The sequence below is a fragment of the Fistularia commersonii genome, chromosome 28 (assembly GCF_037954325.1).
Source record: "Fistularia commersonii isolate RoL2024-O1a breed Wild chromosome 28, RoL_Fcom_v1.0, whole genome shotgun sequence".
In the NCBI taxonomy this organism is placed as follows: Eukaryota; Metazoa; Chordata; class Actinopteri; order Syngnathiformes; family Fistulariidae; genus Fistularia; species Fistularia commersonii.
In genome coordinates this window covers 9,517,441-9,582,253 of record NC_141311.1, presented here as the reverse complement: position 1 = coordinate 9,582,253, position 64,813 = coordinate 9,517,441, and the positions used below count along the sequence as shown (strand labels likewise).

The window sequence follows — 64,813 nt, the reverse complement described above, 5'->3', positions numbered from 1 at the left end:
TCGCTGTCACAAGACCTCTGGACGCAGCTTATGATTAGGATGTAAATCACATCTTGTCTTTCATTGAAAATATTCTTTACTTTCACATGGTGCGGTTACAACGTGCTGCCTCAAGGGGCGACAGAGGGACGTTTCATTTTAAGCTTACTTAATAAACGTATTAGCATGCACTGAAAATATTCCAAGACTTAGCGAGCCTTGATGGCAAAATACCACAAAAAATAAATCGTATTTTAATTTCACAGAGCAGCCATATTTTCTCTGCCTTTGATTCAATATGGCTGTGAGTTTTTACCTCCGCTGAGAAGATTGTGAGACATTAGTTCAGCTGTTGTGCTTCCAGGCGGGCAAGAAAACAGTCACCCGTTAAAAAGTAGGTCACCAAAGTAGGAGAGGGACCACCAACATGCACGGAAGACAGGGGGTGGGGGTGTGGAGGGTTACATGTCGGGCCGGTATTCTCCCCGGGTCGGTGATGCAAATCCAGCTCAGACGGAAGACCGTCACATTCGGAAAATGAAGCCTCCTGATGCTAAAACCTCCATAAACAGGAGGTTGATTTTTCCGCTTGAGTACATTTTAGCAAAAAAATAAATAAAAAAAACATTTTTTCCTCGCTCGGGAGAAAACGGGCCAGGATGGAGAAAAACTGACCAGGACAGTGTCGATTATCAATTCCATTATTGCTCATCTTGCGAGGAGTTTTGAATTAAAACATGTTACTACTCAATGACTGATAGGCATGCAGACCTATATATTGCGGCCATCGATCAAGGGGCGTGCGGCCTTCAAGGTCCCGCTGTCAGTCAAAGCAGACACTCATTTATCCGCAGGTGATGTGCAGCAGCGGCAGCCGCCCCCACCAACGTCAAGGTGTGTGTCCCTGCCGGGAGATGCAGCCATCACTGAGGACACATTCTCCCCAAGATCCTGCTGCACCAGCTGGCCATATGCAGTGGTGGATCCAGACTGTGTGTGTGTGTGTGTGTGTGGTAGAGGGGGCAGCTACACAAAGAGAGAGAAACCTTGGGATGTCCAGGAGAAGGGCTTCCTGGGCCTCGCAGCTGTGCGTTTTTTACACCAAAAATGAGTGGACAGCTCTGGATTAGACGTCACTGTCCGTGGGGGGGTAAACGTCACTCCAATGTGATTAAGACTTTTCCTTGCAGTTAGCAGTTTTGTCCTGCCTCTGCGGGAGGAGGGGTTAATTAAACTATGATTGTGTCATATAGGGAGGCGAGGTCCTTTGACTGTCTACACAACTAAACACACACACACACACACACACACACACACACACACACACACACACACACACACACACACACACACACACACACACAGGCGTGACGTCAGATCCTGCGGTTGATTCTTTCCCCGATATTTGAAAGGGAATACTGATCGATAGAATCTTTAGCGGTGATGTCAGAGAAGACCCCGAATTGTCCGATCGTGTCCGTCATCAACCTCCGGACTGCGACCGGTTTACCTCGCTTTCCGTCCGGCTGCGGGTCCGAAAACAAACCGGTGTGTGCGGATACCAGAGTAGGGAAAAAAAATTCTCACACCTCTTTGAAAAACCCCAGCAACCCGAACGATCCTTCTAACCTCCCTGGTAGTTTCCTGCTGGTTTATTTATTAAGTAACACTTAATAGTAGTACTCCCTTGGTTTCCTTGGAAACACGCGTCACCCCCATCCCCATCCTGTCTTCCTGCGGGATAAAGTCACACACAGGCTGCTGGAAAGCCGCCGACTGGACCCCGCATACAGGCGCACACACACACACGGATTTGACAACGGTCCTCACCGTGCGTGTAGATGTTGCCGAGCTCGTTGTGCAGGTAGAAGAGGCTCCGGACGCAGTCGTGCACGGAGGAGACGGGCCGGTAGCCGGTCAGGACGTACTTATTGAACTGGAGGTGCGGCGGGGAGCTCGCCCAGTCCAGCAGCCGCGGTCCGCTCAGGAAGGCCATGGCGAGGCCGGCCGTCAGCAGCACCCCGCCGAGGAAACACACTACAGACTGTGCGCTGATATACACGTTGAGGAGGATTATTGCGGCGAGGACCTTGTGGGACACCATCGGGGTCGGTTCGGCTAGCCGCCTAGCTCGCCGCTAGCAAGCCGACGGTGGATCCGCGCCGGCGCCTGCTCGCTCTGGACCGCCGGTGCCGGTGTCGGTGTCATCCGCGGGGCTGGAGAGGAAGGCGGCCGCCCGCATGCATGGCGCGAATTCAGGACAGTCGGTGATCTTGGCATCGGGAGGGTGTCCGTCCAACACCGGGAAACCAGCGGGCGCTCCTTGTCATGTTCGAGCCGCTCCGGCGTCGGCTAGCATCGCGGTGCGGCGGTGGCGGTGGCGCGTCCCCGGGCGCGGATGCTGTGTGAGTCCATCGGCGTCCGGATGACTCGGAAACGGTGTGTGGAGTCCTGGTCGGTGGGAGTAGCCGGTGGGGAGGGAGAGAGATAGAGAGAGGGGGCGGGGGGCTAGCGGTTCGCAGCTCCACGTCCGCGGGCGGAGATGCCGGTGACCTTCCGCGGTGCCATGAGAACCCGACGGATTCGCTTGTGCCGGAGCAGAGATTTAGCGTAACGACTGCGGGGCTAGCAAAGCCGGGCTACCACCGTCCGCCGAGCGTCGACGACGGGGAAGCGGACGAGCTCGCCGGCAGACTCCGGGTCCTCGAAACGGAACTGTTTCTCCACCGCCGGCTCCCCAATTAGCTCCACCATGTTTTATTGGCCGTTAGTGTTCCCTGAAATGCAGCGTCCGCCGGAGGAGGAAGAGGAGGGGGGGGGGGTTACATTCCCTGCAACGCCTCAACATCGCTGTCAAGTTACAGTAAGGGAAACCTGACGTCACATCCGGTCTGTAGCTTTCAAAATAAAACCACGTGACACCTGCGGTGCTGCTCAAGATATTTGCGGTATTTTGGCGTGGTTATTAACACAGGGAACAAGTCTCTTTTCTGATGGGTACTCCCATCAGGGGCCTCCACAGCCTGCATTTCATCCTATTCTCTGTACCCGCTTCTCTTACAGCAACTAAATTCAGGTCCTCTTTCACTACATCCATAAATCTTCTCTTCGGTCCTCCAACCACACCACCATTCTATCAATACTTTCACTATCTCTCTCCTGTCAGCGATCCAACCATCTCGATCTCGCTTCTCCAAAACATCTCATATGTGCTTTCCCTCTGATGGATATCCATCTTTGCCACTCACAAAGAGAACCTCAACATCTTGATCTCTGCTCCCTCCATCTCATGTGTTCTCTTCAAGGCCGCTGTCTCCAAACCGTACAGCATTGCAGGTCTCACCACTATCTTGTACACGTTTCCTCTCATTCTGCCTCATAATCTTTTATCACGCATCACTCCTGACACTTTTATCAAGAAACCAGTATCCACCTATAGCAACCATTCATTAACGCGGCTCCCTTTCACCAAGGTGTGAATTTTCTGTATTTCAGAGGCAACTATAATGAGCCAAAACAACAATCAATATTCTACTTTACATGTGGGAGATAAAGCCGCCGAACGAACTTTCCTTACCCGCGATGATGTAAGTGAATGTCAGATAGCAGATTAGAACAGGTGTCTCAACACATTGACTTCAACACACTCGGCGCTTTCATCATCTTTCGGTTTTTAAGCGCTTTGCAATGGATTCCGTTCACACACACCCACACACACACACACACACACCGAACAACCCCAGGTTTGGTGTCTTGCTCGGGAGCAGTTCAGCACGCAGACGGAAGGATATTAGAGGTAAAGGGACAACATTTCAATCCTAAGAGAATAACCTTGTAGCAGCAGTATATCTCTGTGTATCTGTTAGGGTATGGCAGATTAAATAGATCTGTGCATCATGTGACAAAACCATAAAATGATTTCCTTCAAGTCGCCTCCACGTGACTGACTCATGATGTTATTGCACAGCAGTTGTGCAACATTTGCTTATAAACCACATTACACAAACCAGTAGTCACACACCTGGGGTTTCTGGGACCGCTGGGATACGTGCTTTCGCAGCAGCTGCTGAGCAGGGCCCCGTGAAAATACAGCTCTCCCATTCATGGCTTGTGTTTTTTTTAGAAACATTTTGATTTGAGCTGCTTTTATGCTGATGTGTGATCAGTCTCACTTCCGGTCTTATGCGTGCTTGAATAAGGTTATATTGACGTGCTCGGCAGTGCTTGGCAGCCTGGATGCCTTCACTGACTGAGTTGTGGATGCCTTCAAAACATCTGGAAATAGTACAACCGGACTTACATAAACAATACATCATAGAATAAACGATAAACTGGAAAAAAAAATACAAAACATTCAGTGACTGTCAGTGAAAAGTCATACCTATGACATCACGAATACGGAATAATTAAAAAAAAAAAAACACATCCTCGATTTGTCGAGGATGTGTTCCGGAATTGGACAAAAGACCCGTGTGTCCGATTTTCCGACATCCATTTGTGAAATAAAGGAACATGTCGAACAAAACGCCTTGCTGACGTTACAATCTGGTGAAAAGGATCAGAGATAAAACCCACAAGCATCCATCTTATCATGAATATGACATGAGAATAGATAAAAATAAACTTCCGTCTGTCTGTAAGTCTCGTTATTCGTCCTCCTGATCTCTCCTCCATGTTATTATAAGGCACATCTGCGTGATTGTTGCCGCGCAAAGCATCAATCCTCTGGGAATCCAAGTTTCCAAGCTTTCCTGAAGGCGGCAGGTGACGCAGTGTAATCCCCTAATGGGAGAGGGCTGTGGAGATGAATCACTCCACCTCCACCTTTACCCCCTCATGCATAAAACATGTGTTTCTTTTATTTATTTCATTTTTTTCAACATTAATTACGAGATTAAGATAGTTAAATCTTTACGGTCGGGCGTTTATCTTTACATTTATGAGTCCTGCTCCGCTCATAATATTTTGAGGACGATAATCCAGTCGGGAAAATCCTTAAAACTCGGGTGAAGGGATTTCTGTCTCTCCTCAGATTTAATGGCTGAACGCGGGACCTGCCTGACACGCCTTAACTCCTCTCTGACGGGACACATCGATCCGCACCTCGACCCCTAGGGGCCTCCAAAACCCCTGGAGTCAACACCGGCTGTCAGCGGGGGCGAGAGGCAGGGTTCAATCGTCAATAAGGGGTCAGCTGTCAATCACGGGCATCAACTCGGAGCCTTCAATGAAGCGGACGGCTGATTTCACACAGTGGGAGGAAGACGGAGAACCCGGAGAGAAACCAGGAAGTGGAGAACACAGGGAAAACCAAGAGAGAGAACCCAGTGGACCGGAACCCTGCCAGTTGGTCTCGTTTTCCATTAAGAGCGACGACCGATGTGTTGGCCCCATTGCGTCCCGCCCACCTGCGGACGAGCCGATCGGCGCCGTCGTCTTTGCAAAGCGGCGCCGTGTCTCCGCAGCTCAGGCGCAGGTCGGCCTCACACACCCCCCCACCTCTCACCCAGCCACCACCACTTCACAGAAATGATAGGTTTGTGGCATCTGCTTTGCCGCTGATTGGAAGGCCTGCCTTACTTTCACATCCCCTCTGAGTGGGCTTTTTTTGTGAAACTCGCTTTCCCCTCCCTTCTTTTTCACGACCACCCTCCTCGCCCTGACTTAAAAACACACAGCCGGGGCGTGACCGCAGACAGCCACTTCGAGACAGCGCCGGGACGCAGCACGAGGTGAGCAGGCGCCGAAATCTTCACGCTCCTTCCTTCCCGTGAACCTTTGGAAACATTCAGCGAGGTTTAAACAGCCGTTGTTCTTTCACCAAATCTGGCAGCGCCGTCACTCTGCACCCCCCCTCACGATTTTTTTAAGGTCCGACCTCTGAACTTTCCGGATCGCAGTTCTAATCCGACAGCAGAACTACAAGAAGTGCAAATACCGCGTGTTGTTTGATCTGACAGATCTAAAAGAGCTGCGTCTTTGTCGCGTTTTGGCTCGGATCCGGGGTAGAAACTAGAAATAGAATTTGTTTCATCGTCCGCTTCGAAATGCCGTCGACCGAAGGGGCCGCGCGTAAATCTAGAGGTAAACAAGTCCTTTAAAAACTGTCCGAACGCAGCAGGTGTTACGATGTCTGAGTCGACGCCAGACGACTCGAAGGGAACGGTGCTCGGGCCGTCAACACTGATGTCCTGCAGTTGCTGTCAGAATCTTGAATATAATCACAGAGTCGTTTTAAAATTAATGCCATGAATCCCTGGACTCTTAAATGTCAAGTCTCAAGTCTCTTGATACATTGTAAAGATGCTACTCGGAGGACAAAGACAAATTCTGAGGTAGGTTCGAAACTCTGGAGGGGGAGTCAGCGCTCTCGGCGGGACTCAAAACGTCCGAAGATGCACAATTTAACGGACCGAACCAGCTCGGGCGCTGAAGTCGACTGGCTCCTCTTGGTGGGCGTCAGCTAGTTTCACTTTGCTTCACGAGCCGTGAGTCACGCAGACGAGCATTGTTCGACAGGACGTCATCACCCGACCAACCCGGGAGAACCACGGAAACCAGGGATCTGGGTCACAGAACCGGCCCCGCTAGGATTCATCCACCCGTCTATTATTGTTTTCTTTCCCATTCAAAGTCAGTGTCAGTGTTTGTCCTTCAGTCAGCGTCTTTGAGGAGTCGTTCGACGTAGATGGGCTTAAATCTCAAAATCGTATCTATTTTATGTGGTCACCCACCTGCCGGATTTGTTTTGACTTTGTCTTTCTGGAGGGCACTTCGAAATTGACCTTTTTTTTCTAAATTTGAACCCCGACACGCAATCGCGTGTTGACCGGCGACACACTGCTCGCTCGTATTAGTTATCTTCCATCGCTAAGTTAGCATTACTGATTTGCGTGCGAGCTTAAATGTATTTAGTGTCGAGGTGTGAGCAGAGGGGGGGCGTGAAATGTAACTTTCTAATGTCTAAATTTCCACCCAAAGCAGAGTCTCATCTGCCTGGTTTATCTATCTATCTATGCTATCACACCGCACATTGGTGTAAATTAAATAGTGAATAAAACACATTCATGTTCTTGTTATTTTTTTCTGTAATTAATTCAAGTCCCAGCTCGGTCGTAGATTGAACTTGCCTGTTTATGACGAAAGAGGAAAAAGAACGAAAAAGAAATATCAGAAATATCACTTGGTGGTTATTGCATTTTCAGCAGTCCGGACATCGAGATGTTGCCGCTGAATATTTGCGTCCTCCTGCTGTTCCTCCCACGACAATCGCACGAGTTGTGCACGAAAGGCACCCGCAGCCAGTGCCAGGAGGCTGAGCTGGCCCCGGGCACCAATCTGATCGGCGAAGGCTTCGACATCACCAAAATGAACAGCAAGGGGGCTTACGTCCTCGACGTGACCAGTTGGCAGCACAGTGACAAAACGTGCACCCTGTGCACCAACCCCTTCCAGGAGAACGCCAAGCAGAAGCTCCCCCTGGTGGTGACAGACTGGCGGGCGCAGTACTCCTGTAGCGGAAAAGTAAGCAGCATGCTCCACCGCTCCAGTGAATCCCTCATCCAAGAATCCAGGTCCTCGATCCAGAACGACTGGAGCTTGAGCTTGGAGATCGATATCAGAAATAAACAAAGCAAGGCCATTCTGTCTGGAGGGGATTCCAAGCTGTCTGAGTTCTCCATGGCGAGGACAAAGAACGACAGGTACAGCTTCGCCAGCCAATCCATATCCTGTCAGTACTACAGGTAAGCGGGAAGTGCCTGTTTGTTTGCGTGTTTGTTTTTTACCATCAATCGTATCGTGAGACGCAACATCTGGAGTCCTCTTATTGATTTTTATTTTTTCGGGGGGGGGGGAAACAGCCTCCGAGCATCCAGCAAACTCAGGCTGAGCAGGGATTTCTCACAAGCCGTGCAGAAGCTCCCCGAAACCTACAACAGCAAAACCAAGGGACACTTTTACAAACTGATCGATACATTTGGCACCCATTACATGACCAAGGTAACGCACCCGCACACAAACTAGATTTGAGGCAGCTTGAAATCACAGATGTTTTTTTTTCGATATTAGAAAACTCCAAAGGGCGAGACTACGGTATTTTTAATGTGAGGAAAAAGTCATCTGCCCGCACGTAGGTCGTTCTAATGTGTGGAGGAAGTGTGGTGGCACTAACAGCGCTTTAATACACACCCGCAGGTGAATATGGGGGGCAGCATTCACTCGGTGACCAGCATCAAGGAGTGCAAGGCCAGCCTGCAGGGCCTCAGTTTGGAGGAGTTGAAGAGTTGCCTCACTGCAGAGGCGTCTATCACAGTGGCATCGGCCTCCGCATCCGTGATGAAAAGTCACTGCAAAGAACTGAGCAATAAGATCAACAAAGAGGGCACCTTCTCCAGCCTCTTCAATGACAGGTGGGCTGAACGTTTGCCAGGAGACGGCTCCACCTACACCATCTGTCCTTTTCCCATTTTAACCGGCTGACCAGATAGTCGCATCCCTGCAGGTTTACGGAATTGAAGGGCGGCCTCACCACGGAGCCCGACCTTCTCTTCTCCGGCAAGAATGATCCGTCAGCCTACAAGGAGTGGCTGCAGACGGTGCCGCTCAACCCGGGCATCATCTCCTATTCCCTGGAATCGCTGCACGAGCTGCTGCCCGCCAATAGCAACACCCACAAGGACCTGCGTTTGGCCATCAGCCATTACATACTGGAGAGGGCTCTGCTGAGGAACTGCAGTGAAAAATGCTCGGCTGGCGTGAAGAGCAACCCCAGAGAACCCTGCGTCTGCTTCTGCCACAACGACCCTGCCGTGACCCCCAGCTGCTGCCCCACCCGCAAGGGCATGGCGAGGGTCATCGTCACTGTGCAACGGGCCACGGGTCTTTTCGGGGACTATTTTTCCAGAACCGACGCCTACGTGAAGGTGATCGTCAACGGCGTACAGAAAATGCGTACAGATATGATTCTAGAAAACAACAACCCGAAGTGGGACAGGAGCTTCGACCTGGGCAGCCTGGACCTGTCCTCAGGAGCACACGTTCGATTCGAAGTAATCGATGAGGACAACAAATGGGATGACGATCTGCTGGGGAAATGCGATCACAATTTGTCCATGGGGACCAAGCAGGAAGTGTGTGTTCTGAACCACGGTCGGCTGTTCTTCAAATCGCAGGTGACGTGCGCTCCCAGCCTGAGCGGTGACTTGTGCACGGAGTATTTGCCTTCTCCCATGAGTCCAAGTCTGAGGGACTTGTTCGTCTCCCGCCACGCGCATCCCATCCCCAAGGCCGACCTGATGAAGATGGGCGTGTTTGTGGACCAAGCGGACAGGTGGGGAAACCACAGCCTCCCCACCTTGTGAACAAAATACCCCTGCGTTACCATGCCGACGCCTGGCTTCGGGGCGTTTTCGAACCTGCTTCGCTAATGCTATCAATGCATACTAAGGGGATAGCTAGTATATCTAACGCTCCCAGTGAATCACTTTTGATTACTGTAGAACTTCAGCAGTAAACCCGCCTGACTCATCTTTAGAGGGTGTGGAACTGCTGTGACCAGGGTGTTTCTCTGCTGTAAATCTTTGAAACTGAATAAAAATGCTGATAGTGAATAATAATGTTCCCGCAGTGGTGTGCGTGTGTCATGCTTTATCTCCCATCTAAATCCAAAATGCGATAATATTCGCCCCTACCAGAACGAAACATTTCTGGTTCTCAGTTCGTGCACACTGGTGTTTCGTCTGCTTTGCCCCTCACATCAGGAAGTGGTAAAAGTTTTCTGTGAAGACAGACTTAGTGCGTGCGCCGAGTTTGTAAAATGTTCCGACTCGGAGGAATCGTTGACAAAACGTTTATTGAGTTTAAAAAAAAAAAAAAAATTGAAAAGGGATTATTCTCAAACAGGGGCACACTTTTTTTTTTTTTCGTATTCTTTTCTTTTTCTGCACTGATAAAAAAAACAACCCGCAGACCAACCTGAAGTTACACAACCAGGCGCAACGTTTTCACTGGAAATACAAAGAGGAAGAAGACATAAGATTGTGGCGGAGGGGGTGGAGGGAACATTCAGGTGAGAGAATCCAGGCAAGGATGTCGGGTCCTCGGGTTCAACCTGGGAAGAGACAGGAGCAGATTTGGATGGTGGGTGGTTCTCAGTAAAAGAAGACAAAAAGCAACAGATGACGCACCATGGAAACATCACAACTTCCGTCCTGGAAGGTGTGACTGTTTCCCCCTGCAGCGCCCACACAAAAACCCAGTCTCACCTTTGTATCCATTTCCAAGAGGCCCCTTTCCGTATTTGCCGGCCGGTTTCCCTGCAGAAAAAAAAAAAATCAGCCCAGTTCAAGTTTCCCAAAAGAACAAGAAGTATGTTTTCAAGAACAGCAAGAATGCTCATGGATGAAGTGGGGAAATAAAAAATACCCATGATGCATTTGGTGGCCAGAGCTGCTTCACTGACCCATTCAGAGCTTGTTAAGAAAATTTCAAGCACACACACACACACACACACAAACGCACTGCTTTTCTTACCAGACACGTTTCATGCATTCACTTAATACAACACAGCAGATGTTAAAGCCTCCCCGGCCCTGTTTCAAGAGCAGGAAGCAGATCCCCACGGAGGAAGTCTGCTTGGTTTTCTACTCACCCAGGGCCTCATGAGCCGCACTGAGCTGCACGCCAAAACCTTTGACAGACAGACAAAGTGTAAGTTCAGACGGAAGGAAATGTGAAAAACTACTTCTGTGGTGGCGGTGGGAGGGGGGTTAGTTTAACTAAATATCAACTTGTCTATTTCAAATATGCATTGGATCTGAAGTCATGTGACAACCATGGAAGGGAATGAATTGGCCAGAAAGTTTGGTTCATAATATCAATCAGTGTGGATTATTAGTAACTGGGACGAACACCAAACATTCAGGTGTGTGTCGAGCAGAACGCTTGAAACTAACCTGCCTGCTGCGCTCCGTATCCAACCCCGGCTCCTGAAACCAACACCCAAGGATGCCATTAAGCCAAAAAAACAAACAAGCAAACATACATTTAAAGCCCATTTTTACCATAATGTTTCTATAAATTCACCCTGGAAAGTCTTCAGGTTCTGGAAGTGTCTGATTGGCTTCCACTGGATTCTAGTGGTTTCTATCTTAATCACATTTCAAGCTTTACAAACACTCTTGAGACTTTGGTTTGAGCGTGTTTGTCACTTTGGCGGCCGGCGTTGGTCCTCTCACCGTGTTTGCCGGACGTTTTGGAAGTCTCTGCGCCCAGGCCGAGATGCTGCGCGGTGATTGGGTAGCCGCCGTCTCCTGAGGAGATGCCCAATCAGAAACAAGTCTATAACCCATGATCAGGTCCCGACATAAACAATTGCATTTGCATCCTTGTGCACCCTGAAATAACTAAAACAACCGTAAAACCATTTACGTCGCAACAGCAATGACTTTTTTAATGAGTTTAAAAAAGGAGACATTGTTTTCTTGAAGATATTAAAATAAGGAAGCATGTAGGTCTCACCTTCAGCTCCAGGAGAAATCACTGGCGCACCAGCGTAGGGGAGGGGAGCAGCGCCTCCTGAAGGACAGAAGCCATAAGTTTAAGTTTCAAACAGCAAGTCATCACAACAGTCTCCCCGACACAGACTCCCCGGAGACTTTCATCCGTTTCAAACTCAAGACCCAAAACGTGGAACGCCGTCAACAGGTGGAGCTGCAGGAGCGTCGGCTGCGCTCACCGTATTGGCCGCCATTGGATTCCAGTCCTGTGCCAAGTGCTCCTGTGTGAAGACAAGGGACCGAGACGTGTAAATTATCAACTGCTAATGGTGTAAAAATCCTACAACAATAGCACATCATGAACACGCCAAAGGAGGGTTGATTTGAGGGACTTTTGGACTTCCTCATATTTAATAAATCAACTCACTGCAACAAGTCTAGTTTAAAATGCTTTACAATCCTTCCTTGATTGTGAACAGGTTGTCTGGAATGTCCTGCAATGTTATTGACCAGTGTTGAATTTTATCTCAAGAAAAGTAAATATTGTTTAGACATGTTTATTGCAAAGGCAGATCATTTCACTATTCATCATTTGTTTAACTATAAAACTTGTAAGTCAAAGAAGTATTATTTTCATTTATGTGTATTAAACCAATTATCCTCCAGACAGGGTCACAACTGGTCTGAGAGGCGGGGTTTAACCTGGACAGGTCAGCTGTCAATCATACAGACACATCCAACTATTTACTTTCTTCACAACTACATACAATTCCACGAATCATCGATGAACCTATTGACTGTTTTTGGACAGTGGGAGGAAGATGGAGAGAACCTATGTTGGAGAACACAGAGAGAACCAAGAGAACATAGAGAGAACCCAAGCAGGACATATGGGGAGAACCCAGACAGGAACGGGGAGAACATACAGAAACCACAGAGCGAGTCCAGTGGGCCACTGGATGAGAACCAGGAACTTCTTCTTGTGATGTGAATTGCTGAATTCCAGCACCAACATCTATTTTGCTCTTTCGGAATAAAAGTGTGTTATCTGAATACCTCTTCACCGCTGAAAACGTATCTCTTCACCAAGCACTACCCCACTATCGCACTCAGCCCAAAACCCCCTCCAGAAAAAAAAGCAACAAAAAAAAAACAAAAAAAAAAAAACGATTAAATAAATGTATGTATCTATATGGTTCTGAGATGGCTATTTGGTAGAGTGGTCACTTCTGACTTCTGGTACTTCAGATCTTTGGTGGTTAAAATGCACTTTGTATAAGTTGCTTTGGATAAAAGTGTCTGCCAAATGACTGCAATGTAATGTTATGTAATGAATGAGAAGACATTTCACGCTACACCATCCTGACTTAGTTGGAATGTAATCGGATGTTTCTGGGAAATAGTATAAAGCAAGGGTGCTCAATACGTCGATTGCAAAGGTAATACCAGTAGATCGCATGACATTAAAAAAAAAAATAGACATCAACCTATCATCCATCCAGCCAGTCAGATGACATCTGATTTTTTATGACACTGAGGTCACTACACGTGCACAAACAACGGCGCTAAGTGCAGCAAAACTAACATGCAAGTCAGCAAGTTACCTCCAATTTTCAGCCCTCGGTTTTTTTCTCTTAAACTTAAGAAAGGATGGAAAATGAGTGGGGGAGCTGGACTAAGTAAGAAGACAAAAACTTATCACTTTCATACAGAACTGGAGGCGGACCTTTTTTTCACGATCACATTTTTGATGCGCGTTCGCTTCATCTGCCAGTCTAACATAACAATACCTAAGAAGGGTAACGTGGAGCGGCATTTTCGGACCGTTCATGGAAAACACGACACGGACATCACGCCGAAAAGCGGGCTGAGAAAGAGAAAGGTGAAGGAAATAAAATCCCAGTTGTCCGGATAGCAGTCACTTCTCGCACAACATACTTCAAAAGCGAAAGGCCGACTGGAAGCGGCTACTGTCTGGACTATGCATCACTGGCTGATTCATTTCAGTGCAAGTCATCAGAGTGAATTTGGGTAATGACAAAAAAATGTACATATTTTATTTTGTGTTGTGCAATATTGGCTCATGCGGTTATGCAAGAACGTTTTGCATTTTTGTTGTGGGTAGATCATTTTGACTTGGTCATTTTATAAGTAGCTCACATGCTGAAAAAGTGCGAGCAAACCAAACAAGAAGCCAACCCATTGCATACAGGCCACCATAAATGAACGATCGGCGAGGAAAGGCGAGGTCCGGTGAGGCCGTTCTTACCGTAAGCTCCCGGGGCCTTCCCGACCAACCCTCCCGCACCGAGCGCTGCACGGCAAGGGAGACAGCAACGTCCAGGTCAAAACCGTCATAATCGATAAAACGACTCACAGACTCAAAATAAAGAACTCGGGAAGTTGAAAAAAAACAAACAAAAAAACACATCCTTCTTGAAAAGATAATAATCCTTTTCTCCTTATATATTCCTTATATACTCCTTATATATTTTTTCCAGTCATTAAACACAGATCATACAACTTAGGGTCCAACTGTTACCTTCAATCTTCCCCGCTTTGCTCTCCACGCCATCGGCTAAATCCGTGTGGTAACCCAGCCCTGAAAGCATGGTTCTTGTCAGAATCATAATGACATCTGTCCGCCTCTTCCCTTTTCCCACATTTGCTTGTTTAAACGGCACTCACCGGCTCCGTGACCGTCGCCGTGACCGTGGCCATGACCGTTGCCGTGACCGTTGCCATGGCCGTTGCCGTGACCATTGCCGTAACCTGTGGAGGAAAGAGGATTGGAATGTATGACTCAGGTTAAACATTCAAATAAACATCTTGTTGTATTATTTAGCTATAAACAGTCTCAAAATTGTAGTAAACGGTGGTAAAAGAGCCCTTTGGCTTGGATTGTTATCAGAATTGAACGCCTCAGAGGGACAGGAAGTTATCTTTACTTGGCCTGCATTGCGACAGGAATACAAATAGCGGGTCATTAAACGCAACTAGACTCTCAATTCCACTTGAACACTTTGCACATTTGATGGACGCTGACTCAGAGAAAAAACACAATTATCTGAATATCAGCTCAGGTGGTGAGAGCGGTCGTCTTGGAACCGAAAGCTCCCGGTTCGATGAACCAAGCTAGCGTGCCGAAGTGTCACTAGAAAAACGCTAAGCCCCCAAACTGCTGCCCACTGCTCATGGGTCATCCATGATGGGAAAATTGCTGTTACTAATTTTGTGTCAGGAAATACTAAAAAGTAAAAACAAACAGAAGAATAGGTTCCGAGGCCTTTGGACAACCAATCAGAGCAGCTGGACCAACACTACTCACCACAACTGATATGTTGTTTAACGTAACGGAGGTGATTATTTGCACAGGAACCACTTTTCACGACACCGGACTAAAAGAAGACGGTTAATATTTTTACAATTTCCACTTAGTTCTCCGGTGTTTTCAGAGCGCATGTTTCTGAGTAGCCTGTAACTGAGTCGAGGTGAAAGGCGAAGGAGCAGCTTACCGTAACCGTTTCCCGCGGAGGCACCGAGGTACCCGGTTACACCATCACCGTAACCTGTGGCGACACAATCACCTTGTCACACTCCCTTCTCTAAGCTGGTTTGGAAACACCAGTTTGTCATAGAGAAGGAAGATGGGGGGGAATTTGTTGTTCTGCTCTGCTTCTCTTTCAAAATAAAACATTTAAAATCCAACCTGGACGAGCCACCTGTCAGTCACAGGGCAACTAATAGAGCAGTGGTTCTTAACCCGGGTTCGATCGAGCCCCAGGGGTTCCCGACGCATTAAATTCCTGATGACGTGCCAGGCTGGGCCATCACCGGCCGCAGGTGATCACACTCCAGCGCTTGGCTTATCTGTGAAGTCAACTTGTGTATGTCGCGATGGTACGTCATGTGATTTCTTTCTTAATATATGAATCCCTTCATACTGATTATGTCGAGAAATATGTACAATATGGATTCACGTGCATAACGGAACATGACGGGAGTCAGCGTCCTAACTGTTTTTGTTTTTGTGTGAAAATCATCTTTTGCTGGTTTTGTTCTTTGAGCATTTTGTGCACCAGCTAAACATATATTTATGTCTTGAATTTGAAATTTTTAATTTTCCAATAAGGAAGGTTTTGGTGAATGTGCACATGAATCTGGTAGAGTTCAGTACTTCAACGAGGGTTAAGAACCACTGCTATGGAGACTCTCTCATTCACACTTACAGACAATTTAGAGACTCCATTGGACCTACTGACGGATTTTGGACTGCGGGAGGAAGACAGAGAACCTGGAGTGAATCCGGGCAGGCAAAGTCGGACCCAGTCTACCGCTGTGACCCAGAACCTTGAAGCGAAACCCAACGCCTCTTCCTGTTTCCCTTAAACCCGTGCCGTTCCCCTCATTGAAAACAGGGTGCTCTCAAACACGGCGGAGTCAGTTCAGCGGTTATCTGTGGAACGTCCAACGTCACGAAGCCAAAAACGTCCCCTGTGATTTCCGTCGAGTGATCCCGGAAGAAAAGGTTTAACATTTGAAGAAGATGGCAGAGTATTGACTGCGGGAGAAATGAAGAGTTATTGAACAGACTCACCGTTGGGTGTCCCTGCGGCACCCTGTGGATGTCCACCCTGCCCGAGACCGGCAGCAGCTGAGGATTATCAAATGAAACATGAGCTCAGGAAGAAGAGTACTCCTCTTCATCACAACAACCCGAAAGCGTTTCTGACCTCCTAGTTTACCAGCAGCTCCGGCAGGGTAGGCGCCCTGTCCCAAACCTGGAGGGGGTGACAAGAAAATCCTTCAGAAAAGGGAAATTGAGTGTGTATTACATCTTAATTTTCCATCCAGGACTTAGACTGGTCCTGTGCACGGGCGTCACCTGCTCCGTAACCCCCTGGACCCAAATTGGCACCCAGATAATTTCCCGCTCTGCCGAAGTAACCTGAGGAGGAGGACACAACCCCGTCGGACAGATGTAGAGGAGATTGCGGGTGTTTTGGACGTTTGGGAAGTTTTTCAGTGCTCACCGTGTCGGGCGCCAGGATAACCCATGCCGGCCAAAGCCCCATATCCTGATACAGTATAAGTACATTGTACATTTAGAATCATGGATTGTGTTTTGAAAAGAACTGAGGTGACGTCACTGCACCTCAGGGCTTTTACATGAGATGAGAGAGAAAGAGACTTTAATTCAAGTATAAACTGGAGTGCAAGTATTTACCTGGCAGAGTACCAGCAATTCCGGTGCCATAAACTGCAAAGTGAAACATTTTTTTTTTTTTTTTTTCATTTTTTTCATTTTTTTTCATTTATGCATCTTCATTATTGCACAAAAGCCATTTGCTCTGAAAGATCTTTTGCACGGTTTGCATCACTTTGTCACCTCGGCTGCTGCAGTTTCTCACCTAAACACAACGCCTGAAAAGACTGTGGCTTCGAGGTGTGATGGAAATTTACAGAACACCGATATGCTTCTGTTATAGAAAAACAAACCTCTCTGCAGGCTAAAGCTATGACGCGCAACCCAACGGAAGCCTTTATTAGCAGCTGCATCGTAGTTTTGAATAAACTTGTGAAGTCAGACTGTGCAGACTGACCACTGGAGTCAGCTTGAAAGTAAACAGGGAGAAATGCTGCTCTCCAGTGGTGTGGAGTGTGTGAAGCACCGATAGTGCTCACACACTGCGATTAAAACAGACCTGTGTGCAATTCATCGTTTTGCCCGGAAGGCTTTAACACAGCGGTTTTAGAGATGCGGGATTCGGAGCTCATTGCTACGAGTGATCGAGTGAATAATGGATCGGAGGATATCTTTTAGAAAAGTGAAAGTGGTACCTCGCTTCCCCGCGTGGCCCAGTCCCAGCCCCAAGCCGTTGGCGAGCCCGGTACCCAGGGGAAGCCCTGAAACCGTGACAACAACGCGGCGGGAAATTAAAAAGACGATAAAAACGGTCACCGATGGAATGTGCGCATCCACGGGGAGTAGCTTACCGTATGCTCCCTGGGGTCCGTAGCCTCCGTGCATCGGACCTGCACCCACCCCGAACCCCAGGCCTCTGTAGCCATTTCCTTAATTCGATTCAAAAAAGACCGCAAAGTAGTATCAGGATTAAGACTTTAAAAAAAAAGGGAGGTTATCGTTTATCAAGAGGGCGCCTTACCCACACCGAGATGGGCCCCTGGATAACGACCGACTTCATGTAAATCAAAAACAGATTGGACATTAGTGTTGGAGATGTCATGATACTTATTTATATTGATTTTCTACAAAGAGTTAAAAGTACCTCCGGCCTTCATGGCTTTGGTGCCATATCTGTTCCCCAGCGCTCCGAGAGCACCTGCGACACAAAATCTGAAATGACTCCATCATGAACTTTCCAGTCTCGCCAAGACACATGTAAGTACAAATTGCGATGGAGACCGATGTTGGCGTCTAAATCCGTCTACGCTTTAAGTTTCCCGAAGAGTCGCAACCCCACGTGATGCGAACAAAGATGGCGGCGCACAGGGATTGACCAGTGGGCCAATCAGGACGGAGCTCAGAGGACGTGGATCAATGAGGTTCTCCAAAGCTCCTGTAGATGTGGCCTTAGGCCGTCCTTAAACGAGTAGTCAGGGCAAATAATTGCAGCAACTATACCAAATATACCATTAAAAATGGTATGATTAAAAAAAAGTTTATTTCAACAATAGTCACATGACCACCAACCACTCCCTGATTGATTGTTACGGGTCTGTTGCTCATTTTCAGCCAATTTCTTGCTGATTTGGAGTTCATTTCTTGTGGTTTTACAAGATAATTGAAATGTAAAAGTGACCAAGGATGTTTGAATCCGAATGTAATCTCGTGGATATTTAAATATTTACACTTTGCATCGCGAGTCTAAGCACGCACAGAGAGCCTCTCAGATGAAGCTCGTTCAGCACGGATGTGCTCTTTGGGATTTAGATGAAATCCTGCAAAGTGCTCAAATAGATGCAAAGTAAAAAAAAAAAAAAAAAAAAAAAAACTGGCTGACCTCCGGGGTTGGTTCCGATCCCAACGCCTGCAGAAGGAGAGACAAAAGAGAAGAGTGTTATCTTCGCTGAGATCTTAAACAAACTGAAGCCAGTGAGATTTTTTTTTTTTTTAAAAGACAGAAAATCCTTCTATTTTTTGAGCACACACAACACACACCTCGGGCTGGAAGCACTCTCCCCCAGGTCACAGTCTGAGGTTTGACACCTGCAAACATTAAAAAACAGACAATTAATGTCATTAGTAAACTTACTTTGTAAAGGCTGGAGTTGGAAGCTCATTATCATATAATATTAATATTCTAATATAATATAATCATGTCTGGTAAGAAGAGCAGTGCGTGTGTGTGTGTGTGTGTGTGTGTGTGTGTGTGTGTGTGACTGACTACAACACTTCCACCTGAGTGCTCTGAGGTGAGGTAGGCTCCTGTCGAAGGATCCCGAGGCCAACATTACAAAACTGTGAGACGTCTGTTCCCCGACTCGCGATCAGCTGTCAAATTTTGCCGTCCTTCGCCACCTCCTCATCGCGTCCTTTCATCCCGAGAAATCAGATAACGCAAACCGCAGCAACTCGCGAGAGAGCTGACGTCAGGGTCCGCCGCCGGGCCGGCATGTCGCCCGATCCTTCCCCCCCCTGACTTGGTCTCACAAGGATGCTATTTATCACGTCGGTGAGAGTGAGTCACTGACCACACCGATCCATCAGAGCCTCGGCAGCCGCTTTGCGTCGGTTCCGTCATATCAAAGCTCTTGAACCACATCACCTGTTACCATGACAACGTGGAAAACCGAGATGCCCAATACTGTGGAAGGAGTAAAACCGCTTCGCTTGATATTTGCAGAAATTAGGACAGAAAGGTGTTAGAGACGTAGGATTCACCCGAGTGGCACAAGACTTCCAGAAAAATCAACCGGACTCCAGCGGCAGGAGAACCAACCAGATATCATGAGCAAGCGACTTCGGCATTTCTACACCCAGCAGAGTTTGGCATCAACAAAAATTAAAACAATTTACTGCTTTGACTGCTGGCTTAACATCCTGAAGAGCAACCACTGAATTACACTCAGCGTGCGTTCCTTCACTGAAACTCACAAATAAGTGAGTTTAAAAAGTTGATTTCTTCCCAGAAATCATGGAATCCCCTGGAATAAAAAAAAAATCTGCTGTTTTCATTAAAACCATGATTCTTAGAAAGAGACAATTTCACTCCGGCCCATATTTAAAAATCCTATCAACTCCTAGCAAAGTTCTAGATCCGGGTCTAGAAAAGCCGACTTTGGGGGTTCTCTCTGACTCCAAGGCCGACGGCTGCATCTTACCGCCTTGCAGGGTTTGCCGGCTGAGCAGGAAAAGCAGCCCGGTCTGGAGGAGCGCTCGGACCTGCATGTCGGAGAACAGGTTGGGAAAAAAAAGTAGATTAAAAACCAAGCAGGGGAACCAACTGATGGGTGGAGGAAACGACAGATGGATGGATGGCTTATATAGATATATTTATGTACAGTATATTGTCCTCAAACACACACTCCCCCCTGCTAGCCCCGCCCCCGGCACACTCGCAGGCCTGATTGGACCACACAGAAGACCCGAAATTGACCAACTCCCATCGGAGGGTCGACACCCGGGGGGGGTTTGGGGGGGATCGACTCCTCCGTTTGGCTCGGCGGTCATTATCTAGACTCAGCCTCCGGGCTGCCACAGAGGATGCATCCCATAACTGGTCAGGAGAAAATCTTCTTTAAAGATTTTCCGACAGAATCATGGTTGTCTTGATAATAAAAGCTTTGTGGCTTCGTAAATAAACAGCTCTTTCTTGCAAACAAAACAGTAATAACTGCGTTAGCAGTCTTTTTTCAGAATTGCGGTTTCAGCCAAAAACTGTCATCTAACATTCGCAAAAAAATGACAAAACTTGATTTCGTCCTGAGAGGAGAAAAGATGGACGGACAGAAAGCGTGGACAGTGGAGGAGCAGGGCAGCCGAAGGCAGTCCGTCCCACAGATGCAAACAGAGACGAGCGGTGACTCACCTGAGCCGGTGTTTATCCCTGGGTTTCTGGTCGCCGGGCGAACACGTCATGGCTCCTGAATCTCCCGGAGAAAGGGCAGATCACAAAGCAAACAGAGAGGGTTTATTTTTCCAGACATCTTCTGCACTGCTTCATGAAAAGCTCAAAAAAAAAAAAAAAAACAAGGAATTTTAAAGATTTTCCATCACGGATTCACCTATTTTATGAGCGTGCCATCGTCTGTTGAGACTGCGGACAAGAGCCGTCGGCCCCAGACATCACAGGTTTGCGGGATCTTCCTCGCGCTGTGCATCGGAGGAGGACCCTCGGGTTAGATTTTCGATGTAAGTTTTACGTCTCGGCCTAAACGCCACGCAGCATTCGGAGCCCGTGATTCGACAGAAAGGACGTGTGCCAAAAAAAAACAAAAAAAAAACAATCTTCCTTGGTGGTACAAAGTAGAAGACAATAACATGACCGCCATCAGACAGGTGAACACATGAATCTCTGCCAGACATTTGTCTGCACAGTTAGACTGTGAAGGAGTGTCATTGAGATGACCTGTGTGTGTGTGTGTGTGTGTGTGTGTCGGCAGCACAGAGGCCCTCTTGGGACAGTGTGAACACAGGCCCGTCAGTGTTTGCGGGCACATCTGGACGGCAGTTTCACGGTGGACTGTCATATTAGACACAGCGTGAGCTCACTGAACCGCATTAGGGCGGCGGCGGCGGCGGCGGCAGGTCATCTGAGGTGCAGGGATCAGGCCAAGTCGGGCGTACGCTGGAAAAAATGGAGACTGATTCTGAAGAGAGAGAGAGAAAAGAACAACTAACTGTGAATCTGGGATGAAAGAAGAGTCAACAAACTGACTGACACATAGAAGAAAACAGCAGCGGAGTAAAAGACGGATGCTGAAAGGAAAGTAATAAATCCTGGCTGATGCTGTTTTGTCATCATGACCTTCAGTGGAAAAAAGATACTTAAACCTATTTTGCGAACAAAAATGTTTGAGTTTACAGGAGTGAAATAAGCTGATTGTACGCCTCGGCTCGGATTCCACCGTGTGTGTGTGTGTGTGTGTGTGTGTGTGTGTCTGAAGGGGTGCCTTCACCTGCCGCAGCAGCTCACCTGCACACCTGGGTCAGATTTGTATTGACTCACGGACGAGATGAACGCTGCCTCCTGATGGTGAAACAAAGCAATGCCGTGTTAACGTGCGCTGGAGTCCGTACCGGTGTCAGATGGATCATCTGAATGTTCTGCCAGACATTTCCAGGTGGTGAGAAAACATAAATGTGAGCTCCAGGTGACAAAATACAGAAGCTGGGTTTGTTTAAACTGAATGTAAACAGACAAAAACGCCAACTAACAAATGGCAATTTAAAACTCTATATCTGTGTGCTCCAAACAGAAAAAGGACGATCTAACTATATCTTTTTGAATTGAAGGAGCAACACGAGACATAAATTCTACTTAAATTCTACTTAAATTCACAGTGCATTCCACATATACTAATCAATCATGTTCCGTACCTTGGTTGCAGAGCTATCTCCGCTCATTTTGGGCAAGAAACATATGGAGGCATCAAACCATTCACCCGCTCATCCAAATGTCGGGGCGATTCGGGGACTCCAATGAACGTGCATGATTTTGAACTGTGGGAGGAAGCAGTAGAACCCGGTTTGAAACCCCCGACGGACACCAACCAGGCAGAATCGCCATCGTGACGCCTCACAAATACTAATACATACCTTCGCGCTGCAGTGCTTCAGTAAAAAAAAAAAAAAACAGCTCTTTTTTTAAGGCTCTTGTTTAGTCAGCCTGCTCGCTGTAACTGCAAATACATATTTGTTTACATAAAAGCAGAAAATCAACCACTCCTTCTTGAGGTCGCCAATCCCCGGTGTCACCGGGGCAAGAGGCCGGGTTTAACGGGAACGGGTCACCTGTCAATCAAAGACATCCAAGTAATTAATCTGTCATTCCTACCGATGGACAATTTGGAAAGTTCATTAAACCTACTGATTCTTGTGCTGTGGAAGGAAAACGGAGAACCTGGTGGATCCAGTCAGGAGAGCATGGAGAAAACCAGGTGATCAGCGGACTGGAACTGGGAACTTTCTTACTGTGAAACAACATTGTTGGAGACTCAAACCGTTTATATCACTTTTAGCATAGTCGTAGTAGTAGTTGTACTGCCATTACGATTTCACCAGTACTACTTACTACACGATACACAAAAAGGTGAGTTAAATGCCTGGAGAAACAGAAAAATCTGCACACAACCTTTGTTTTTGATTTGATCAGTTTCAAAAATAAATCCAGTGGTGCAGGCTGGTGAGTGAAAGTTCAAACAAACTAAAAGTTTTTATCGCGGCAGATTCACTTCCTTCAAAGTTGTAACGTGGGCCGGTCTTCTGCTGCAGCGTGCCCTTTTTGGTCACGTATCAGCTCGGCGATAAAGTTGCCTGGCACGGGGACAGTTTGGTGTGGGTGGAGCCTCGTTCAAGGTTCACACCAGGACACGCTGAAGGACACAACAAGCAGTAAGGAGAAAACAGCTGCAAGAAGCAAAGCTTTCCAGGACAGAGAAGAGGAGAATCGATCTGAGTTACACCTGCGGCCCAACGGTGAGTTTCCCTGAGGGTTATTCGGATATATTTTGGTCAGGGGGGGTTTGGAGACTTGGGCGGCTACACCAGGCCCGGCCTGCAGCCTCTCTCCTGCATGTTTACTTCAGGACATACGCAACCTACTACTTCACCAGTTTTTTTTGTTTCAGTGATGTAAGACCATTCTTTTCATTATTTTCTTTTTCCTTTTATTTTGTCATAAATACATCTGGGGTCATTCAAGTTCCTCCAAAAATATTTTGATTTCGAAGCATCACATGGATAAGAAATATCTTGAAATATACTTTTAACAGCGATTAAAATGTACAGCATGGCAAGTTTATATTTATAGGACTCGTGTAGTCATTTCAGAAGTTGTGTTTCCAAAACATTTGTGAATATTCTAAGTCTCCAGAAAAAGCTGTATGACTGAAACACACTTTATTAACTTGGAATTACATGAAATAAACAGCAATTGATAAATTACGCTGCGGTTTGAAAAATGCCTATAATGGCATTGGCAAAGCGTAAATCAAGTTTCTCTCCTAAAAGGGACATAAAGTTGACTGGATTGATTTCAAATTTGAAAATAAAATAACTGATCATCAAATTAATATGCATGTTAGGTCATGTAAAGTCAGGTCACTACAGAAAGCCAAAAGTCTCTGCTGACCTCAAGTCGATAAACTTTGATATCATACATCGGTCAATCAATCAGAAGATTTCAACTGACCACTGTGACTTATTATAATAATATATACTATATATTAACTTCTCACAGCAACATGCATTCTAAAAAGAAAACAGCCAGAGACAAGAACACCAAAAAAGGATGTTTAATGAATCTACAATGATCTATATAAAGATTATCTCCGAAAATGACCCTGATTGCTGACAGGTACATAACTCACTTTTTTTTTTACCTCCAGATGTCTCTCGCCCCTGCCGCGCTGGCCGCCCGACGGGTTTTCGCCGCCGCGTCGCACTCAAGCCATGAAGGAGGAGGTGAGCGTGCTCCCGGCAGGAAAGTAGAGGCGGCGTTTGCATGGAGGGACAAAGAGAAGCTGCAACTCACGCCTTCTTTTTTTCCACAGCAAAGACCTGGAAGATTCTGACCTTCATCTTGGCGCTCCCTGGCGTCAGCGTCTGCATGGCCAACGTCTACATGAAGATGCAGGCGCACTCGCACGAACAGCCGGAATTCGTGGCGTACCCTCACCTACGGATCCGCACCAAGGTGAGCCCCCACACACACACACACACACCACTCGGGTGATCCGGATGTAATTGAAGCCGAACCTGTTCTCTTGCAGAAGTTCCCCTGGGGAGACGGGAACCACTCTCTGTTCCACAACTCCCACGCCAACCCTCTGCCCGACGGCTACGAGGAGTCCCACCACTGAGACGACCCCTCACGCCGGTTTTCAATGGCAAGGATTCCAAACGGCAGCACCTTCAATAAATCACTTCAGTTCTGTGTTTTACATGAGTTTACTTCTTGTTGTCATGAAGATGCGGAGCTGGAGAATGCAAAACCTGAGGCAGCTTGGGGTTTGTCTTCTCAAGGGTTTTCATCTGACTGATATTCAAATGTATTCTATTGTTATTTCTCAAATTCAGATGATTTTGAAAAATACTTTCATTTTACTTTATCCAAATTTTTTGTTTCGTTGTTTTTTGTTTTTCCTGAAAGTTACAGACACAACCAAAAAAAAAAAAGGGCTTTTTTTTTTTTCTTCTTGAGACCATTTTTTTGTTTGCTCTTTTGCACCCAAAGGTCTTTACAACTCCAATCCCCTTGTGGTTCATTGATAGGAGTTAATGTATATATGCATTTATATCATATTTAGGATCATCCTTTAACCTTTATATATAAGTTTAAGAAATATGCCAATGCTCTTTGCCAACCAAATATCTTATTAAGCTGTTATTACAGTCTATAGCTTTCTATTCGTGCTTGACTTGGTAGCTCGATAAACAGTGCTGATAAAGCAGGCAGAGAAACAGAACAGCTCCTGCAAAACTCCCTCAATTGTCAGACTATAACAATACAGCAACCATGCAGTTTACTAGGGTTCCTGTAATTGGTCAACTTTTGGTGTGGCGTCCATCGGCCATCCTCATCAGACCACCACCTCCACCAAGGTCAAGGATTCATGATTTGTGCATCAACAAGCTCCGATTTAAACCTCTGGGCTTTAAATGATCCCGTCGCAGGACACCACTTGTTGCGTTCCCCGCCCCTTTCCATTGACTGTTGCAACAACTTTGTTCCAGCGATATTTTTAGTGGCAAAATTTCACATAATTAGTGGCATAAACTGATGTAGGACACATGAAATTATGACACTGTAAACTTGCTGTACCGTATCATCTCTATGTCCAAAAGTAAAAAAAAAAAAAAAATCGTCCCTGGACCTCAACCTAAATGACATTTAGCATAACGGATTGAAGATGAATCAAAAAGTGAAAATGTGAAGGTTGAAAAAAAAATGAATTAAAGGACAGTTAATCATAACACTTTCTTGTCAGGCTGTAACAGGCTTCAGTCCTCAAATTTACATTAAAAAAAGAATTAAATAGAAAATTAAGGCGCCTGAATTATGAAAATAAATCTACAGTCAGTTCCGAAGGAAGCAACTCATACAGCATGTTTTAGCTCAAACCACTGCTTCTTTGCAAGAAGCTAACGCTTAGGCCCCACCTCAACATCACTACTACCAGCATCATCCCATCCGTGCACGGTCCGCTTGGCTCAGCTGAGCGCAGCTGTGGCCAGACTCAGAATGTCCCCCCTGAGGGCCTCGGTGCAGTGGGCCTCCCTAGCGACCCTGCGGAGGCAGTCTGCAGCCAGGGAGGGGGAGGATCCGAAGGGCCTCGGGCCGTCCCGGCAGCCCAGCAGCAGGGTCAGGCAGGACCGGCCCAAAGCCTGGTAACTGTACTGTTGGGAGAACCAGTAGACCTGGGGGACCAGATTGGCCAGGGCCACACCTCCCGTCCCTTCACCAGGATTCCAGTTCTTTGGTCGTGAGTTTAGCTCTTCGCCACTGGGTGACTTTGAGTCTTTGCTCTTCTGCAGCTGTCCAGAAGATGAGGACTTCCTGCAGCTCGTGTCTGATTTCTTCGTCTGTCCCGGTAAGTTCCCCAACTGGACCTCGACGGCAGCCAGGTCAGACCCGGCTGTGCGATTAGCTGGGGCCTCTTCCGAACAGTCCAGGTCCATTTTGGAAGCGGCACTTTCGGCCTTGTCGTCTGCGGCACCCTGTCCCGCAGCCCTAGTGGAGCAGGAGACGAGGAGGGACACGCAGAGATCCTCCAGCTCTCTCTGCAGCTCGGTCACCAGGAACCTGCAGGCACCCATCATCATCTCACCCAAGGGGGTGTTCTGGAAGATCGTGTCCCCTGCTAAACGCTCATACGTCCCTCTTCGGGAAATGCCAAGTCCCTCCACGAGCACTTTGTCCAGGATCTGACACTGTTCCCTCGGCTCTCCTTCATCGCCGTCCTCCGACAGTTCAGCAAAGCGGCACCCGTGAAGGTAGTGTAGCACCGGCAGCAGCATTCCCCGGCTCACATCCTTGATGTGGATGGCCTCTTCGGCATCAATCCGAGCTTCTCCGAACCCACCTCTCAGCAGTGCCTGGAAGTACTCGGACCCCGCCTTCTCGGCGTCCCCCGACCCGGCCACGGCTTCTCTGTTGGCCGGGATCCGAGTCCCGTCGTCCAGCAGCAAGATGAGGTCAAAGTTCGAAACCCCGTACGGACAGATGTCTGTCAGGTGAGGCCTTTTGGAGGGAGGCGGTGCGGCTCTGTCTGCTTTACACGGACCGACGCGCCTCTTCACCGGGTCCGAACCGATGCCCCCCAGAAGGGCGGAGAGGCATCCTATCAGGAGGGAAAAGTACAGCGGGCGGAGCCCGACAGTCGGGCAAGAATGGGAGGAACCGATCCAGTGGGAGAGCAACCGCTCACAGTTGGCGGGCCGGTCGTCAAGGTCGTCCTCGTCACAGCCGAGGGCTTGCAAAGCCAATAGCAGACTCCCGCAGTCCAGGAGCAGTTTTTTCAACAGGGGCTTATTGCTGTCGGAGATAAAGAAAGTTGGGTGAGGCTCACAGCCAATGTAAATACTGCATGAAAGCATGTCTGAGATTGAAGAATGTCAAACAGATTCGAAGATTTCCTGCTTATTTACTACCCTGATTTTACCCTCTGCAGCTAATTGCTAAGCTAGCCTCCATTTGACACCAGTGCTCACCTGGGACAAGGTGGGGTGATGGATGTGGGGGTCTAACCCTTTGCCAAATCCAGTAACTCTTCAGCACCAATTGGGTTCTGAGTTGGCCGTGCAATGCCTTAAGAGCACTGCGGCAGGTATTTTTTGAAAGCGGAGCACAGAAGTCCTTTCTGCTGTGGTCTGAAATAAACCTGCTGCGGGTTGTTAAGCAACTCACGTGCGTCACACTCTGTGGATTAATGCTGCAAGTCCTGAAACCCACTTGAGACCTCATGGTTTGCCACGCTTTCACACTGGAGAGCATGTAAACCTCTGTAGGCCACCGATTCACAACCTGCATACTGATACCTTAAATTTCCTCTGAAATTCTGGTCTGTTAGCAATGCTACCTGAGCTAAGTGGTTAAATATGACATGACTCGGTGTGCAGAAATATGACGGGTCCATACGACTGTTTTAGCTGAACTTTGAATTTGACAAACATGGAAATTTGTTCTCCTATGGTAACTTCACCTCATGAATATTAATGTGATCACGTAAGCGCTCCCTACCTGCTGATTAGCGGCAGAGACAGCGCACAGTTCACCCGGTCACACTCCGAGCCCGACAGCATCACGTGGGCGAGAACCCCGGCGCCGAAGCCAGACTCGCACTGGAGGTGTAGGTTATTGAGTAGAGTCATGCCTGCGGGGAACAGAACGTGGTGAGAACCGGGTCTGGTGCGGTGAGGGAACCGCCGGAGCGTTCTCTGATCCACAAAAAGCTACGAGCCAAAAACAATCAATCCACATCATCTATCATCATATCAATAACATACTTGAGGACAGCAGTATCTTTAATCTATTTGATCTAATAATATCAAACTTCTTCAGCTTTCAGAGCCACCAGTGTTCTTCTCTTACCAAGCTGTCTGACTTTGGCCTTTACCCGTTCAGTCTGCCTCTCTCGCCCCTCCACGCCTCCCTCCTTCTGGCAGAGCAGGTGGTGGATTAGCGCCACCGAGCCGGTCCGGAAGAAGGCCTGCAGGCAGTTTGGGTTGCAGCTGAGTCGGTACAGCATGCGGAAGCAGCGGCTGCTGGGGTCCTGGTGCTGCGTGAGGTAGAAAAGCAGGCTGGACATGGTGCTGGAGTTGACCAGGGCGGCGCTGGGGTCGGTGGCGTGAGAGAAGCGCGACAGCAGCAGCAGGATGGGCGACTCGGATGTCCAGGGCTCCGGGTGGTATGGGTGCTGGAAGGCCGCGGCCCGGGGCACAGAGGGGGGAGTGTCGAGGGAGACCTTCGTCAAGCTCACCGCCGAGTGGGCCCGCTGCCTTCGTCTGTGAGGAGATGAGAACTTCGTCGGAGACACCGGGGTGTGGGTCGTCTTAGTGGGAGAGGAAAGGGTTGAGGAGCTGGGCTGGCTCTCTGAGGCCAGGCCACAGAGGGGCTGCGGACTAGACGGCGCCACATCTGTGACTTTCCACGTGGGCGACGGCGACATTGTCGGGCAGACAGGGGGTGCGTCCTTTTTAGCAGCGGAGGAGGTAACGGTGTTGGAAGGAAGACTGTTTTTAAGAGAGGAGTGAAAATCGGAGCTCAAAGGGGAGGTGTGAGGGGATGATGATGGCTGGATCTGAAGACTCGCCCACTCCTGATCGACGCTGCCCGAGGAGTCCAGCAGGTCCCCCTCGGAGGAGATCAACCCCTCAGAGACCAGCCAGGACCTGCAGAGAGAGCAACAACACTTAAAACTAAAATATAACATCAGACTGATTGCAAAAACAGATGGCCCCAAGGGATGAGAATCCAGAGGCGTCATCAAGTGTCCAATATTTAAAAGGTTTTGGGAGCATCAGCAAAATGCAGGCAATGCAGGAAATACGAATCAAATAAAGAGATGCACCTTCGGCAATTTCATTCGCAATTTTCATCGGACCATCACTCCCATTTTTTAATCACTTCCCAAAGAACGAAGTAATATCCTTATTGATGTCAGTGTAAGAGGACACTTTCCAATCAGCTGCTCGATGGCTACCTCAGTGCTGTGTATCCAGAGTCCTTGGATTCACCAATCCAGTTCACTGGGACAATTAAACAGTTAAATGGAACCAAGGTGAATGTGACTTCTGTTCAGGTGACCTACCTCAGACTTAAGAAGCTGGACGAGCCTTGCTCTCTACAGGCCTCCTCCCTCTTGTAGCCTTCAGGAGGGGGGAAGTCAAAGGAATCAAAACAGGAGGAGGACAGCGGTTCGGCAGGAAAGGTGCTCGCCGCGGTGCTGACGTCCATCTTCTCCTCGGACTGTTCCTCCCCTCTGGTGAGCTCAACCAGTCGGCTGGCGAGCAGCGGTACCAGCCCCAGCTCCTGTAATTGCTCCATGGCGGATTCGTCGAACACAAAGTCCACGCAGGCCAGGATGACAAAGCGGGACAGCAGGTGACTCTGGTGGGCTGCCAGAAAGCCCACCAACACCTCCAGGCCGCCACTCTCTTTTACCTTGGCCCGATTGACGGCCTCCTTGCAACACAAGCACAGCGCCTTGACGAAAACTCCAGACTTGAGTGGATCCCTCTTCACCTCCTCGATGAACCTCTGGATGGCCCCCAGTGACCCCACGAGAGGGCGCAGGCAGCCCTGAGAGCACATGTTGGCCAACGTCTTCAGCGCCACCTCTTCGAAAGGCTTACCCGACTCACCGGTCGCCATGACGCCGAGCTGGGCAAGGACCTTGGAGCGGGAGACCTCCCTGGCACACTCGACGCCACAGCCCCGGGTCAGCTCATGGAGGGTCTTGAGCGCTGCCCGCCTCAAGCCCTGGGGGTACTCTGGGGCGATAAGGGGCGCAAGGGCAGACAGCGTCCCTTGAGTGAGCAGCGAGAGGCGGTTTGAGGGCGTGTCAGAGAGGTAGAGCAGGGCCCGGGCGGAGGACTGGGCGCACTCCAGCTTAGGGCAGGGGTCTTTAGGCAGAGCGGCGGTGGGCGAGGACGGCGACGAGGTGAGAGACAGGCAGAGGAGGAGGAGGGGGATGCCGCCTTTATGAAGAGCAGAGAGCAACGGTCAGACAGATGACAAATGGATTTTACTGCCATTAGACTGAATGTGCATTTTTTCATTTTCAACAAAAATGACCACCGGCAAATAGCTTGGCACCAAGGGGGCAGCGACCCGCCATCTGGCACAATGAACACAAAAGCAAGTTTGAAAAACACGTTGGCATGACAACAGACGATAAATGTTGGGATGAGCTACATCCCTATCAGGGTTCTCAAGGCAAATGGGGGGGGTGGTCTTCTCAGACAGTTGAGAATTGTCCACACATTCCCCTTTTCTTCCTCAGTGGTGATCAGTCGTATGGCGCTCTGCACTTCAGCTGTGATGTCACAGTCCATTAACTCGATACCACAGGCAAACCTAAGGATCTGCCAATCACAGTGTCCGTCATCCCAGTATGACATCACACCATGTCTTCTTATGATATGGGGTTTCACAGGGGTCTGCATCCATGGAGCTTCGCCACCAAACATCTTCCACGTCCTACAAGCCCCAACCCACCCCCATGACATCATACTGTGGTAACCTGCCATTGTAATACCACAGCGTCATCTCAGGCTGCCCATCAAAACGATTTTCGACAGAGGGACGTTCCTCCGCAGGGTGAGGAAAGGTGGTTCTGCTCCATATTCAGCTTTAATTAGTTTCCCATAATCATCAAAAATGATTAAAAGAAATAAAGACCAGACTGAAACTTTTTAAACACCGATTCTACGCACAGAATGTTGTCTGATAATATATAATAAATGCACATTTTGAGTATTCATTGATTATCTAGACCACTAATGCTGACAGGGTGGCGGGGGGGGGGTCCTGGTTGATATGAGGCTTGAGGCAGGATTTAATCTGGACTGGCCTCTGCGGAGTGTCAATCTGAGAGATTCATCTGAGAACCCACAGTCCTGGCACGCTACCTCTTAAAAATTGGGGTTACAGTTCATATGGAAAAGACATTTTTTTCCAATTGTCAGAAATCTAAGGTTGCCATAGAAATGGACAGCCACAAGAATATTTCAGGTCAGGGCGCCAGATTAAACTTTGCACAGATGCCCCATCTTTTAAAGCAGCAGTTCACTATAAATATCAAACCTCGACCTGAAAAGATCGAGGCGCCCAGACTCACCGGCAGAGTGGATGAGTGCTGAGCTTTCCGAATCCATTGCCAAGTTTCCCAACGCCCGGGCCGCTCGATTCTGGACGGTCTCCAAGGCAACGTTTCTCTTCATTATGTCCACTACGACCACAAAAACATTTTTTCAGGATTACATCCATGACACATGCGAGTACTAATGTTGGTAACATTTCAACAGTAGAAAAACAACTACCACTCTTAGATCAAACCACCACTTACCTACAATATTTATTCCATTAAGCTTACGGACCTTGAGAGAAAGATCAAAAAAAATGTAAGCATTTATTTTTGAAAAGCAGTATAATGATGATGAAGTTGAATAGCTTGCTGATCTCACCTCGACGCGTGTCTCCGGCTCAGTGCAGCAGTTGGCCAGGATGCTGAGGGCGAGGTCCAGGGTTTTCCTGGAGCAGTCTGGGTATCTGAGCAGCTCCAACAGCGGCCTGAGGCCACCTTGGGTTCGGAACCTGGTGATGCCCGCCTTGTCCCCCTTGATGTGCTGCGTCCGGATGGCGACAAGGGCTCGCCACTGGGACACCCTGGACTTCTTATCCATTTCCCTGCTGCTGCTGCCGCCGCCGCCTCCTCCTCCTCCTCCTCCTCGCCCTCCTGGCTCTGCTTTGCTCTGGCCTTGGTGTTCAGGCACCGTTGAGGGTTTGGTGAGATGAGCCACGCACCAGGTCAAAGAGAATTCTGGTGATAAGGTGGATCCTTCCCTGGAGGGTGCTTGAGAAAGCTTCCAGTCACCTTCCACAGGTGAAGCAGCCATGGTCCCTTTAATAGGATGGACAATATTCAATATACCTTATCGTCCTCCTCTCAGTTTAAAGAAAACATCCACCTTGGGGAGCATTCTGGGAGGCTTGCAGAGAGCAACTAACGGCTTGAAACGCATGTTATTTCACTTTTAAGTCATTAGCTTCACTGCTTCAAAGTGCTCCTGGCGAGATCATAAGTGAACTTTCACAGTTTCACAAAAAAAACCATGCTCGTGTCGTGCGGTCAGAAGACTACAGTTACCAGAATGAAAAAGGAGATTCGTACCACCTGATGCCGCACTCGCTGACGGGAGATGAAGTTCCACAAGCTTCGGTCCACTCCCCGCACAACAGGCCTATCATTACATCGTGTGAAGGCCAACTAAGCGTTTTTCTTTGAAATGGACGTGTATTTGCCGAATGTAACACATTTTTTCTGGTCAAATGATCCTATGACGTTCTATTTTCTCAACGTTTTACTGCCCACGGCCGAATAACTTTGGTGAAACAAGAAGCAAACGCCTGCGTTAGCCGCTAACGCCATCTTTAGCCAAACAACAAAACCGGGGCGATCGAGGGAGGGAGCAATGAACGGAGAGGAGGGGCGGTCAGACACATCATGGGACTTGTAGTCCTACTTCCTTCCTGTCTGGGAGGTCACACGTTTTATCCCCTCTTAATAAAACTACATTTCCCAAGGGAGTGAAAAGGTCGGTTCGCGTGATGGAAGACGCAGCGTTTAGGGGTTGTAGTTTCAACTGTGTTTCGGAACGCGAGAATCGACGGTAAGGCAACACGTAGCGAACTACATCCCCCATGTGCATGTTCGACGTTGCTATTTCCACCTTCTTCACTTGATTGGGTGGAACAGCATCGGTGTCTCAGAGAAGTTGTTAAACTCCACGATAGATAACGTCGTTGATTCAAGAGCCAAGTTTTTGATTGAAATGCTCCATGGAGGTGATCGAGACGATTGTGATACAGAGCGCCGAGGTGGAAGGGAAGGAGGCTGTGGCGACCGCCACCGACGCCGGTAAAACGAAAGCGGGTTGGTATTTTGTTCGTCGTGGATCCCGTCGGTTTCCACGCGTGATGCGAGGGGCGGGCAGTTCACACCTGCCACGTCGCTTACCTGTCACCTGGCGGATCTGTGCGTGTATCTGTGTGTGTGTGTGTCACCGTCAGAACGAAAAGGGCTTTTTATTTCACTTGGAAATAAATCCCTATACAGCTGGAAGAATAAATAAACAACTATAACTAAATAATTACGTTGATATCCCTTTAGCTTCCTAAGTCGTTTTCTTGCAAGACTTTTCAGTGATATATTAAAAATGTCTTTGTCTAATTTATTATTGTTTTCATCACAAAACCAGTGCATTTTTGATGACTATCATACAAGATTTGAAAGTTCAATTACAACAGAAGTTTTGCATGCATGCATTTGTACCTGAATGTTGGTAATAACTCAGATTATGTGAAACCCCCAGGATAATGACTTAGACATGGTTTCAGAGTCGTGCTCACTCATTCATCTACTGTCTTCCAGCAGAGTTCATATGGACCCTGCAGGCGACGTGGCACTTGGTCAACACCCGACTTGAAATGGACCAGGCCTTTGACCAGCCGGTGTGCAAGAAAAAGAAACTCTGGGAGATGGTGGCGGAAAAGGTGAACAGCAAACTGAGAGAGTCTGGGGTGAGCGATGTCGGCGTGAAGGCCTTCGAGTGCGACCTCAAGTGGAGAAACATGCTGGCCACGTACAGGAAGAACGCAGAGAGGGCCAAGAGGCTGGGGCCCGCCAGCGTCCACTGGGAGTTCTTCAGGGCCATGCACGACGTCCTGGGTAAGAGCAGAGAGGAGATCGAAGCCCAGCGCCGGGCCAAGCTCAGCGGGACACGGGTTGGAAAAGCCATAGCGAACAAGAGGTTCACCCCAATTCTCCCGACGCCGCCTGCGACGACGGCGCCTCCCTACACCGCCCGTCCTCCGCAGGACGTCCTGCAGCTGTACATGGAGCTGCAGGAGAGGAAGATGAACATGTGGGCCCAACAGAAAGCTCTGGAGGAGAGGAAGATTGAGGCGATAAACAACCTGGCCCAAGCCATTGCCAGCCTGGCTCAGAAAAACAGCACGCAGACGCAGAACGACGGACACTAGGCCAGCGTCAACGGTCGCTTTCTTCGTCTGCGGTTATCTTTTTCAATACCTCAGCCAGACTCATGTCTATACAGGTTAATGCTACTAATGCCAGCTGCACAATAATTATTGTATTTTTACAATAGTTTGCCCCCTTCATGGTGCACATAACTTTTGCCAACAATCCCATAATCTGTTTTTTTCTTTAATATGCGGAAATGACTCACTTTTGATACATTTTCAATTAAGTATGAGAACTTTTGCACAGTGCTTTTTCTTTGACAACGTACTGCACAAAACATTGCTGTGATCCAAGTCGGACATTATTCAAGATACACAAAAAGACACTTTAATAAAACATGACCAGTGGGGGAACACAGTAAAGCTTCTTCTTTTTATTTTATTATATTCAAAGAGCATCACTGCCATGTCGGCTAAAATGAGGTACTTCATTAAAATCACAGTCAATCTTCTGCTCCAGTGAGATAAAAGTGCCTAATCTTGCTTTTAAATAGAGGACTGGAATTTCAAGGAGGCTGAGAAGCCCCTCCGAGTGCCCTCTAGTGGCAAGTGTGAACTTAATCGACGTAAATATTGTAACACACAGTAAATCCTTTCAAGCTGTATATTATGAAAATGGTGTGGATATCTAATATGGCTGACTGCCCGAGGGTAAAGGCACTGACGTAGCTCACTTCCTGTTAGCATGGATAACATCAATCTAAAATGGTTGTGGTGCGTGCAAATGTTTTCACCCTGACGTCAAGAAATAAAACCGAAAAAGAAACTTTTAAGTGTAATAAATGTAATTGCTGACGTGCACGAGCGGATGCACTCAGTCTTGTTCAAGCAGGCCTTTGTGACACGGAAACGTTCACAAGACATCGGGTGTTTTCAGACTTGCGATCTTGTACAAAACGTGCGAGACGGCATCACGCCTGCATGTGCCCTCTTCGTCGCACTCCCCCTCACCCGTCTGGCCAACATCTTCGTCGTACTCGACCTCCGCTTGGACCACGCCCCCGCCGTCTAACAGCACGTTGTGCAACACGCAGGCGGTCAGCACAACCGCCCTGGCACGTTGGTAACTACCGATATCCAGGTAGCGGAGCCTCTGGAACCGGGCCCTCAGGCCAGCCAGGGCCCGGTTCAGGACCTGGAAATGTCCCTCCAGCGTCCTGTTAAAGAGCTGCTCTCTGGGCTCGTGGCTGTCCGCGTACGGAGTCAGAATGTGAGCGGTGAGCGGGTAGCCGGCCCGAGCCACGAGGCAGCAGCCGGGGGGCATCAGTTCAGGATGGCTTTTGAGTTTGTGACTCAGGGCTCTACCCATGTCCGCATCGGAGCCCCTGCTGACCCCGCAGTGCAGGAATCGGCCCTGATGGTCACACACCAGTTCAAGGTGGATCCAGGAGTCTGGGCTGGCCGCCCTCCTCGCCCTCTTTACCTCAGGCGCCGAGCTCTCCGTGTCGTGTTTCCCCGCAGGCAGGCGGATAGGGATCCACGTGCATCCCAGCACTCCCAGGACCCTGGGGATTCCTGGCCCCGTCTCCTTTCCCGGAACGCTGCCGAGGGGACGAAGGGCCTCTGTGATCTCACTACCTGGAGAATTCAGACGATCCCAAACATAACCACGTTATTTCCACCTCTGTAAAAGCGCCTGACTGCTGTAACACACTTCATCTCCCTGCAGTTGAGTCAGAGGCCGACGACAATTACTGGATAAACTCAATAACAAACTAACAAAGCACCGTATTACTTATTATTAACCAGGTATTTTAAATATTTCTATTTCATCACACTTTTTGAAGTCATTCACTGCTCATTTTTTCATTTACACTTACGTACAATTAAGAGTCTTCAATGAGCCTACTGACTGGTTTTGGACTGTGTGAGGAAGATGGAGAACCTGGAGAGAATCCAGGTGGTAGAAAAAGGAAAGCACACAAAGAGAGAACCCTGCTGACCGCCACATGAGAACCAGGAACTTTCTCAGCGTGGAGGGCTGAGCCGACTTCTGACCCATCATGCTGCGGCAGCAGCATTTACATCTCAAACTGGATCAACAGCTGAACCCGACCAAGTAAGAACGCCATCGAAGGGCACAGTTGTCCACCCACCGACCGGCCAGCTGATGTGTCTCCCTGCCAGACCACTGATGCACTCGCAGAAGGAGAAGAAGATCCTGTGGATGTTCCCTTTCTCCAGGCGGAAGCGGCGGGACACGGAGCGGTAGCTGACACGCTCTGAGAGCAGGGCGAGGGACAGCAGGACCGTCTGAGTCAGAGACAGACGTGCCCGTCCGGACATCCGAGCCCGGGATTTTGAGCTTTGAAGGACATCTCTGATTTTCTGGTGAGACAGAATAGACAATGTAACTGTAAAGTCACACCTAGATGCAACGTACGAGAGAAAAGGAACAAGGAAATAAAATTACTAAAGCCAGATTACCTTTAACCTTCCTATCTTAATCTTCCGTCACCCTCATCCGTGCAACAATTTATATTTATATTAAAACACATACTCCCCAGGACACATCACCACCTGTCATTTCCTATGCAAGGTACCTATTTTTTTTCCCCACATCGCTGTAAAATTTTGCACTAGACTGTATATATATTGTACATACATTTCGTTATGTTTTGGACCCATGTCCTACATATTCTTCCATGCTGCTGTGACAATCGAATTTCGCCTTCATGGGATCAATAATCCTATACCTGTAGAAGTTTTATGTCATTGAGCAGAAAATATCTACCGATCATCAGTTCTGCTAATGAGGTTTTTTTTTTTTTAACTAAATGTAGACGATTGCAGATATCACACTGTACCTGAGGAAAGTGTTCAATAACAGTGTTAAAAAATCCATAAAATATTTACAAAATTGAACAAGAGTGTGATACATTTAATTATCACAAGCTGTTGCCTTTGCCTCTTAGATTTAAAAAAAAAAAAAACAGAATATTTAAAATGTGTGTGGATGTGCAAACTTAACGTTCACACGCACATCTATTCACGAAATGTATTTCATTTTGAATCAACCCAGCCATCAGCTTTAGGTCTTCACCTGTTTTTCATGTATTTATTGTTATTTGAATTGTGACATTAGTTTCAAAGTCTTGAGAATTTCTCGTCATCTGATGAGTAAAGGACCCAACAGGTGAAAACACGCAGGACTTGTTGCTCACCTTGACCGTAGGGTCCGAACATCCACGGGCGTCTGCAGCCTCTTCCTCCACGGGAACGGCGGTCGCGGAGGCGTGCGTGAGCTGCGGCCGCGCGTTGGCCTGTTCCGGCCGCAGACGCGGGCAGACAGAGACGGGGGGCGCTAGCGAGCTCCGAGGTCCGGCCCTGCTTAGCAGATCCGCCTCTAGGAGCTCCTCCACCGCCTGGTCCAAGCGCAGCTCCAGCTCGCCCGGGGACAGGGGCTGCCACTCCCGCTCCACCAGGTCCAGCACGGCTCGTCCCGCCGACACAACGCATTCTGCTACGTCCATGAGCGGCGGACGGCAGAGGGGAGCCGGAACCGACCGGCGGGCTCGGAGATGCGGTTCGCTTCCCGCAGACGGAAGCCGGCTAAGCTGCTAGCCGACACGGCTAACGGACGCTGCCTTCAGGGGCTGTCGGAAAACTCAGACTGTGATGCGTTCAGGAACACAACCTTGTGTCAACAATTGTGATCCCATGGTTTCAAAATGTTCTTCACGACAGGGGATTTATTCTGTCGATCATGCGACGTAAAATACATATTTATTAAGAAAAGCAGAACTACATACATCGACAATTAAAATATTCATTGCATCATGTTGAAATCACAAACTCAGGAGGGTTTTTGAGTTGTTTTTTTACAAACAGGAAGAATTGGGGAAGCAAAATGTATTGGCCAGTATTTAAGAGGAAGTTATATTTCAACTATGTGCTTATAAAGGAAGCTGCCATACCTAAAGGAAAACTAAGAAATAATGTAAATGGATTTGTACACATTCTGCAGATCATAAGCCAACCATTGTCAAAGCAGCTGTAAGTCCACCTGTTGCTGTTGATCAGTAAAACCTGCTTTTTCAGATCACATCCTCAGAATGCAGAGAGCATAAACTCTTACTCAACAGTGAGGTGCAAATGCAGGTCGCACAGGGTTCTGCCAGGAGAACTGCCGGTTTTCCTCTCTATTAGTTGAAACTTGTTGAACAAGATTTAAGAATTTATATCCTAACCTGGAGCTATTCATGTTAAACATATTTCAGTTACCAGTCCTAATGGGTTTTCTTATTCCTGAACATGAGTAGCTCCAGGTTAGTATATTAAATCTGTGAGAGGGCTGTTCAGTTTTTTCTTGCTCATTGTTGCATTTTCAGTTCACAAGTGCTACAAATGAATATATACAGGTTTTGGTGTGTTGATTTAGAATGTCCTCATCTTAAGAGACACTTGTGTGACAAGTTTATAACAAGATGCAGTATTATCTTTCATAGTGTGACTCATGCACAGTGGGTGATAAGAGCGGGGTCAGGGGTCAAATGTGCCGTCTGCAAATGCAACTTGATAACACCACCAACTGATTACTGACCAGGCCCAACGGATAAAGTTGGCGTTTTACAATGAAAACGCGCCGGCTGTGTGAGGGTGACAGAAAGGAATTGATCGGGCCAGGATAATTGATCGACCGTGGATGAGCCAGCCATCCTGATGCGCACTTGGACTGCTCTACGAAGAACCAGGAAATGATCAGTATACTGTAAGATTTTCTGCAAACAATTTAATCTTTAACAATTGAATCCTCTTTTTTTCCTTTTAAATTACACATTTGTATAACTCTTTAAATACAGATTGTAACTTTGAGAAGAAAAAAAACCTCTGCTATGGTCAACAAACATCCAAGCTGAAGACCAAGAGGAAAAAAATGAAAACAAGAGGGTAAATCCTATTGATGGTTTAATAAACACACAAACCTAAAAAAAAAAAAAAAAAAAAGTCATTGTGTCGACTCTCACATATAAGCCAGCAAAGTAAAAAAAAACACAAGGTGGCAATAACTTTGCCCCCCCCAAAACAAAGACTAGAATTAAATACGAGGTACAATTCTTTAGATTCAGCCGTTTCCAATCCGCTGGATTACTGACAGTGTCGCGACGAGTCCGACGGGCATGTCTGAGGGGCTCTGGCGTGAAATGATCAATTCTCAATTATCTAGCATGCGTTCACTGATTTCAGAAAGAATGAACCACTTTGATCTACCCGCTCTCACTCATACGCACACACAACCACAGACACACAACAAGGCGAATCCGTGTTCATGTCCAACTGAAGATCTGTGGTCTGCAAGACGCAACTCATCGCTGGGGCGTCATTTCCCAAAATTGTTACCCCTCCCTCCTTTCCCGGTGCGTCCTCCCTGTGACCCCCCCACCCCACGTGTCCCTCTAGTTCCCCGCCCCTTCTCTCACTGTACTGCCTGCTCATTGGCTGTGGTGCCTGAGTCCTGGGGCTTCATGACGTCAGGGAGCTCTGGCGGGGCAGAGAAGGGCTCGATCCTCAGCTGCTCAAAAGACTCATCTGGCCAAGGGAAACAAACAGAGAGTGACGGTAGAGAGTGAGTCGTCTGGGTTAGGCAACGCGGGAGTGGGTGTGGGGAGATCGGAGTGTAAAGATGATCAGATCCAAGCAGAATCTCAGCGAGCTCCCTCAGCCGGTTGAATTAAAATGTCAAATATGGCAGTGAGAGAGAAGTGATTACCACTCAGACGGAAGGCTAATCCCACAGTGGCGGGGGCCTGGGGTCGGGCGGTTTGATTTGTGAAGCCGCAGTTCCCGAGAGTCTGACTGTCGTTCAGCAGCACATCGTCCTGACAGAGGAGATGAAAAAAAAACCAACATTTTTTTAGTGAACGGATAGGAGGAAGCTGCTGATGACAAGATTTTTTTTCCCCCCGCACAATGATCACTAACAGCCTCTGGAGAAACTTTGGCATCTGATTTCAACGATTAAACCACCTTCTTTCCTGTAAACTAGCAGGTTTCATGTGTATTTACAATCACTTTCCTCTCACATTCAGGAGGAAAACACTTTTCGAAACACCTCACAGTGAATGACCCACCACACACACAGTACAAGTCACTCATCAAGAGTGTCAAATCTGCCTATATTACTGATGTACCACAAAGTCATAAGAAATCACAACGAAAAAAATAATTAATCCTGAGTCATTACACGGACTTGAGTTTCTGAGCATTGTTGTCCATGGCAAGGAGACAAGCTTAATTTCAGGATTCCTGAAACCTTGATGTTATTCAAAATTAGATTTATTTAGAATTTGATCATGTGCCCCCTGCCTTGCCACCAGTGGTGCCCCATTTCAGAAAGACTGCTCCCGCAGTGATCTAAAATCCCGCAGGGGGTCTGGCAACATTGTGAAAGGACAGCGTCTGGCCCTTTCAGATGGTGTATAGCTGTGTTGGTTAGATTGGCTAAAAAAATAGAAGAAGAAAAAAATCCCAAGGACCTGATCAGTAAACTGTACATTCAAATCTTGGTGATCACATGTCAAAATTAAATGATCATTAATGCTGCATTTCAATTCTTGGTGCATCTGAATTTGTGAGAATTTTGTAATCCAAACCATTTTCCTCTGTTTTTCGAAGCCAAATTCTGCTGTCAAAGAAAAGTAAACATCCGTGTGAATGAACTCTGGTTAGAATTACTCTTCGTTCCAGGGAAAGCAATACTGGTTAGAGTTCAAAACATAAACACGCTTTTCAAACAAACAAACACCATCATATTACAGTTGGCTGTTATTTTGAACTTTTTTGAAAGACAAATAACTGATGTCTTCCACAATTCTGGACATTTAGTTTCCTTTCTATATATGTGTGTGTGTGTGTGTGTGTGTGCATGTGTATTTATGTATGTACACACACAATATATTACCATGTGAAGTGAGATAAATTTTGTGTCAAATACACCATTATGGTGTTTTCCATTATGTACAAATTAATCATTTAAAAAGGAACTGCAATGTATTTTGCAACTCGATGACTTATCCTGCTCTGGGCACATTTCGAATACATTTGGTTTATTGAAATTGGATCAAGAGAAGTTTTACAACAAGGGAATAATTGATGGGATAATGATTTGTCAGCTTTGATAAATTAAAAACATTTGCTGAGGTCTGCTGACCCCTGCATCCTGTCCCATAAAACGAGATGACCTGGCACGGCTTGTGGATCTTGATATTGCTCTTGTGAAAACACAAATCAGAAGCAACGACAACCAACCGAGAAGTAGATAACTCATACAAATCTTTAATCCAGCAACATGTCTAGACAATCAGAGTGGACAGATGTTTTTTTTTTTTTCGGAAATGTGCAATTGCGGCAGGAATCGGACGGACTTGATCAGTTTTACTAACCAATCATCCATGGTCTTGCGTTACCTTGTAAAGTCTCTGATCTTCGGGGGGCCTCTTTAAGATGCCTTCCACGATGCGTTTCAGTTCGTAGACTGTGGTCGACTCCTTGGCATCCGTGAAGATGGTCGTCTTGTGACGTCGGATCATTAGAAACACATCCTGAGGTGGGTCGGGGTGAACAAGACCAACATGCACATCAGGAAAACCTGACTCTCTTTATTTTCTGATCGCTTTTCTTCCAACTAATTCATAAAGACAAGCTCCAACATATTTTTTTGTTAAAATTGGGCAATATGATTTCTATTACAAAAATGCAAAGAAAAATAACTACAATTTAAACAATAAAGGGTCCATATTCAGGGGTACCTTCCTTTTATTTCACAGGTCTGCAAACCTTGCTTGGGAAAGGCGCTCACCTTGGGGCGAAGGCAATTATAAACACAAAATCTGATTCCGTGACTTCAGGGTTTTAACCAGCAGGTTAGTGTCTCGACTGCTCTAGAATTAAACTATGAGATTGGAGAAGGAATATCCACAAACTAGCGGCGCCCACGAATCTCCGCGCAAAGCGGAAGCCAATTAAAGCTCGGAAGTTCTCCGCTCTGACTCAGTACGTCTGGTAAACACTTAGCATGTATCCGCAGTCCGATTTCTCAGTATTTCGAATTAGTAAAAGCCACGTTAACTTCAAACAGGCCGTAAAGGAACTGGAAATGATGAATATGAATTCAAAACAACCTTTTTACTTCAAACGTCACACCCAAGCCTGCGCACCAAAGCTTTGAAGGACCGAGGTGCTAGCTGTCACGATGCTAGCATAGCGGTGGAGACTTAAGCCACCGATTGGGTTAAATAAAAAACTGTTAGCATCAAATATAACTACTCCAAGGTCTCGTGAAACCTAGACACTCGGGAGAAAGAAGGCGCTTTGTAAGTGCGTCGATCCAAGGTCGTGTAGCGAACTTTAAATATCAGGTTCCGCATTCGGTTTAAATCGGGAGTTGTTGTCAGATAGCACCAGCCAAGCTAAGCGGCTACTGCCAACTTGGGCTAGTATGCTTCCTCGTTGTTGCCAAACATTTAATCCCATATAAACTTTAAAGCTAGTCCGTCAACCGTCTAAAACAATACTAGCCGTATATATCTGGATCGGTATCAACTCGATTTAAACGTTACTATCCGAAAGCGAGACACGGATGTGTTCACCAACGTAGGTGAGCTACACAGTGTTAGCGGGGGTTAGCTAAACAAAGGCATCAGCTTCTAATTTATCGCTTTTTGTGGCAGTCTTGCTTTCTCTGCCAATAACGTACATTTTGACGCACAGAGAAGAGTTAGCGGATTGTCAAAAGTCGAGTTTGACAATATTATCAGATAGTAACACTGTAAGCGGTAGGTTATCCCTACTCACCATTTCTTGCGGTTGATTGCACTCAAGGAAAAAAAAAAACGCCTCCACCGCACAGCGACAACTGAGCTCGCAGTCATAGGGGTTGCATGTTGTTCCCAAAGCAACCGACAGGGGGCAACAAACTCAACCTGCTCCCATTCATTCATGTGAAGTGCACATTAAAATAGGAGCCATTGATGTTTTTCATTCATGTCTATGTGAATGCCTTTTTGTCAGGCAGAACAAAAGAAAAGGGAAAACACTTGTATGGTAAAAATACTGCCACGCTTCATTGAAAGAGCCATGACTTTTATGCATGATAACGCGCACGTAAAGTCTGATGATTCATCTCACTCTCTGGATCCTTCATTGTGAGAGGACCTACTGTGGTCTTGACAGCTGCTGTCAACACAGCGAGAGAGCACAGCTGAATCCACAGGAGCTGACGACTCCTAACTGAGGCAAGGTGACACCACTTCTACTTGAGCATTCGCTGGTCACAGAGGGGTGTTTGTGAAGTTTTAGTTCAAGGAGAGCTTACTTAAACTTTTTTTTCCCCAAAAGCACGGTCATTCCTTCACATATATGCAGTATCGACAATAAGTTGTAGGAACCATTCAGTTACATCCTGTCTCAATCTGGGACCATCGCAGCGTCCAGATGATACATTACTGGGCCATCAAGCAATGCTTTTGTATCTCTAAAAGATAAAAGATTGTCTTCAACAGTTACCCAAGAGAAGTCATCACATTCGCTTCTATCTATCAGGGCTTAACGTGAAGGGCAGCCTTCCTGTGATAATCTATGAGGTCAGAACATCCTGGAGGCCAAATATTTCCACCTCCAGCTTGATTTCTTTTCTTCTTCAGTTGAGCTGAAAGATAATACAGTCATTTGGGACACTAAAACAAATGTTGTGAAACATTGTGTAATAGATATGTTCACACAGAATTCTTCAACTCACCAAACTTAACTGTGACAAATCACAAATGTGCTCTCTCCAATCTTCGAGTGGACAAACTGTTGGACAAGAAGAGTCGAAGGTCACTCTGAGCAACAGCTGAGCGATACACTGAAAAGCCAAACTCCCACACTCACATCCAGACCCCGGGGGGTTTGGACCGGCTCCGCTCCTTTGCAGCAAAGCACAGAAAAAGGCCTCTCCTTTGTCTCCGAGTGCTCTTGGAAGCACAGACTGAAAACTTTGGCTGGAAGGTAGACGTCCCAGTCGGCAGCATGCTCCTCAACTAGATCACTCACCATTCTGTCCGAGGATGGAACAAAATAGGAGGAAACCAATGTTTACAAGGACATACTTTATTGGATCAGTATCAAGGGTTATCCTAGTTTAATAAAAGGTTCAGTGGTCAAGGTGATTTTGCAAGGAGGAAAATCCTCCAGTGGTTCAGCCTTTCAGAGGAAAATGCCAGAAGGGTGTCTTGGAGTGGAACCTCTGAATAACGACTACTAGTACTTTGGATTTTCGGTTATTGAACTGCAATTTTTGTAAGTCGCTTTGGATAAAAGCGTCTGCTGAATGACTAATGTAATGTAACCACATTGTAAAACTATATTGAAATATTCAATTGCTTCAAGAATTCTCTGCATGTGTGATAGAAGAGTTGAAGCAGACATTGCATTTGCGTGACCTTCCGCCTAGTGCTTTGCAGCGAAATGTTTCAAGCTGTTACTAATTCCTGTGAGGTGACAGCTTTGATTCCTCTACAAAGACAAGTCTGATCAGTAGAGCATGAGTCAATCTCATCTTGCTCCAACAGGGAAGTGTGTTTTTGGACGGTGAGAGGAAGCAGAAGAACCTGGAGACTCCACACAGCGAGAACGCTCACTGTGAGGCATGAGTGTGGACTACTATAACTCTTTGCTGCCTCTTTTTGAAGAATAGAATAGATTACCTGTCTATCAGTTGTTGTGTGGTTAGATCTGCAGTCCCGGTCTGCTGATGGTGGACCAGGAGAGCAATGGTGACGGTCAGCTGATCCTTCAGTTCTCTGTTGATCTAGCATGGACATCATGCACACAGTGGACAGCATGTCAAACACCGGCTACTCATCAGACAGATTTAATGTCACAACATGAGAAATCTTATGTCATGTTGTGAGTTCACAACACGGCGTTGTGTAAACGTGCAATGGCTATGTCATCTAGGAGAACAAATGGTCAGTGAGTCGGGAAGGGTTTGAAACTTCAGCTTCATCCTATTTGAAGTCTCAAAATATGCAAGCTCTGTTTATAGTAGAACATGTTGGCCTAGTAACCTGATGCGAAGCCCTGTGAAGCACCAGAGCGGGTTCAAAAACCGACTAGCTGACAGACTAATCGGTTCCCGTTTTAAATTCAAATAGATTCAGGACACTTGAATTTCGACGCTCACTTTGTGGATGATGTCATGGGGCAGTCTGGAGAGGATCCTGAGCGGAAAGCCAAAGTGACGGATGATGTCCGTCACCTGCTTGGCCACGGTGGAGGGCACGCAGGACTCTATGGGAACCGCTTCCACCCACTTGGAGTAGTAATCCGTCAGAGTCAGAATGTACTTGTTTCTGCTGGGTGTTTGCGGCAGGGGCCCCCTGACGTCCAGGCCCAGCCACTGCCACGGCTCGCTCACCTACCATCACAACGGCAAACGGCAACATATTCAAAAAAGCTTTTTTCTCGCCTACCTTTTATTGAGGTCCTTTAGAGGCATCATGTTGGAACAGACCTACCTTGATCACATTTTCAGGACCTTTGGAGTCCATCTGCGCAAAAATACAGAGGTGCATGTGATTAAAATGCTTGACAATATACACTTGGAATACTGAAGTTGGACATCATGTGTACTTACAGTGGGATGACTGTCAGGAGCCCACTGGATATCCCTCTGGTTGGCAGTAATGTAAAACCAATCAGTTCCCAATACAAGACAGCAGTGTTTCTATTTTCATTCATTGACAATTAATCATTAGTTGTAATAAAGTTGATTCAATGGCCAACACAAGGACATTGACTTGTGCAATGGCACACTGTCCTCGCCATGTTAATGAAGTGCACTGGATTTTACACAAATGCTGGCTTCTCTGCAGCGCAAACAGCAAACCTCTGCATGACGAGATACAATGGACTCACAAACACCATTCTGGATTTTGCGTGAATGCATAGTTCAACACAACATTTTTCAGCTGCTACAAGCCATTTTGACTGCAGAGTTTGCCTATTACGTTATCTGTGGGGCTGCACCTTCAAGGACTCATTGAAGTGTTTGATTAAATAGATAGTATATATTTTCAATGACTAAAGTAATATATTGTTACTATATGGGAAACACATCAACTGTGTGCGATGCTAATGTGGCATCATAAATAGATTTTTTTCAACCATTTGGTACGAGTCCCCACCTGTAGCCCCTTACCTGAGGTACACAGTAATCTCCGTGGAAAAAATGTGGAAATGAGTCAATCTTCATCAGCCCTTCGTCAACAATAATCCTCCATTTATCAGGTTTCTTTGGAGAGTCTTTATCCCTGATCAATAAACAAACAGATCAGTGACGGTGATCAAAATGTCTGCAGACCAAAAAAAAAAAGCAAAGAACTCACCCATCAGGCTCATCCTCTGTCTGGTCAGGCTGATGGTCATCTGGCGCCCCAAGTGTTGTTGTTGTTGTTGTTGTTGTTGTTGTTGTCACTTGGGGCTCAGCTGGACTGGCCTGTGACGGTTTGGTGGCAGATTGCTGTGCAGGACACGGGAAAACACCAATATAGGGTTCACATCCCGCTGCAGATGATGGCTGCCAGATTGAGGACACCACGTCTTTGTAGCAACACTAATAGCTACATCTCACCTTGTGTCTCCTACTCCTGGGACTGACAGAAGCCTAAATCAAGGAGACAGTGACAATCCATCATAAAACACATCATCAGCTATTTATATTTTTACAAAGTGGCATTTTTTTGTACAGTTCATAGGCACCAACCTTCCTTTTCTCAACGGGGGACTGAAACAAGGTGGGAACTGCATCTTCTTTCAGGGTGACCGACTTGCCTGTCCTCTCGATGTATCGCTCCTCAAAGTGCTTGCTGCACAGCACGGAGAACCGAGACGGCGTCCAGTCCTTCCAGTTCATATTGGCCAGCCATTTCTTCAGTTTCCGCTGGTTGTATAGCGGGAACCTGATGAGAAAAAATGTGTATATGTTAAAGTTTATTTTCTTGTGTGTAAAAAAAAAAAAAAAACAACTTTAGGACAGATGATTTGACATTGTGGAACACCAGTTTAGTGTCAGATTTCAAATGATAACTAATTAATTTCTTTTACTCTAAAAATTGTTGATAAAATTGTGAAAGTGGAACTTGGGTTTAACACCAGCAAAATGCACGATCTTTGTATCAACCTCATTTCAGTTTTACGCCATATATTATATTTGAGTGAGGTAGAATCCGTCAGTTATGGTTGATAAGGGGATAGTAAACTAAACCTGTTATTTAAACTGCAATAATAACAACAACAACAGCAACTATAAACAAACCCATTCATGGAAAAGAAAGAAAAAACTACTATTGTTTTTTTTCCAATACACATCAAGTTCGGTGTTTTTTTGACGAAATAAAATGCTGAGACAAAGTGAGGCAGACTTTATGAGACTAGCTTACGGCGGCTCATACATAGCTAGCAATGCTATAAATGACAATAAGTCGATACTCACTTGAAATACTTCACGTCCGATTCGTTGGTATTTTCGCAATTATAAGCGCATTTATAACGACCCATTGTGAAGAAAAAATCGGCCGTGCGAATAACACTTTAGTAGCTAGTTTTATTTTGTTTTTTTGGACCGAACAGTCAAGTTAGCGATGATTAGAGACGACAGGGATTTCAAAATAATGGCATAGTTCATGCGACGAAACGAAAGAATTAAGTGGTAGTATTGAACTGTGGTAATCGACGTTTTGGTAATATAACATAATAATATCAAATTATTTTTTCTTCATTGTCGTTTTGTGTCAGATTGCTTTATTCATGCAGGCCGTTCCAGGATTTGATGATCCTTACAATGTCTACTTTCACTGTTAAACGAAAATATAGTTGGCGTCATAAAACCGGATGTTGTTTTTCTTCTCGGCCCTTAAAAATCGCAGTATTTCTCATTATCGCCCCCTTGTGGATGAAGTTGCGTCCATCTTTAAACCCCATTCTCCCCCAGTGCTTCCTGCTCTCAAACTGGTATTAAGGATTTTCATGAAAATAGAAATGTAAAAAATCTTCTTCTTCTTCTCCTTTCGTCTTTTCCCTTCAGAAGTCGCTGAAGTAAATCAACCATCTCCATCTAACCCTATTCCCTCGATCCTCCTCCCCCCACACCAACTACCTTCATTTCTTCTCTCACGACATCCATAAATCTTCTCTTTGGTCTTCCTCTAGACCTCCTGACTGGCAGCTCCAATTCCAGCATCCATTTATCAATATATTAACTATCCTTCCTCTCTACATGACCCAACCATCTCAGCCTGGCTTCTCTGACCTTCTCTCCAAAACATCTAACATGCATTGTTCCTCTGACGGACTCATTCCTGATCCTATCCATCCTGGTCGCTCCCAAGGACAACCTGAACATCATCATCTCTGCAACCTCTAGCTCTGCCTCCTGTCTTTTCATCATTGTAACTGTTTCTAGTTACATACAGTTCATCGCTGTTCTCACCACTGCCTTGTCCACCTTTCCTTTCATTCTGGCTGATAGTCTTCTATCCCATAACACCCCTTACACTTTTCTCAACCCATTCCAACCCGCTTGAACCTGTTTCTTTACCTCTTTTCCACACTCTCCGCTGCTCTGGACTGTTGACCTGATGTACTTGAAATCCTCCAACGTCTTGATCTTCCCTTTAACAATGTTGCTTTATCGCTTGGCCGATTAACAGAAATACGAACGCCGTTCATACTGAAAATAAAATGTTTTAATGACTACTGTGATGGCTACTGATGACGGCTCCAATACTGTCTCAAAGCTCAGTCACATTTTGTTTTCCACTCGACCCGCCACTCATCCCAGTCCAGCAGAGGTCGCTTTATGTCCCACCCTGCGGCTTCCACGCCTGTTGATGACATAAAATGAATCTACTTGACTATAAAAAAAAATTAATGAAGTGATTTTCAACTTTGTGTGTATGTTTCTGTGCACCTTTGATAAATGGACTGAAAATTCTGTCCATTAATAGGTGACTCTCCTGCACCGTTTCCAGGTGATCTTCTTGACAAGGTGCCACAGAGCCCAACGTGCTGCGGAGCCACACTGCTTGGCACATGGCCCTGATCTCGTCCTGTGCCGTCGCCTCAGCTCCCAAACAAACACAAATTTGGCCTAAAAAGAAAAATCGTTCATTGCAATTTAAAAAAAAGAACCACCCCATAGTGAAACTCAGATGCGTTACTCTTCACCTACCTTTTCTCACTCCTAACAGGTAAGGCGGTGTGTTGTTTTTCTTCAAAGCCTGATTGAGTTCCTCAGGGCTAAAGATAAGACAGGTTGTATCAGACTGTGTTTGATCTGTTGGCTAATATTTCTTTTAATTTTGTGAGCACACGCTGAGTTCCGGCACCTTAGTACAACCTCCTGCAGCCGTACGCCCAATTTGATTGGCAGTGTTTTCTTAAACTCTGGGGGAAAAAAAGCGCACAAAAGTGAAGTCAAAACTGTTTGTCTTAGTAAGCGCTGTTTTAAAATTAAGAATTAAAATATATTTCTACCATTTCAAGAACAGTTCCTCAAATGAACAGCATCAATAAAATAAATTTAGTAAATTCAATTGCTTTGGAAACATGGGGAATTACTTTTCCCAAAGCTATGGGGTTAATGAAGGGCGCTGGATAATCCTTGTTCCCATGCCAAGATGTCCAGATTGGCGCTTCACTGGCAATCACAGTTAGATCACCGGTTGCCATGGTTACACTTCAGTCACAGAGTTATTGTCACCCCTGTGACTCGTGTTGATCTCCGGCAGCGTCTTTAGACCGAGTGATTTGGATTTGAGTTGCATTTTCTCAAGCGCTGCATACCCAAGAAAACCGGCTCTTTCCAGTTGGCCTCTTGAGGGTTCAGCACCCGTCCATCACGCAGGTACTGCTGCAGCAGGATGGAAAGGCGTGCCTCGTTGAGGGTTTCCATGACGACCGAGCGAACCGCCTTGTAGTTGGAGAACAGGTGAAGGACGGTGAAGAGAAAAAAGAGGCTGAGAGTCAGCCTGCATTGGAGATGAAGATGAAAATGAAGACTTTTCTTTTATTCCAAATGGGCGAGTTTCTCAAAACCTCCCTAAATTTAGTTAGTCAGGGTTTATCTATTTTGCATTTGCTTTGTGTTTTAATTTGATTATGGTTAGCATCAGTGGACTATTGTCCAGGTTCCAACACTCACAGCGGATTGTCGGTGACCAGGGGGATGAGGGTCAAACTGACCACCAGCCCGGCCAGATTCACCAGCGTCTCCTGTGGAAGTGAAAGACACGACTTACAGTAAATGGGTACTTTTTAGAAGTGTTAAATACTGAAGGGGTACTTCTGTGAGTACCTGGCTGCCATCTTTCGCGGAAACGTCAGCCATGTTGTCCCGCCGAGCTTGGTGAACCGTCAGAGCCGCTCTGGTCGCGCCGCCGGCCACTCCGACAATTGACTGGTGCCCGCACATGGACAAGAAAGAACCAAGATCCTCAGCTTTTGTGCCGGTAACACACCAGGGGAAAACCAGAGGGGCTCAAGGAAAATACTGGGGCTCTCTCCTCTCAGGGAGGGAGGTGCACATGGAGTCATCTCTAATGTCTCTAAAATATGTATCGTGTTTTATGTATAGTGTCTCGGAGAATTAGCACAATTTAAAAAAAAAAAAAAAAAGCCAACAAAAAACATTGGTAGTTGAGAGAGTTTTTCATCTTATAAGATGTCATCACAGATGAAATCAACATTATGCTTAATCCTGTTAGAACATAGTCCAGATGAATAATCCTTCAATTTGCCAGGAGGTGTGTGTGTGTGTGTGTGTGTGTGTGTGTGTGTGTGTGGTTAATGTGGTAATTGATCATTTGAGCTGCTGTCAACCGTGTTACATGTCACATTTCAACTTCAGAAATGATCCAGGCATTGCGGCTCGCCAGCATTTTGTCAAATCTTTGTCTGCACCAGGGGTGAGCTACCCACTCCCTCTTGCTTTGGAGAATTATTAATGAGTATTTCATATAAACCAGGGTCCTTCATGCTGTGATGCCGAAGCACTAATATTTAATTTCTATTGTCACTCAATATATGCGTCAAAATTGCTGCTGATGTGCATCCCCTGCCGGCAACGCCATTTATTGAGCTTTTACAGCCTTGACATACAAATCTTGTGCACTGAGGTTCAGAAGCAAAAATTAACCATTAACCATTAACCAAATAAAATAAATATTTTTATGGCTATTTCATTTTTTAGATATATTTTACAGTGTTGCAGTAGTGAGATAGTCCTTTCATTAATTACAGTGACAGATGAAAGAACACCCCAGTACACACGCCCAAACAAAGACAGCACAAGAATGTAAAAAACATTTTTGGTTTATTACAGGGGGATCATTTGAATTCGGCCTTTTTTTTCCTAAATATGAGCAGAACTCAAATAGATATTGAGTATTTATTTTCTATAACCCAACGTCTGTTTTTTTTCAGAGTTCAAAATGTTTTTATTGCATGAAGAAAAGTAATTGCTTTTTCTCTGTAGCACTTCATTGATTTCATCACTGCAACACACTATTTTTTTTTTATATATATAGCATAAAGGGAAAAAAAGATACATGCGGCCTATCTTCATTTTAGATGACAAAATGTTTTTTAGGCTCCTGGTGTTTTCTTTTTCTGCAGGAAATGGGGTCCAAATGCCTCTCTGAGTATTGAATATTGCCGACCCCCAGACTACACAAATACCAGTCAAGTTCATTATTTCTAAATTTTAGACTTTTTAAATTCAGGGACACTAAGGCATTTTGACCTGCAGGGGTCAGAGAAGAGCTGATCACTAAGTCTGTATCGGAAATATTGGTGTGTTACAAAGATCGCTTGAGATGATAAATATCAATACTTTTTGTGAGAATCTTTCGCAGACAGATCATAGATTCATGTTAGAATGTTTCCCATCTTTTTACCTTAAAGATCCCCGAGGTGCACACAATCAGGGTAAAACAGGCGGGGAAGTAGGGGGCCATTATTTCCATGAACATGGCGACATCATTGAGAACGTCGGCGACCAGCCTGGAAGAAATGCTACAGCTAAGGACTTGGGACAACTGGAGCGATCGTAAGGCAGCATTAAAAGGTGCGTGCCATCGCACCGTGCATACCTCCACTTCTTGGCCTCAGAGTCCAGTTTATTCCTAAAATGGAGACACAACCATTTGTCAATTTTTAACCACTCAATACCTATTTTGATGTTCAGAAGAGGCCGAAGTCGGAGAAATTTTTTTTGAATGTTCCACTGTACATTAGATAAAATTATAAAGAGGTGGTGCTTAGCCGGGACTATTAAGCAGTCAGTCATAAAAAAAAAACATCCACTCCCATTCATATCTTTGGACAATTTAAGACTCTTTAGTTAACCCGCTGACTGTTTTTGGACAGTCAGAGGAAGTCCAACAACATGGAGACCCCATACAGCGAGCAGCCAGTGAACCGCCAGATTTAAACCATAAACCTTCCTGCTATGCAGCGACAATGCTGATCAATGAACCTTCACTGTGCTGCTATTATATCACAGTTGACTGAAATAGTTTACATCCTTGGGCTGATATTTGTTGCCAGATTATGGGTAATGACAGAATGCAAGTTTTTTTCTGAAGCCCCATTCGAAGAAAAACATTTATGGGCCCAGGACAATGTCCATGTTTGCCCTCATATAATCAGCAGCCCTTAAAAAAGCTTCTGAAGACAACCTGAAGGTAAACTGAAAGGAATTTATAAGCCATGGTTTACAACAGTGAACTCCATTAAAAATAATCAGATTCTTGTATTTGGAGTTGTAAATACGCGATTAGACACTTGATGCTGCCTTAGTTTATCAAGTTTCCATCACCCTGAGACAGATATCAGACTGTTATCTCACCCTTTCAGCCAGGCGAAGAGGATCCTGCCCAACATGCTGGTCCCATCTGTAGGGGAAACACTGGTTTACTCAGGAGAGAAACCAATAATCAATCACAAGACACTTGCAGTTCCTATCATTTTACCTCTTAATAACCAGGTGACCGTGGCTGCAGCGACTGTCGCCTCCTGGTTTCCAACGCCGACACCTTTGAGGGATGCCTGAGTGGCCAGAGTCCCCGACAGAGAGCTGGAGAAGGCCTGACAGGGAGAGTTTCACAGGTAATAAAGCAAAAGCAACAAAAAGTGCCCACCTTGAGGGTGCAGGAAGCGCTGTGAGTCACCTTCATTGACTTCTCTAGTTCCTTTAACAGCATCCAACCCACCCCCCTCAAGGACAAGCTGCTGAGTATGCAACTTCACCCTGACATCACTGCCTGGATCCTGGACTACCTCACAGGACAGCCGCAGTATGTCAGGGTGAAAGGCTGTGTTTCCGAGGCCGTTGCGTGCAGCACAGGAGCGCCCCAAGGTACTGTCCTGTCTCCATTCCACTTCATCCTCTTTACCTCTGACTTTCAGTACAACTCCAGTTCCTGCCACCTCCAGAAGTTCTCCGATGACTCTTCCATCGTTGGATGCATCAACAATGACAACGAGGAGGAGTACAGAGGTCTGATCGCGAGTTTTATTGTGTAGAGCAACCAGAACCACCTCAAACAAGACCAAGGAGGTGGTTGAAGACTTGCGGAAGAATCGAAGGAGACAGGTACCAATCACCATCCAGGATGAAGAGGTAGAGATAGTGGACTCCTTAGAGTACCTTGGGGTCCACATTAACTATAAACTGGACTGGACACACAACACTGATGGACTCTACAGGGAGGGTCAGAGCAGGATGTTCATCCTGGGGAGACTGAGGTTGTTTGGCATCTGGAGCGGACTCCTCAAGACCTTCGACCAGTCTATGGTAGCCAGTGCACTCTTCTTCGGTATCGTGTGCTGATGGGGCGTCGCCAGGACTGGTGAGGTCAACAGGCACAATAAGAGTGAGGAAAGCCCGCTCGGTGGTGGGACTGAACCTGGACCATCTTCAATCTGTGGCAGTGGGGACGGTGAAGGACAAACTGGGAGCTATCCTGGACAATCCTTCCCACACCCTGCACGACAAGCTGTGGCTGATGGGCAGCTCCTTCAGCCAAAGGTTCATCCCACCCGATGCAGAACCGAACGCTTCATACGCTCCTTTATGCCCACGGCCATCAGACTGTATAACAGCAGTCTGGACAGGCCACAACTCTGACCAACCTGAGTGCACCTGTGCTGCTTCCACAATCTCACTACCTTACTCCATTCACGATCTCACCCATTCACATGCCATGTCCAAATTCTGCTGTGTCTCTTATCCTTATTTGTCCTAGCCCTCACACATCCTGCCGATTGTTTGTTTATGTATTTATTTTATTTATTTTATTCATTGCTATTTATTTTTGTCACTCTATTTATATTGTTGTTTAGTTCTGGTTGTGTATTTTTCACCCTCACTGTTCCCTGATGTTGTCTAATGTCAATTTATTTGCTATCTATTTATTTATGGATGTCTTTCTATCTTCTGTCTATTTATATTTATGTTCATAATTATTTTCCTTTTTATTAACATTATAACTGTTATGCTGCTGTGACAAAAGAATTTCCCCTATGGGAATCAATAAAGTTTATCTTGTCTTATCTCAAAAAAGTGTCATCACAATTTGCAGAAAAAGATTAGTGAAAAAGGAATTATTAATAAAAAAAAATTTGTCACATCACCATTAACTTGCATAATCTCAGCAACTTATTTTCAATAAAACTCAGCTGAAAACTCTTCAAGAAATTCCATTAAATTTGCAAGAAATTAAAAACATATGCGTAAATAGCCAAAGCGCATTAAATAAAAACACACTGGAATCAGCAATAAAACTCCTGAATACCAACAAGTGATTAAATCTGCAATACATTACATAAAAAGTCCAACAATTGGAATGGAGAAGGTGTAATCAAACTCCCATGCAACCCCCTCCAAGTAATTAATGAAACGAAGTGACCAAAAAGTGGAAATCTGCAAAATCTCAGAAAACTCTAAACTTCTGCACTTAATTAGCTAATAAATATTAAAAAAAAAAACTGTCAAGGATTAGGAGAGAATTTGGGAAATCACAAGCGCGTTAAATTGGCAAACGACTACAGAAATCTGAATATTATGGCAACAAAGCAATCGCGTAAAGATCAGTGATCGAGAGGCAGACTGTGCTTTCAAAACTTGTGTACCTGCACGGTGTCCCAGAGCTGGTAGTGCAGGTAATCCGGGGAGACGCTATCGGGGAAGCCCTGGGGCAGGAACACACTCTGGGATGGAAGACGACAGTCAGCAGGCAGACACTGACAGGGGACCAGCTGTCAATCAAACGAGCGCCGCGGGGGGTTCTATAAACCCTTACTTTGAAAAACCCGACCGCGGTGTTTCCTCTAGACTCGCCACCCCCGCCGTCTCTTCTCCTCTCCATCGCTCCCTCCTTAGCGAAATACTTCCATGCCTCGGCGCTGCCGTACCTCTCCAAGGCCAGAGGCTGGCCGGAGTCTTCCTCACGGTCGGGCGACGCCATCGGAAAGCGTTCTGTTAGGCTACGCCGTGTGAAAGTTAGCTCGAGTTGCTAGCGGCTGTATTCGGATTGAACCCAGCCGCTTAAAGTTGTTATTCTGATGCTGTGAGCGGCAAAACGGATCAAAATCAACAATATTTAAACAACAACAACAACATATAAAAGTCAATGTTGTAATTTTTGCATTTCGGAACACGGCCGACGTGTCCACTTATGTTTACGTCCAGAGCACTTCCGTGTTGTCAAAATGTGGAGATCCCTTATTGGTCCACAGACAAATAGAGGCGGGGATATCATACGTCATCAACTAATTGAAACGGAAAGTAAAAGGTAAAAGAAAGCTGTTTTTTTGATATAACAAAAATGATATCTCCCAGGGAAAATCCACTTAATCATGTTTATTATATATATATATATATATATATATGATGCTGTGATATATGTATATATATATATATACATGTATATATGTATATATATATATATATTGTCTGCCTGCTGACTGTCGTCTATATACACACGTGTGTGTGTGTGTGTGTGTGTGTGTGTGTGTGTGTGTGTGTGTGTGTGTGCACCAGCATAAATACAGTAAAGAGGAAGCTTTCAAAACTTCATTCAGTTTCACTTTACTGGTAATAAAGTATTTCAAGTTAGTACAAAAGAAACTGGCATATGTTATGTTCAGTTTTATGTAGTTTTTTTTAATCTTCAGTCATCCTGACAGGCAGGGACTGAGTGAAGGCCACTGCAGGTGTTTGAAGGACTAACTCCCATCACTGGTAACAGCCCATGGTGGAGGGACAGCTGTGTGGCAGGCACAGATTCAGGCCTGAAGGTGCTTGGATCGATCGATTGATCGATCGATCGATCGATAGATTAATCAGGGAGTTTTGGGGAGCCCAGGGGAATTGACACCCTTGACAGAAAGAAAAACAGGTTTTCTCAGACAAAAAAATCCAAGACCAAGAACTCCCCCCAAAATACACAAACACAAGCACATAACAGACTCACACATTCACCCTCCCAGACCTGACGTGCAGGGACACACCTTTCTCCACTATCTTTCTCCAGGTTTCTCAGGAATGTGTCTCGAGAAAGAAGAAGGGTGACAGTCTCGGTGACAGTGTGAGTCATCAGGGGGTGGCAAAAAAAAAAAATGGAAGTGTGACTTGTGAGTAACACAAGTTATCTAGACAACGCTGCCATTGGTGTGTGCGTGTGGGAGACGTGGGAAGAAAAGCCCCAAGCGCTAAATGGGCGTGTATATGTGTGTGTGTGTATGTGAGTGAGTGTGCGTGTAGAGCGGGGGTTACCACACATAGTTTCGCTGTTCCCAGCTCAGCTCTGTCATTCCACAGCAGGATCCTGCTCACCGCGACGTGCGTCTCTCTCTGTGTGGACGTTGTTGTCGAAACCGACGGTAAAAGCAGTGGGGGGAAAGGAGCTTCAGGGGGAAGGTGAGAAGAGGAAGACGAAAACAAGAACGAAGAAGACACCTGCCCTGCTTTCTATAAACTGGGAGTCCACCGGGGCCCCGATTTCCTGTACCTGGACAGGTGAGGTCTCACATGTTCAAGCTCTGCAAAACAGAACTCACAGCTGGAAATGATTGACAGGCCAATGTGTGAATGTGTGTGTGTCTTCCAACACACCCGCCGACTGGGGACACCGATACGTCTCTGTAAGGCACCTAGACCAAGATCAGATAAGTCAATTCTTATTGTCACGTCTACATGGCAACACTTCTCAACGCACTGGACTGTTTGTTCATTTGTCGTGAGAAGGGGATGGTGAACTTTACAACTCCAGTTAAAGATCTCGGATTAGTTTCGGAGATGAAGTGTTTTCTCCGGGTGGGAGAAATGTTTCGCGGCGTTTGAGAACAAGTCTCCACAGGCAGGAGATCCAATCCTCACTTCTCAGAAGGCTGGCACTCCCATCGGGCCCCCGAGAGTTCACGTACACTCCGCAAACTATGCGTAAACAACATCGACCAAAACTTGTGATTTACATTTGGGTGTGAGCTACAGGTTAGTCTGGGGTCAGCGGGGCTCACTGGACTGAAGCCTTGACGGGCCCCGACTCCAGGGAACAACCCTTTTGTTTTGTTTTTGTTACTCATTTCTTCTCAATAGTAAACCAAAATGCTTATACATCCTTGATAGATATAGTTTTTCACATTGGATTATTCAATATCTGCCACAAAATCATATTTCAAATGTTAATCCTTCCGAATTATCTTTGTTTGACAGTGAAATTAATTTATTAAAAATGTCCTGAATTCCATAAAATCAGACATTTTGTGATTGAGCACAAACAAGGCACTAATTAATAAAGCCAATGTGTAACTTATTCACAAAATCCTTGTTAATTACAGGATTATCTCTTGTTTTTTTTTCAAGGCAATTTGTAGTGGTTAGCGTATTCCCAGCAACATCATGCCATTAACACAAACTGTAAAACTTAACAAAAAATCTGTCTAAATGAGAGATGAGATAAACTTTAATGATCCCATGCTTAGGAAATAGTTTAGCAGCAGCAGCAAGACATAAAAGGACATATAATGACAAACTAGCTAAAAATACAAGTAAAATAAAATAAAGCGTAGTGTGAAGTATTAAGACATAAAGTATAATCTGCAAAAAAATAAAAAAAATATCTTTCCCTATTTTTTAACATGCAAGAATAAATAATGAGCAAAATGACAATGTGAAGTAGCACAGCAACTGATTAGAGTGAGTTACTGTACAGGGGTTATGGCGTGAGGTAGGAAAGCTTTCCTGTATCTTTCTGTCTGTGAGGTGGGTGGTGGGGATGAGTTGTACCTGCTGGACGACAGTTTCTGAAGCGTCCTCCTTTCCACCACCGTCTCACAGTTCTCCATCCTGAGATTAATCACTGAGCCAGCGTTCCTGATGACCCTGTCGAGTCTGTGGGACTTTCTGGCTCTGATGCTGCCCCCTACAACAAACAGATGCGAAAAAGATGAAACTGGAGAAAACAAACTGATAAAAGATCTGCAACATCTTGCTGCATATGTTAAAGGATTTGAAGTTCCCGAGGAAGTGCATTCTGCTCTTTCCTTTCCTGAACACAGACTGTTGGATCTCCAGTCCAGTCCAGTAAATGTGTATCATTACACCTGTGTTAGATGTGTAAGGCACGTGTAGTTACACATATTTGCACGCTCCCTTTTCGTCATGTTTCATTGACCAAAGTGTCTTCTCAGGGTTCAGGAGAATCAAGGGAGGGAAGGAAAAGTTTTAGACTGAAAATTTTGTAAAGCTGTAAAACCCTTGACCTGCACATTTTTTCATGTCAGAGAACAAAAAAGGAAAACTATACGTCTCATTGTGCTGAACTAAACGGTTCTCAGGGAATTAAAATTTGATTTGGAAAGTGAGAAAATGACAACAAAAAAATCACTGAATACTAAATAAAGATCACTGAGCAGGAAACATCAGTTCATCAGCCAAGAGGGAGGAAAAACTCGCTTACTAGGTGAAAACAAACTCAGATTAATCTGTAAACAAGAGTGCATATCTGAGTAATCAGGTGTTAGATAATGAGCGATAAAATCAAAAACTTTGTGCGAGTGTCAGGCAGCTAAGAGACACCGGCTGCTGATGGCTGAAAATCCTTGAGGTAGTTTTATTTATGAAAATCCTGTCAAGGTGGAGTCACAGACTGGACAGAAAAGCAGCAACTCCGTTAAAGTCACTACTCAGGTGACAGAGGTATGACTTAGGAACAGCCACGGGTCATTGACCAATTAACCCGCATGAAAAATCTAGTTTTGTTTCTGCTCATTCAATGTTTTTGTATTTTTTTAAATTTTGGGGACTTTTGGGACTCGCAAACAAAATTACTTTCAAAAGCCTTAGAAAAAAAAAAACACCGTGTGACCATATGCTGGAGATGAAAAGAAAAAAATAAGTAAAAGGAAAGTAAATGAGTTACCCTAAAAATTGTGAACATTTACCTAAAAACAAATTTGACTGAAAAGGGGCTTTCACCTAAAACTAAGTAATAAAAGTTTATAAAAGCGAGAAAAACAGAATTAGATTAGAACAGAAGAATAACAAATAGATTAACAGATGGGAAAAAATACCATAAATCAATATAAAACAATTGAAATAATCAATTTTTAAAATTCATCTCGTTCATGAAATTTTTAAACTATCTCTTATGTAACTACTGCCTATTTATTTACAACACTGAGACCCCCTAGAGGTTGCAGGTTATGACTTGTTTGTTAGACGCCTCAAACACACTGATTTATTCATGCATTTACTCATGGTTTTTTTTCCAGAAATGTCAAACTTACATCAGATCCACATACCAGTGGAGGAGGACACACCACTGTACACTGTCCCGGGGTCGAGTGATTCACCCAATGATGACACTGAGATCTCCGGCACCGCCTGTTGGTGCAACCGCCGACACCACCGGACCCTGGCCATCTGGAGCATCATCTGCGGCATCTCCTGCATTGGGATCACAGCTCTGATTGCTTCAGTCCGGGTATATTGTTCACTTCTGCTTGGGAGTTTGAAATCAAGTCCAGGAATAGAAAGGTTTATTTCCAGGTGATTTAATGATTGTGCGTGGTCTTGTTTCGACAGGCGGAGCAGGAGACGAATCCGAAAGTGGCCATGGGGTTATCGCGGCGGGTGAAAAAGTGGAGCATCATCTCCATCACTGTCTGGATCTGCATCTTGGTCCTGACCCCGATCCTGATGATTCTGATCTCCTACCTTGTCACTCTGATAGACTGATCTTTATGGAAACGACCCGGGGGCTCGGCCAAGGCTGGATTCTGACTTTGACAACCTTAAAAGACAAAAAAAAAAAAACGACAAAAGAAACAAAGAAGAAATAAGGTTGCAGCTGGGGGAGTTTTTGACTTTTACAAATAGAAGACACTCAACCATCGGACATGTTTATACACTTTGATATTTATTTATTCTTCATGATATTGACGTTTCCAAGTCTAAATATCCATATATAAAATCCAGCATCGACTAGTTTCCCCGAACAAACACTACAATGACACAAACAGGTTGTACATTTATCGACCGGAAACATCTCCTTGTCCTCAGGAACCAGCCAACGTCTAATCAGCTAGAATGCAGTTTGACAGTTTCCAAGAGAGGAAATGGATAAGGGTTGATTAATAAGTCCATCTGCCGATCCAGAGTGACAAACATACTGGTGGAGGAGTGGGCCGTCTACAAAAATGTAGACCGGTGTGGCGTGTGTGTGTGTGTGTGTGTATGTGGGGGTGTGGGGGGTCGCTTCCCTACAACATTCCGCTTAGGTCACATCACGGCGTTATTGCATTTACATCAGCTTAGTTAACGTTTCACATATACATATGCTGTACTTTTTATACAATCAGATTTTTTTTGATAATAAAATAATCAAAACCTTGTGCTCTCGAGTCATCCAAAGAATCTCGACTTGCCCTGGTAAAAAAAACAGTCGCATTTACAAAATACACTTAAAAAAAAGGCTATCTTGACAGTCTCCGTTTAAGGCAGCCACCCTTTGGCAAAGGTGTGATAAATACACAGGCAGTTTATCTAGCTGTTATATAACACTATCACACACTCACACACCACATAAATGCGGGAAAAAGAGAACCATTGTTGCTTAAAAAAAAAAAAAGTGGAATATGGAATTTTCCACTTTTAAATTAAAAAAAATACAATCATGACCTTTCATGTTAAAGTTTAGAAAGGCAGAGGAAAAAAAAACAAAGACAAAAAGGAAACTTCCACTATAAAATTGGAGGTTTCTGACCTGTGGCTGGTCTGATTGCTTCCATTTCACAGACACTGTCTGCTTTGGGTCAGAAACGTCATGGAAATCAAATCTCAAGTTGGCACGTTTTAATTTTTATTTTTTCATCTTCCTCATTGTGTAATAAATAATAGCTGCCTATACAATATTTCTTAAAATTGTTGCTGCCGCCTATCTATACAGGATCTGGAAGGAGTGCCGTAGAGGTCAGGTGCCCAGACTTTCGCAAAGCCAAACCGGGAGGAAAATGACAGCATTTTGTGATGAAAACTATACAAGCATTTAAACTGACACTTGCTGCAAACTGGAGGTGAAACAATGGACGGAAGCAGTGAGAGCAAGTTAGAAAATACATTTTAACACTGTGCTGGAGCTGGACGGATCAACCAGCCGGCTGATAGTTTGGGGCAATGTAGATCAGTTGTATCCGCGGCAGGCCAGCAGCTACAGGCCACAGACTAAAATCTCGGGACACTGGACGGCCGATGGATGATTATGGAGTCCTACCAGAGGACTGCCAGGGTATTGTGGAGAATTTGAGCTAGTTTGCTCACAAAACGAAATTCAATGTCTCGCAAATACCGAGTTCGCGTCAGACACGGCTGAATACCAGTGCCTCTCTGTCATTTTCACGCCGCGTGGACTCATCTGAGTAAATATCCAAGAGCCAAAGCGTTCCACCTCTTGCAGGTGTTTCAACAGGGAAGCATGACTGCAGGACGGTTATAACACACAACTGTTTATCAGTCGGATCCCAGTCATTTATAATGCTGCTAACAAATAGATGTGATAAACTATCACATCTGTGAAAAAACATAAGTGGAAATTCCAGGACTCACTGGAACTTATTTCCCCTCTCCTAAGTATTAGCCACACATCCGGCACCTGGACTCCGGAGGGTGTATATCCTCAAGGGGCGTGTGCTGTTCTTACACCTGCAGGCTGCAAACTGACTAAAAGCCTATTTCTCTGAAAGCAGCGTGACTCTGCCACCCAAGGGGGGGGAAATTAAAGCGCTACAATGGATGTACGGGGCTAAGTGAGAGGACTCGTTGAGAGGCATCCGGAGTCAGCAGATGGCTTCGTCATGCCTCAGCCACAGGCTCAGCTGGTCCAGTTTGGCACACAGGAGCGAGTCCACATCCTGCGTCACCAGGGACGCTTCGTCTTTGGTGAAGCCGCCTCGTCTGGTCCTGGACGAAGAACTCCCCGGCTTTCCCACGCCGACGAGGGGCTTCTTTGGTTTCCTCGCCTCGCCGACCTCCAGAAACTCCAGAAAGCGCTTGATCCGCCTCTGGCCAAACCAGGACTCGGAGCCATTCCGGCGGCTGAGTGGCACCTCGAATATCGTCTCCAGTCGGCTGAAACACAAGACACGTCTCTTAGGGAATGGCCTCTGGTGGCTGGATAAGTATTGAAAACTGATAAATCGGAAGGGCAGCTTTAATTCCCTCTTGATCAAATTTGAGCTTTTCTTTTCAGCCAACAGAATGAGGACATCAGCATCAGCACCGCATCAGTGAAAGAAACCCACCTTCTGTGTTCTATTTCAGATATAGGTTATGTCATACTCCTTGTTGTAGCATGGTTAACAGAAAACTGTAGTGGTACAGAACTTGGACGACGCTGAAACTCTAAATTGTTTGACTGATTGAGGTGAGTTTTAAGAGAATATTTTTATATACACAGGTAAACAGCTTAACTCTGACAAAACAGAAGTCACCACTCTGGCCTCCAACCATCATAGAAACACCTGACCTAATGGTACAGCTACTGCAGGAGTCAAATGGCCTCCACCACCACAGGTAGGAATCAAGAGTTTTCACTGACCAGAATTTGTCATAGTCTCCACAGATAAGGTACATTCGGTCTCAAAACGATGTCAAAAAAGTAATTCATGCCTCTGTCTCTTCCAGACTGGATTACCGGCTGTCCTAATAAGTGGTTAAAGACTCTGCAGCTCTTTAAGAATGCTGCTGAACACGTTCTAACGACGAACGGTTTGACGGATCATATTTCTCCTGCACTAGCTCCCGGTGCAATTCAGAGCAGAATTTAATGGTCATGTGCCTTCGTATCTAAACGACCTCGGAGCCCCATCACTCCCCTTTTGTGGTTCCAATTTCAATCCCAGGGGGTAGACATCTGCTCCTTCTCCTTTTTGAGAAAGCTTATGGTCAAGGTTGGCTCAGACTTTCCCCTAGTTTTGCTGCCATAGACTAGACTGATGCACCCCTCTCATTCTTCCCGCTCACTGTCCTGCCTGCAATCAATGTATGATTGTAATTTCATATCTTCTCCCAAGTCCCTGAGCTCTCTCATTTTGCAGGTTCCCAGGGGGCGTGGGTTGATCTACTGCAGCGGCCTTCACCAGCTATTTCTGTTAGGAATATTAAAGATATTACTGTATTATTTAAACTATTACCCATGTGACTGTAAGTGCTACTAGTATTCACAGTAATAGATCCATGCGCAATTGTGCATATCCTTCCGAACCCTCAAAGCTTCTCTCCCTCCCTCCTTCTCTTCCTCCCTTGCCTCCCTTGCCGCCATTTTGGGACCCCACTCCCTGATTGGTGTGCCAAATGAAGGCATAAGATGACCTTGCTTCTGCCACTAAACAAAACGTGAGGACTATGAGAGGTTTTTGTGTTTTTCTCTCTTCCAGAGAAATAAACAAACGCCCCAGTGGGGACGTCTGCAATGTGGCTGATGTGGTTTGAAGATCCATCAGACAGTAAATCTCAGACAGCCTCCGCTACCGGGAGGTGAGGGTGGTGGGATATCTTCTGGACCAAAAGCACATCATCATGATCCCAAAGGCCCCTCAAGGAAAAAATAAGGTTAAATGAGGCCTGTTGGTTCCTAGGGGTCCACGATCTAACACACTGAAAGAGTGTAAAGCACTCCACTACATGATAATGAAGTGGTCATTATTTTCCCTCAGAGAATGCGATCTTCAGACTGGAAGGCATAAAGAATTTAAGTCATGTTTGTAAAGAGGTTTAGCTATGTGCATGTGCAAGTGCGCACGCACATGCACACACACACACACACGAGATAGGCTTTGACT

At 46.0% G+C, this 64,813-nt stretch overlaps 12 protein-coding genes across 21 annotated transcripts in view; 4 read left to right on the top strand and 8 right to left on the bottom strand.

Annotated features, from left to right (window-relative positions):
- Window positions 1-2,603, bottom strand: part of paqr4a (progestin and adipoQ receptor family member IVa) — a 7,034-nt gene extending 4,431 nt beyond the window's left edge. The window contains exon 1 of the mRNA XM_086175421.1: window positions 1,810-2,603. Coding sequence (XP_086031547.1) covers window positions 1,810-2,083 — 274 coding nt within the window. The 5' untranslated portion in view covers window positions 2,084-2,603. The remainder of the gene's footprint in view (window positions 1-1,809) is intronic.
- A 3,017-nt stretch (window positions 2,604-5,620) lies between these two features.
- Window positions 5,621-9,765, top strand: LOC147217502 (perforin-1-like). Of its 2 annotated transcripts, none has more exons than XM_086175419.1 (5): window positions 5,621-5,711; window positions 7,188-7,724; window positions 7,842-7,980; window positions 8,176-8,390; window positions 8,483-9,765. In XM_086175419.1, the coding sequence occupies exons 2-5, from the start codon at window positions 7,201-7,203 to the stop codon at window positions 9,339-9,341; spliced, it is 1,737 nt and encodes a 578-aa protein (XP_086031545.1). In that variant the 5' UTR covers window positions 5,621-5,711; window positions 7,188-7,200; the 3' UTR covers window positions 9,342-9,765. The 2 variants fall into 2 exon arrangements, with proteins under 2 accessions (XP_086031545.1, XP_086031544.1); XM_086175418.1 differs by having other exon boundaries at window positions 7,185-7,724.
- A 63-nt stretch (window positions 9,766-9,828) lies between these two features.
- Window positions 9,829-21,001, bottom strand: LOC147217501 (uncharacterized). Of its 4 annotated transcripts, none has more exons than XM_086175869.1 (25): window positions 20,727-21,001; window positions 20,531-20,591; window positions 19,824-19,884; window positions 18,661-18,708; window positions 18,503-18,529; window positions 17,768-17,821; window positions 17,645-17,677; window positions 17,475-17,552; window positions 17,319-17,384; window positions 16,705-16,737; window positions 16,511-16,555; window positions 16,363-16,425; window positions 16,211-16,258; window positions 16,075-16,131; window positions 14,993-15,046; window positions 14,166-14,249; window positions 14,020-14,079; window positions 13,747-13,791; window positions 11,717-11,758; window positions 11,500-11,556; window positions 11,217-11,291; window positions 10,935-10,967; window positions 10,631-10,669; window positions 10,245-10,295; window positions 9,829-10,090 (listed from the first exon to the last, which is right to left on the bottom strand). In XM_086175869.1, exons 6-25 carry the CDS (start codon window positions 17,778-17,780, stop codon window positions 10,086-10,088), a joined length of 981 nt encoding a protein of 326 aa, XP_086031995.1. In that variant the 5' UTR covers window positions 17,781-17,821; window positions 18,503-18,529; window positions 18,661-18,708; window positions 19,824-19,884; window positions 20,531-20,591; window positions 20,727-21,001; the 3' UTR covers window positions 9,829-10,085. The 4 variants fall into 4 exon arrangements, with proteins under 4 accessions (XP_086031995.1, XP_086031996.1, XP_086031993.1 ...); XM_086175870.1 differs by having other exon boundaries at window positions 20,531-20,585; XM_086175867.1 differs by lacking the exons at window positions 20,531-20,591; window positions 20,727-21,001 and having other exon boundaries at window positions 19,824-19,945.
- A 1,978-nt stretch (window positions 21,002-22,979) lies between these two features.
- cox6a2 (cytochrome c oxidase subunit 6A2) lies at window positions 22,980-24,605 on the top strand. The gene is made up of 4 exons (XM_086175871.1): window positions 22,980-23,139; window positions 24,051-24,126; window positions 24,216-24,358; window positions 24,435-24,605. The coding sequence occupies exons 2-4, from the start codon at window positions 24,051-24,053 to the stop codon at window positions 24,522-24,524; spliced, it is 309 nt and encodes a 102-aa protein (XP_086031997.1). The 5' UTR covers window positions 22,980-23,139; the 3' UTR covers window positions 24,525-24,605.
- armc5 (armadillo repeat containing 5) lies at window positions 23,942-32,778 on the bottom strand. Of its 2 annotated transcripts, none has more exons than XM_086175864.1 (8): window positions 32,559-32,778; window positions 31,852-32,288; window positions 31,734-31,764; window positions 31,506-31,616; window positions 29,475-30,363; window positions 28,256-29,055; window positions 27,905-28,037; window positions 23,942-27,199 (listed from the first exon to the last, which is right to left on the bottom strand). In XM_086175864.1, exons 2-8 carry the CDS (start codon window positions 32,281-32,283, stop codon window positions 25,876-25,878), a joined length of 3,720 nt encoding a protein of 1,239 aa, XP_086031990.1. In that variant the 5' UTR covers window positions 32,284-32,288; window positions 32,559-32,778; the 3' UTR covers window positions 23,942-25,875. The 2 variants fall into 2 exon arrangements, with proteins under 2 accessions (XP_086031990.1, XP_086031992.1); XM_086175866.1 differs by having other exon boundaries at window positions 32,562-32,778.
- Window positions 32,779-33,134: 356 nt separating this feature from the next.
- LOC147217498 (uncharacterized) lies at window positions 33,135-34,795 on the top strand. 3 transcript variants are annotated; one of them, XM_086175416.1, is made up of 2 exons: window positions 33,135-33,305; window positions 33,822-34,795. In XM_086175416.1, exons 1-2 carry the CDS (start codon window positions 33,227-33,229, stop codon window positions 34,427-34,429), a joined length of 687 nt encoding a protein of 228 aa, XP_086031542.1. In that variant the 5' UTR covers window positions 33,135-33,226; the 3' UTR covers window positions 34,430-34,795. The 3 variants fall into 3 exon arrangements, with proteins under 3 accessions (XP_086031542.1, XP_086031541.1, XP_086031540.1); XM_086175415.1 differs by having other exon boundaries at window positions 33,135-33,320; XM_086175414.1 differs by having other exon boundaries at window positions 33,135-33,320; window positions 33,819-34,795.
- A 276-nt stretch (window positions 34,796-35,071) lies between these two features.
- LOC147217497 (putative nuclease HARBI1) lies at window positions 35,072-38,024 on the bottom strand. Its single transcript, XM_086175412.1, has 3 exons — window positions 37,594-38,024; window positions 36,526-36,757; window positions 35,072-36,007 (listed from the first exon to the last, which is right to left on the bottom strand). Exons 1-3 carry the CDS (start codon window positions 37,900-37,902, stop codon window positions 35,283-35,285), a joined length of 1,266 nt encoding a protein of 421 aa, XP_086031538.1. The 5' UTR covers window positions 37,903-38,024; the 3' UTR covers window positions 35,072-35,282.
- A 96-nt stretch (window positions 38,025-38,120) lies between these two features.
- On the bottom strand, window positions 38,121-43,282 carry elob (elongin B). The gene is made up of 4 exons (XM_086175417.1): window positions 43,223-43,282; window positions 41,836-41,970; window positions 40,140-40,248; window positions 38,121-39,958 (listed from the first exon to the last, which is right to left on the bottom strand). Exons 1-4 carry the CDS (start codon window positions 43,223-43,225, stop codon window positions 39,846-39,848), a joined length of 360 nt encoding a protein of 119 aa, XP_086031543.1. The 5' UTR covers window positions 43,226-43,282; the 3' UTR covers window positions 38,121-39,845.
- A 212-nt stretch (window positions 43,283-43,494) lies between these two features.
- On the bottom strand, window positions 43,495-48,055 carry LOC147217495 (uncharacterized). Its single transcript, XM_086175413.1, has 12 exons — window positions 47,904-48,055; window positions 47,175-47,370; window positions 47,043-47,075; window positions 46,798-46,931; window positions 46,611-46,722; window positions 46,047-46,082; window positions 45,928-45,960; window positions 45,594-45,827; window positions 45,115-45,218; window positions 44,300-44,465; window positions 44,166-44,221; window positions 43,495-44,075 (listed from the first exon to the last, which is right to left on the bottom strand). The coding sequence occupies exons 1-11, from the start codon at window positions 47,966-47,968 to the stop codon at window positions 44,171-44,173; spliced, it is 1,164 nt and encodes a 387-aa protein (XP_086031539.1). The 5' UTR covers window positions 47,969-48,055; the 3' UTR covers window positions 43,495-44,075; window positions 44,166-44,170.
- Window positions 48,056-49,137: 1,082 nt separating this feature from the next.
- Window positions 49,138-56,193, bottom strand: rusf1 (RUS family member 1). Of its 2 annotated transcripts, XM_086175872.1 has the most exons (13): window positions 55,774-56,193; window positions 55,604-55,681; window positions 53,443-53,557; window positions 53,319-53,364; window positions 52,561-52,593; window positions 52,366-52,471; window positions 50,766-50,867; window positions 50,613-50,683; window positions 50,255-50,439; window positions 49,798-49,855; window positions 49,641-49,708; window positions 49,380-49,559; window positions 49,138-49,293 (listed from the first exon to the last, which is right to left on the bottom strand). In XM_086175872.1, the coding sequence occupies exons 1-13, from the start codon at window positions 55,936-55,938 to the stop codon at window positions 49,208-49,210; spliced, it is 1,293 nt and encodes a 430-aa protein (XP_086031998.1). In that variant the 5' UTR covers window positions 55,939-56,193; the 3' UTR covers window positions 49,138-49,207. The 2 variants fall into 2 exon arrangements, with proteins under 2 accessions (XP_086031998.1, XP_086031999.1); XM_086175873.1 differs by lacking the exons at window positions 55,604-55,681; window positions 55,774-56,193 and adding an exon at window positions 53,641-53,787.
- Window positions 56,194-57,221: 1,028 nt separating this feature from the next.
- Window positions 57,222-61,706, top strand: LOC147217493 (transmembrane protein 265-like). The gene is made up of 3 exons (XM_086176330.1): window positions 57,222-57,491; window positions 60,248-60,459; window positions 60,561-61,706. Exons 2-3 carry the CDS (start codon window positions 60,250-60,252, stop codon window positions 60,711-60,713), a joined length of 363 nt encoding a protein of 120 aa, XP_086032456.1. The 5' UTR covers window positions 57,222-57,491; window positions 60,248-60,249; the 3' UTR covers window positions 60,714-61,706.
- The window catches only part of prr14 (proline rich 14), an 11,609-nt gene continuing 7,669 nt past the window's right edge, over window positions 60,874-64,813 (bottom strand). For both annotated transcript variants that reach the window (XM_086176328.1, XM_086176329.1), the window contains one exon: window positions 60,874-63,101. In XM_086176328.1, coding sequence (XP_086032454.1) covers window positions 62,810-63,101 — 292 coding nt within the window. In that variant the 3' untranslated portion in view covers window positions 60,874-62,809. The remainder of the gene's footprint in view (window positions 63,102-64,813) is intronic.

What these genes read in the sequence shown, in the direction of transcription:
- cox6a2 (XM_086175871.1), top strand. Translation starts at nt 24,051, where the DNA reads ATGTCTCTCGCCCCTGCCGCGCTGGCCGCCCGACGGGTTTTCGCCGCC. An exon ending in CTCAAGCCATGAAGGAGGAG is followed by an intron (nt 24,127 to 24,215) that starts GTGAGCGTGCTC and finishes TTTTTTCCACAG; the next exon opens with CAAAGACCTGGAAGATTCTG. An exon ending in ACCTACGGATCCGCACCAAG is followed by an intron (nt 24,359 to 24,434) that starts GTGAGCCCCCAC and finishes GTTCTCTTGCAG; the next exon opens with AAGTTCCCCTGGGGAGACGG.
- LOC147217498 (XM_086175414.1), top strand. Translation starts at nt 33,227, where the DNA reads ATGGAGGTGATCGAGACGATTGTGATACAGAGCGCCGAGGTGGAAGGG. An exon ending in CGCCGGTAAAACGAAAGCGG is followed by an intron (nt 33,321 to 33,818) that starts GTTGGTATTTTG and finishes ACTGTCTTCCAG; the next exon opens with CAGAGTTCATATGGACCCTG.
- LOC147217497 (XM_086175412.1), bottom strand. Translation starts at nt 37,902, where the DNA reads ATGGACGTAGCAGAATGCGTTGTGTCGGCGGGACGAGCCGTGCTGGAC. An exon ending in GTTCGGACCCTACGGTCAAG is followed by an intron (nt 36,758 to 37,593) that starts GTGAGCAACAAG and finishes CTGTCTCACCAG; the next exon opens with AAAATCAGAGATGTCCTTCA. An exon ending in ACACATCAGCTGGCCGGTCG is followed by an intron (nt 36,008 to 36,525) that starts GTGGGTGGACAA and finishes TGAATTCTCCAG; the next exon opens with GTAGTGAGATCACAGAGGCC.
- elob (XM_086175417.1), bottom strand. An exon ending in AAGATCAGAGACTTTACAAG is followed by an intron (nt 40,249 to 41,835) that starts GTAACGCAAGAC and finishes CTCCTCTGTCAG; the next exon opens with GACGATGTGCTGCTGAACGA. An exon ending in ATTAGCCTTCCGTCTGAGTG is followed by an intron (nt 39,959 to 40,139) that starts GTAATCACTTCT and finishes TCCCTTGGCCAG; the next exon opens with ATGAGTCTTTTGAGCAGCTG.
- LOC147217501 (XM_086175867.1), bottom strand. Translation starts at nt 19,890, where the DNA reads ATGCAGGTCCGAGCGCTCCTCCAGACCGGGCTGCTTTTCCTGCTCAGC. An exon ending in CGGACCCCAGGGAGCATACG is followed by an intron (nt 17,385 to 17,474) that starts GTAAGCTACTCC and finishes TCACGGTTTCAG; the next exon opens with GGCTTCCCCTGGGTACCGGG. An exon ending in CAAAGCGGGGAAGATTGAAG is followed by an intron (nt 13,792 to 14,019) that starts GTAACAGTTGGA and finishes CTTGCCGTGCAG; the next exon opens with CGCTCGGTGCGGGAGGGTTG.
- LOC147217502 (XM_086175419.1), top strand. Translation starts at nt 7,201, where the DNA reads ATGTTGCCGCTGAATATTTGCGTCCTCCTGCTGTTCCTCCCACGACAA. An exon ending in ATATCCTGTCAGTACTACAG is followed by an intron (nt 7,725 to 7,841) that starts GTAAGCGGGAAG and finishes GGGGGGAAACAG; the next exon opens with CCTCCGAGCATCCAGCAAAC. An exon ending in GCACCCATTACATGACCAAG is followed by an intron (nt 7,981 to 8,175) that starts GTAACGCACCCG and finishes ACACACCCGCAG; the next exon opens with GTGAATATGGGGGGCAGCAT.
- LOC147217495 (XM_086175413.1), bottom strand. Translation starts at nt 47,968, where the DNA reads ATGGGTCGTTATAAATGCGCTTATAATTGCGAAAATACCAACGAATCG. An exon ending in CCAGGAGTAGGAGACACAAG is followed by an intron (nt 46,932 to 47,042) that starts GTGAGATGTAGC and finishes TGTCCTGCACAG; the next exon opens with CAATCTGCCACCAAACCGTC. An exon ending in ACACAACAACTGATAGACAG is followed by an intron (nt 44,466 to 45,114) that starts GTAATCTATTCT and finishes ATCCTCGGACAG; the next exon opens with AATGGTGAGTGATCTAGTTG.
- rusf1 (XM_086175872.1), bottom strand. Translation starts at nt 55,938, where the DNA reads ATGGCGTCGCCCGACCGTGAGGAAGACTCCGGCCAGCCTCTGGCCTTG. An exon ending in GGTCACCTGGTTATTAAGAG is followed by an intron (nt 53,365 to 53,442) that starts GTAAAATGATAG and finishes TTTCCCCTACAG; the next exon opens with ATGGGACCAGCATGTTGGGC. An exon ending in TTTCAGTCCATTTATCAAAG is followed by an intron (nt 49,294 to 49,379) that starts GTGCACAGAAAC and finishes TGTCATCAACAG; the next exon opens with GCGTGGAAGCCGCAGGGTGG.
- armc5 (XM_086175864.1), bottom strand. Translation starts at nt 32,283, where the DNA reads ATGGCTGCTTCACCTGTGGAAGGTGACTGGAAGCTTTCTCAAGCACCC. An exon ending in AGCCGGAGACACGCGTCGAG is followed by an intron (nt 31,765 to 31,851) that starts GTGAGATCAGCA and finishes CTTTCTCTCAAG; the next exon opens with GTCCGTAAGCTTAATGGAAT. An exon ending in TCCAGCTTCTTAAGTCTGAG is followed by an intron (nt 29,056 to 29,474) that starts GTAGGTCACCTG and finishes CTCTCTCTGCAG; the next exon opens with GTCCTGGCTGGTCTCTGAGG.
- LOC147217493 (XM_086176330.1), top strand. Translation starts at nt 60,250, where the DNA reads ATGTCAAACTTACATCAGATCCACATACCAGTGGAGGAGGACACACCA. An exon ending in CTCTGATTGCTTCAGTCCGG is followed by an intron (nt 60,460 to 60,560) that starts GTATATTGTTCA and finishes TTGTTTCGACAG; the next exon opens with GCGGAGCAGGAGACGAATCC.